The sequence below is a fragment of the Poromitra crassiceps genome (assembly GCF_964638095.1).
Source record: "Poromitra crassiceps genome assembly, chromosome: 8".
In the NCBI taxonomy this organism is placed as follows: Eukaryota; Metazoa; Chordata; class Actinopteri; order Beryciformes; family Melamphaidae; genus Poromitra; species Poromitra crassiceps.
Genome location: NC_139629.1, coordinates 53,197,333 through 53,269,421, shown reverse-complemented (window position 1 = coordinate 53,269,421; position 72,089 = coordinate 53,197,333). Strand labels below are relative to the sequence as shown.

The following is a 72,089-nucleotide window of genomic DNA, read 5'->3' as shown; positions in this document are numbered from 1 at the left end:
TGCCTCTGGGCCACCCCTCACATGGACAGTGTTCCTTTTTGTCTCCCAGCTTGTTACAGCGGTAACACCGGATCTCACTGACATCCGCAGGACGCCGTCCAAAATGTAGGAATGGGCCACCCGGCCTGGCCTGCGGAGGTCCCCTGGGAGACCAAAATGGTTGGAAAGGACCACCCGGCCTGAACGGCGGGGGTCCCCTGGGAGGCCCACCGCCCCCTCGCGGGGGTTGGGGATGCCACGCTCCAGTATCAGGCGGCCTTCCTGCCTGCAGCCTGACATCCTGCGGCTCATCAAAGGGACGCTTCCTCCCTATGAACCCACCTCATGATGCGCCATGAGCCACCTCATAGCCGTCCGCCAGCTCTGCTGCACGCCGCGAACTCACCAGCTCTCGCTCATTGAGATAGATTTCCAGCTCCCGAAGGACACTAAGCTTAAACTGCTCCAAGAGCAATAGATCCCTCAGCACCGCAAAATCACTAGCCTTATACGCAGTTATCCAGCGGTCAAACTGGATTTTCTGCCTACGCCATAAATCCAGATAGGACTCATCTCTGTGACGTTTTAAATCACGGAACTGGCGACGATACGCCTCCGGCACAGTGTTCTTCAATTCTTCATAATTCAGGCCCGTGCGCATGTCAAGAGCAGCTACTGCTCTTTGAGCTTTACCCTCTAGGACACTGCACTAACAATTCAATTCAATTAAATTCAAGACAGTGTACATTAATCAACATTTGACAATCAGTCATGTAAATATACCCGAGTTAGCCAGAAGGCTAATTTTCGTCGGCAGTCCCTTTGCCTGGTGTTGATTGGCATCCTAGAGAGAAAAACTTGCAATAGTTAAAAACAACAGCACTAGACAGGAAACATAAAATAAAATAGAAAATAACAACAACAACAAAAAAACACCATTGTTAGGAAAAAAGGAGGATGCACACATACAGTACAGGTAAAACAGGATAAAAACAATAAAAGCAACATAGGTAAAAGCGGACAGGATAAAAAAGGTATGGCAATAGGTAAGTGAGGAGCTATGAATGTGGTTGAACAGCAGAGATCAATGTTTGGTTATTGGTTAGCCATTTCTTAGCCAACAGATGCCACTTCTCCGACGGCCATTTTTATTCTACTGCCACCAACTCAAACATCTCAAAGAATACATCTACCGCATTCTCATGAAATTTTGGCATCCCGCTCCGGGCCCGACCAATCTCGAACCTCTGTGAATCTTGTTGTTCAACGCCTTTTTTCGTTCCAGTTCGGCTAGCTCATTTTGTAGCTCACGGTCCTTCTCTTCTTTTTCCCTAACTTCCATGCGGTCTTTATCCTCTCTTTCTCTAGCTTCACTGCGGTCTTTATCCAGCCTTTCCAACTGCAGCTGTCTATCCTTCTCTTCCCGTTCTTGCTGCAAATGCCTATCTTTCTCTCCCTCTGCCCATTCTCTCTCTTCTTTTTTCTCTCGCTCTGCCCATTCTCTCTCTTCCTTTTTCAATTCCTTCTGCTCCTCCCAAATCTCCTTTAGGTCCAACTCTGCCGTTATTGCAATCTGTAATATCCTTCTTTGTCATCTCTACTGATAACCTTACCTCCTCCGCACCAGCAACTTCTTTCAGCTGCTCCACTGTCAACCTGCTGAGCAAGTCCTTGATCAGCTGACGTACGTCCGCCATGTTACGATAATATTATGAGAAATAGCGTTACGCTACCTATGCCAGCCTGTTATTCCAAGACGTGTGTAAGCGTCCATCTCTCAATGACGTCACACCCCGTGCACCCGCCACTATTCCAAAACCGGCAGCTTACCACCACCGCCCTCAACAGCGCATAACACACAGCAGCACCCACTAACACTCAAATATCATACCTACCGCACAACACACGTCTACACAACCACTGAGACAACAGCAACACACATTTATTTTACTACTCTAACCTTTCCCTAGCCTATTTTCATGCAACAAGAGTTTTTGATTGATTGATTGATAACTTTATTGATTCAATAAGAGCAGAATTGTGCAAGACAATACAACAAAACTAGTCTGCCCCCAAGCTCTGCGCTCCTCTAGCTAGTCACCTAGGGCCTGACAGTGCAAAACTTTTTAGCAGGCCAAATATAACCCTTAAAGTCGAGCTGAACCCATATTTTCTCACAAGCCCTTTACTCATCGTGACGTATCTACCCAGATCAAACGGTGGGCGGGACTGTAGGCGGGACTGTAGGCGGGACCTCTGGTGCGACCAGAAATGTGATTGGACAACAGGGTAGAGAGAGAAATGGATGCGCTTGCTGAAAATATCATGAACGAGACCCTCCATTCAGTGGTGGAGGACTATTCACCTCCTCCATCTCCTCCGATACTGTTGGACTATGAAGGCGAGCTGCCAGAAGCGGAGGAAGACGAGAGAGAAGACGAGGGAGAAGACGAGGCAGAGTACTTTGCTCTGGGAGTGAGGCCCTACATGTTTGAGCCTCTGCCCCCGGAAGTCCCCGCAGAAAACCTAGATGCCGATGACGACGCTGAACCCCAACCCCACCCACGAGAACATCTCGACATGTCTCAATGGTAACGTTACTCTTGAACCAATTACCTAGTTATTATTTCATTGACTAGCTAACGTTACAGCCCAATAATAAAAAGCCCATAACATTCCAATACTCGTAAAACAGTGATTAGCTTGGCTAATGCTACAAAGTTGAGTAGTTAGTGTTAAATGGTCAATGCAGGTTTGGCAATAACTAACCATGCACATATCGTTATGCAATGCATGTGTGCATACGATACAATATTGTGTCATTGTGGCTTTGAATTTTTTTTGTTTGAAATTAATACTTTTCTGAATACTGAATTGTCCTTGTGGTCAGGATGACAGAAACGAATAGTTTCTGCCCTGGTTATCTTGGCCACCTTGTTCTGTAGTTACTTTCAGTACTGTATTCATAAGCTTCACATTATTGCATTATGCTTGTCACCAGGTGTTCCTGTGGCTGCTGTCAGAACATGGCTTCAGCCATTGAAAAGGTGTGCTGCCGGGAGGTTAGAAAGGTCAGTCTGTCAACAGCCTATGATGTTGTTACCCTTCACTGTTTAGGCCTAGGCCTGTGTGCACAAACACATGGTGGAACTGCCTCATTACAACCTACCATTGCTCTCCTAGATCCTTACATTTTTCAAGTCTGAATGTATACAGGACAGTAAGCCAAGAGATAATACTATGCATGCTCAGGCAAAACAATGTATCAGAACAATGCTACATAATAGGTTGTGTGCAGACTATTGATTTCGCGCTTACACAGGTTATGGACAAATGTGCACAGGATAACCCGCAGCCTGTGTGCATGACCCAGCACCCAGGCGTCGAAGCAGTGTGCCTCAATCCATGGGTCCTGCAAGTCGAGTACGCCGCCGTGGTCCAGTACTATGGTGAATTTCAAGAGCAGGACCAATTCACAGAGGAGGAGTAAGATAAAAAAGAATTACCATTGTTGTCAACTTCCACTTTGTAAATGCTTTCAAAAAAAAATCTTTGTTGTAATAATCTAACTGCTGCAATGTCAATTATTTACTATATGTATGAAAAGTTACATTTGTTTTTAGAATTCTTATACCAGTGATTCTCTGTTTAGGCGTTACCGGCACACTGCATACCGGATCTTCGTGCGATGGTGTTGGTCTTACTTGGGGAGCAGAGTTAGAGTGGTGATACCATCATGTGTCGTAGAGAGAATCAGGGCTGCGTTCCCATCAGACCAATGCACTGGATTCAAGCTTCCTCCACTGCAAGCTGAATGAATGTTTTTTTTTTATGTAACTTTTTTACAAATCAATTAATAAAAAAACTTGTATTATTTTACTGTAAAGACATTCTTTTCAATCTCATTCACAAGTGTAACAGATTTCAGCATGTTTTGGGTTGATACCATCAAGGTTCTTTCACATTTCAGGGTTCCCACACATTTTCATGGATAGAATTCAAAAACCTTTCCATCACTATTCAAGGATCTGTCATAGATTGTCCATGTACTGTTAGGTGTTACTCTAAATCAATACCAGAAATTATTACTATACTGGAAAAATGTGACCTCTTTTATAGACCGTTTCTATTCCACAAGATAAACATAAATTGCCACCAGCTTCCTGTTGCAGTGTTTGCTAGTACAATAACAGAGGACATAATCTAGGTTCCTAACTGTTCCCTTGTCTCTGAAAACTGTCTATATTGGATTTTAGACTTTACAGCAGTGGTTCCCAACCTTTTTTTGGCCCGTGACACCACTTTGATGTCACAAAACTCTGACCCGGCCTAGACATTCAAAAAAGATTTTGATAAAATTATTTTGTTTTCGATCAGGTTATAGTTCATAATACTATGTTGCAAGTAAAATTCATTTGATACCACAGTTAGCCATTTGATGTATATTATTGTGAATGGTAGCTGGTGGCAGAATAGCCAGGATGAGCCACAGATTAGTATACAAAGTGAGATTTTATTTTCCACGGTCCAGATGTAGCACTAGAGGTGCGGTTGGAGGCTGCAAGTTTTTCTCAACAAATTAAACAATGAAAATGTGAAAAACAATGAAAAAGTCATGTTTTAGCAAGATGAAATTTGGTCTGATCTACAATAGGCTATCCTGACATCATGAAGAACTATCAAATTTCTACCCCAATTTTAACCAATCATATCACGTCGCGAGAGCTGTGAAACAATCTTCAAGACCACATGAAACGGGTCTCAGACAGCGTCGGTGACGTATCAGTGGCTCTCAAACGTCAAGGACCCCTAAACTGGCACAAATAGACCAATTATACGCCTACGTCACAATGACAACAAACAGCGTCAGATGCGCAAGACGGAGGCAGAAAGACAGACTCCGCGCAGCCCTGTCAAGTAGTTTTCCAGTGGTCCGAAAACTATTCGAGCAAGACATGTCTTCGTGTTGTACAGTGGGATGCCAGAATCGGAAAGCTATTGTAGCAGAGTATTCGGGTCCGCCTATTCACACTTGGTTAATAAAATAATAAACGATAGAGCCAGGCTGTAACGTTATAACCAGCTTCACCTTTATTCTCCCCACATATCCTGTTCTACGGCAACCGGAGGGAACATACACAGCCTCGCACACACGCAATAGAACACAACACAACACTGAACAGTCTGTTACACTATCAACAAAGCAAGGACTAAAGTTTTACCGAATCCCGTCAACTCATACTGCTTTTAATGCTAACCGTAGGTGTCTTTGGTTGCAAGCCCAAAGAGGAAATCGTTAAAAATGCCCGACTTTGCAGTGCTCGCTCATTTCATATCAGGTATGCTGTAGTAGGCTGCTAGTGACAGCCACATCGCTCGGTTAGTTAACAACCAAGTAACGTTAAATGTCATTATTGAGTTGAACTGATTGGAACGAGGACATCATTAAAAATGCCCGAAATGTAGTGCTCTTCATAATCAGGTAAGCTGCCTGAAACTGTAGGCTGCTCAGCCACATCACTCGGTTAGAACGACCAAGTAACGTTACATAATGTCATTATTGAGTTGTGTGCATTATCAACATAACAATATTTCAATCATGAGAGGCCAGTTGGTAGGATTTAACGAACTTTATTTAGCAATCGGCATGCATGGCAAATACTTTGGCGCATGACTCCATTAGCCGGTGGCGCTGCTCTTGAGGCAAGAGGAGGGCATCTGCATAGGCTAGGAGACCCCCCCCCCCCCCGTGGGGGATCAGGAGTCACGACTCGTTGGTGGCGGACTGGGGAGGTGGGTGGGGCAAAACAACGCTTCGGAGGACGGCTTCAGAGGAGATGGACTGCCGTGAAGCTAGCTGCTGTTATGATCGGCCAGAGAGAGAGAGGTGACGTAGAACCCTTGCTATATATATGAGAATTAACTGACGTCATATCTGACGTCATTACAGACGTCATACTAAGACCTTGACTGACCACGTCATACTAGAGCTTGACTGACGTCAGGGGGTGATCGGATTAGATTATGCACGAATGGCCTTCTGCTTGAAATATGGTCTAGAGACCTCACTTCAATCATGAGAGGCCAGTTGGTAGGATTTAACAAACTTTATTTAGCAATCGGCATGCATGGCAAATACTTTGGCGAATGACTCCATTAGCCGGTGGCGCTGCTCTTGAGGCAAGAGGAGGGCATCTGCATAGGCTAGGAGATCCCCCAAAAGGAAGATCTGATTACCGGAGGTTAATTGAGATCTGCGGGCACCGGTAGTTGATTGTACTTTTCTGGCCTTCGACCTTTTAGCGACTTACAGCTATTTGCGGCTGGCGCTCCCAACTCGGTCGGGCCTTCGATCTTGGTACATTAGTAGTTGATTGAACTTTTCTGGCCTTCAACCTTTTTAGCGACTTACAGCTACTTGCGGCTGTCGCTTCCCAACTCGGTCGGGCCTTCGATCTTGATCCCCCAAAAGGAAGATCCGATTACCGGAGGTTAATTGAGATCTGCGGGCGCCGGTAGTTTGACTGTACTTTTCTGGCCTTCGACCTTTAGCGACTTACAGCTATTTGCGGCTGGTGCTTCCCAACTCAATCGGGCCTACGATCTTGGTACATTAACGTTTAACTTGACGCTTCCCAGCTTGGCCTACTTGGCACCTCACGATTTAACTTGGCCTCCTTGGCCCCCGACTTGGTGCGCGCCGCTCAACCTGGCCTTCTGACTGACCCTGACTCTCTCTCTTGGCTCTCTCTCTTTCCTCTCTTCCCCCCCGGGGAAATGAACCGGGAGATTTACTGCGCCTTACTGGGCGCCGTGCTTTTCGGGGAGCCACCACCAACGAGACATTTTTTTTTTGGCACGGAAGTCCGGGACACTGTTCGTTGCCATGCTTGCCGATGAAGGGAGGAGGGTTCTTTGGGCCGCCGGTATGGCCGCCCGCTCCGGGCGGATGTAGCTGGAGAATGCTGATGAAGACCGGCGGCCCAATTGCTGGAGGGAGGCGGAGGGCACTCCTTGCACGGCGGCTGAGGTGGCCGCCCCGATCCCGGAGGAGTGGCTGGAGTAGTTCTTCATCGGGAGGTTGCCATTCTGGAGCATCCGCTTGAGGTACAGGATGAACCAGGATCTTGATGTGTGGTGACGAGGTGCGATGAGGAACAGGGGAGCCGGGGCCAGTCTGAGGCCTGAGCCTGATGAAGCGAGCCATGGGGAGTAGATTGTTTCCAAGAGTTAGGATGACTTAGGGGTTGGTGACTTAGTGACTTAGGGGTAGGTGACTTAGTGACTTAGGGGATGACTTAGGGGTTGGTGACTTAGTGACTTAGGGGATGACTTAAGGGTTGGTGACTTAGTGGCTTAGGGGATGACTTAGGGGTTGGTGACTTAGTGGCTTAGGGGATGATTTAGGGGTTGGTGACTTAGTGGCTTAGGGGATGACTTAGGGGTTGGTGACTTAGTGGCTTAGGGGATGACTTAGGGGTTGGTGACTTGGTGGCTTAGGGGATGACTTAGGGGTTGGTGACTTAGTGGCTTAGGGGTTCCCAACTTGGCCTCGGTGACTTAGTGACTTCCCGACTTGGCGCTGGGCTTGGATGACTTAGGGTTGGTGACTTAGTGGCTTAGGGGATGACTTAGGGTTTGGTGACTTAGTGGCTTAGGGGATGACTTAGGGGTTGGTGACTTGGTGGCTTAGGGGATGACTTAGGGGTTGGTGACTTAGTGGCTTAGGGGTTCCCAGCTTGGCCTCGGTGACTTAGTGACTTCCTGACTTGGCGCTGGACTTGGATGACTTAGGGTTAGTGACTTAGTGGCTTAGGGGATGACTTAGGGGTTGGTGACTTAGTGGCTTAGGGGATGACTTAGGGGTTGGTGACTTGGTGGCTTAGGGGATGACTTAGGGGTTGGTGACTTAGTGGCTTAGGGGTTCCCAGCTTGGCCTCGGTGACTTAGTGACTTCCCGACTTGGCGCTGGACTTGGATGACTTAGGGTTAGTGACTTAGTGGCTTAGGGGATGACTTAGGGGTTGGTGACTTAGTGGCTTAGGGGATGACTTAGGGGTTGGTGACTTGGTGGCTTAGGGGATGACTTAGGGGTTGGTGACTTAGTGGCTTAGGGGTTCCCAGCTTGGCCTCGGTGACTTAGTGACTTCCCGACTTGGCGCTGGACTTGGATGACTTAGTGGTTTGTCTGGTGAACCGAATTGTGCGATGAGGAGTCCAGAATCCGAATCCGGAGCAGTCATCACATGATGAGATTGATGAGCTGAAAATAAATATGACACATGGACAGGATAGCTAGGTGGAGAGGCAGACATGATTCACCCGATGCGAGATTCTTATAATAATAGCTTCAACACTTTTTTTTTTTTTTTCTTTCAAGGACAAATTATTTCAAGATTACATGCCAATAATTCATGGGAATGCAAGCATTATTAGTAGCTATTTGCATGAAAAAGATACGGTGACGGCCGGTGATGATGTCATCAGATAGCATCATCTTTTCCCCCAACAAACACCTGTTTGCTACGGACTGCTCATAGCCCTGCTGGCGCAGCTGAGGCCAGACCATGGGGAAGTCTGGGCAGATTCACGGTGATTGACGGGACCCGGCCTGCAGCACTGATGCGGGAGTGCCATATCATCTCGGACGCTCTGGGCAGACCAAGAGATCCATGGGGCAAGCTGTTCATTCTGGCGCAACCCTAGAGCTGAAATGAAATGCTTAATGCATGAGATATAAAGAAACTGGTTAACAAACGAATAAAATAGTTTCACCCCCTTGCAAATGCACCATATACTGCTAGTTGAAACTCGCAGTGATATGTTATGGTTGGTTATATGGTTATATAACGGTGGGTTTCGCAGCCTCTTGTTACATGACTAGCATGTCACTGTATTAACTGTTTTAGCTTTGGTATTATTTATGGTCAACAGGAACGCCAAAGGCGTTTTACCTTGAAATTCGTTAACAGGAAGTGGTGAGTTAGGACTGGGTAGCTTGACGCGGAAAAACGTGAAATGAGACAGCCAGCGTGAATGTAAACGAAGCTGTTACTGTCAGAGTGGTTATAAACAACACGGCCTCAATGCAAACGATTCAGCTTTGCTGTTAAGAAAAATTATGGTGATCTGTCAACATCCCCTGGGCCGTCTGGCTTCAACAACATGCTGACGGAATTATGGATGAAATATACAATGTGCGGTGATAACGTCACCGTCATCAGGCAGCGACGTGACATCTTTTACTCACGCAACCTCCCGTTTATTTACGGTTAAAGTAAAGACTTAACTGCCCGGTGATAGCAGAGGGATCCGCGCCTGCCGTGCAACTGACCACAAGCGACGTGGACTGGAACGGCCTGTGATGCCTGCTTGGAGAAGAAGCCTGGGTGCGGACGCAGCTGGACGCCTGAACACCCGGGACAGGATCGGCTGCTGAGCTGTGGCGCGGCCCGTCGCAGTGGCGCGCCCCGTGCCTTCTCGTCGTGGCGTACGTCGGCGGCCTGTGGCACGGCCGCTTCGCCGGTGTCGTCAGGCGTCTCGGAGGGCAAATACGCTCCGTGGCTGATCCGGAACGGGGTATCGTTGTTTAAGCTGTCGTCCCTGTCCATGGGCTGCTCTGGCTCGGGATCCGACATGCCAGCAGTGGGGAGGGGAGCGTTGAGAGATCCGCGGGGATTATCCACGGGTAAAGAGGACTTGGGGGTGCTGATTCGGTCTGCAGATGTGGTGCAAAACGGCCGCAAAACAACGCTTCGGAGGACGGCTTCAGGGGAGATGGACTGCCGTGAAGCTAGCTGCTGTTATGATCAGCCAGAGAGAGAGAGGTGACGTAGAACCCTTGCTATATATATGAGAATTAACTGACGTCATATCTGACGTCATTACAGACGTCATACTAAGACCTTGACTGACCACGTCATACTAGAGCTTGACTGACGTCAGGGGGTGATCGGATTAGATTATGCACGAATGGCCTTCTGCTTGAAATATGGTCTAGAGACCTCACATCTTTGCAAGTTACAGAATAATGATCTACACTATCCCCAGTTATAAAGGACTGCACGATATATGTATTGCTGGCCACTCTAGGCTTGGCGAATTGACAGCGCCAGTGCGTATGGTATGGGTCTGTAAGACGTATCCCATTAACCAACGTTAATTTCGATGCATAACATTGCTTATCACTAGGCGATAAGCTGTGGTAGTAAGCCGAGAACTGCATTTTAAAACTAAAATCTAACTGTGTGTCGCAGATGAGCACAGAGCAGTCCTGACAGCGGCGTCTTTCACACAGCTCTGTCTGTGTCAATGAGCGGCTCTGGGCTTTTTGCCTACACGATGCGCGCGCAGCTCCATGTTGACAAGCTGTATAAGGGGTCTATATAGACCCCCTTTTAGATGTTTTATTACAGAAAGTGTATGAAACGCATGACCAAAATAGTCATACATTCTGTCATTGTGTTACTTATGGATGGAATTATAGTGAAAATAAACAATTACCCTTTTTGCTGGGGACCCCTTGGAACCCCTCTTAGAGAACCACTGGAATACAATATTAAATATTCACGGATGTTATCAGGAACACAAAAAACAGGAATAAACCTACAGATCACATTTCAAGAACAATCTATATGTACAAACACAATATAATGTAAATACAGTGCTGTGGAATGCATAGTCACTGGCTGGCTCAGTATATTAATCTTCTTCCTCCTGTGCAAAACGGCACCAGTGGCGGACCACAGCTTCCTGCAGGTTAGGCCTCTCGAAAGCAGCACATAAGTTCTCAGGGACGTTCACTTGGTCCCTCAGATCCTGGTATGGGCCAGGAGTGAAGACCACCTCCTCCAGAAGCAGCCTCTGCAGAGTGTCCACATAGTCTACAGGGGGGAGATACAGTAATGTCAATATGGATGTAATGTCTCATGTTCCTTGGGTGAAAATGTATGGTGCTTGGCAAACTTTGTTCAAATGTTTCTAGATTGAGCAGACTGAACAATATTGCTCCAGGAAGCTGACAAGTTTTATATACAGGTTCTATTGTGTAACCTACTGTATGTGGGAGCAGTCTTCACGTAGTAGAGAGAGTATTCTCCCTTCTTGTATTTTGGCCATCTGACCCTGACAACAGCTTCCCTGTCAAAATTGCACAGCTCACCACGGTCTGCATTCTCGTTGTAGTGGAGACCGCGGCAAGCAGCAGTCTACACAAAAAAGGAGTCGGGTGGGAGTCAAGTGTCAGTCTGACACAAAAAAGTGTGATAAAAGCCACACACACAAAAAGCCACAGGCATGTCAAAAGTCCGGGCCTCGGGCCAATTGCGGCCCGCGGACAGATTTTAAGTGGCCCTCGGCTTGTCTCTCAAAATATACTATATGTGGCCCTCCACACAGTTGGTTAATCAAGCAAGTTCAATTTGCATTTTTTCCCTTCACCTAACGATTACAGCACTATCATACAGTTTGTAGAAGCATCAGGAAGGAACAGCACATGCAGAACTAATGTTTTCAGATGGTAAACAAAATACAATTGTATGTGATTTTTTATTTCATTTTTTTATAATCCATTTGATGCGAGAAGCAACTGGCCCTCCAGCATTTTCACATTATCTAATCTGGCCCCCATTCAAAAAAGTTTGGACACCCCTAATTTACCAGAATAGACTACGGTATTCCATTCAACCAAAGTAAAAAACAGTTTAGAAACATTTACCTGCACAACATCCCCATAAATGGGAATGCCACATTCTTGGGGGCACATTTCAAGAGCAGGCTATGAAAGCCTTCAATTGAGGAGGTCTGGTGGTGAGGACTCAGGCGTGAGATGTCATTGAGCAGGCGTCCCTGCTCAATGACATGAAGAGGAAGAAACACCTCTTCCCGGTGTTTCTTCCTCTTCCCCCCTTCCCCCACTACTCTAAAGCATAGTACACATTCTACTCCAAAGCATGGCACCCACTCTATCCCCTCCAATATTTCGCCACTATTTAAAGCATGGCACCCATGCTCTTAGTATTTTGCCACTATTCAAAGCATGGCACCCACTCTTCCCTAAAGCAAGGCACCCATAAGCTCTATATGTGAACATGTGCTTATTTGGCAAAAGGACTCACTACTAAAGGCTTGCAGCCAATTAAATTAGGCATAGTTTGGTTGCTAAGAAATTGACATATGTCCGTTTGCAAGATGTGCGTCTATATTTCTCATTCTCTCCCCACCTCCTCCCTCCCCCTGCTCTCTTCTCCCCCACACCCCCCCCCCTTCCCCTCTCCTGCTCTCTCCTCTTGCTCCTTCCCCACCTCCTATACCCTCCAACATCTCCCATTCCCTCCCCACCACTCTCTCACATTCCCCCTGCTCTTCTCCCTTCTCCTGCTCTCTCATCTGCTCTCTCTTCATTTCTATATTTTCTATATTATCAATTGTTCAAATGTTATCTTTATTCTGTATATTCTTGTTACTGTTGTGTCAGCTAGAATTAGCTAGACATACTTTCTGTGAAGCCCTCTGAGACATGCTTGTGAATTAGGGCTATATAAATAAACTTGACTTGACTTGACTTGTCCCTGCAGCATCAGGTCGCAGAACTTCTCACATGCTTTGGTGCCTGTGTAATAGATCAAGCCAACAAGCAAAGAAAGGACAATGACTTGCCTGTCAGATTACTGTAACACCAGGATAGGATTTTTTTGCCGTTATGAAATACGTTTCAGGGGCATTTTGGATTTGCAGGGAAGTTTTATCAAATGTGGGAAATAAGTTAGTTCTTCTATTTTGCATGACAGACCAAGATCAATGACTCTTATCCAAGCATAGCCTATTTTATATATCTAAAATTTCTAAAAATCTTAATTTCCCTATAATCTCAACCACACTGTTGATTGTCTGGTATGTTATGTAATGTAGGCCTACTTGGCAAAAACCTTTCAAATAACATGCCCTATGGCAAAAGACATACCAGTAACATAAATCAAAATACTGTAACATGTATTACAATCATGATGTGTGATCTGTTGTCATATTGTTATACTTACTTGGCTTTAACCATGCACGTTCCCCAAGCGGTGGGTGGGCACACTCACTAAACAGCTCACTCTGATGATGGTGTAAATTCTGCACATGGTTTGTAATCGACCGCCACTTTGCCACAGCTTTGTCTCCTGTCTTGGAAGAGGAACCACACCAGTAGAGGTAGTTTATAGCACTCCTCCTCCAGCACAGAACCTCTCAACAGTTCCGCTCCTTCCCAACAGCATCTATCTTCTTGGAGAGACCTTATTCAATAAGCAGAGAGAAAATTAATTTGATCTTATGTGTAATTCCACTATCTAGACTTCACATGACTTTGAAATGAGAGCATACCCTCAAAATGTTGATCTAAGACAGGGGTGGGCAATTATTTTTCATGGGGGGCCACATGAGAAACCCAGATTGTTGCCGGGGGCCGAACAAATATTGTCATGCCGTAACCCATGGATGGGTAACTTTGATGATAGAGAGGGCCACAAAAAATGTATTCGCTACCAGGTTTTGCTGAGATTTGGTGCATTTGAAGCCACGTTTAGAGGAATAACTCATTTTAAATTAACAGTTGTGATATCATTATTCAGTCTTAACCACCAATATTTCATCCTTTTCTCACTCACTCCTATGTCACCACCTGCTCTCAGGGCTTGAAATTAAGTTTTTTGACCACCTGCCAATATGGCTGCTAGATTTTAAAGTTACCAGCCAATTAGAATTTCCACTAGCCAAAATGTTTTTCTTGAAATAAATCAGAATATGAGTGGGTTAATTTAAGCATAAGTATCAGTAAGTGGCCCGGGATAATCAAAGCCTGTGTTGAGGGTCACACGAACAAAAATGCAGTCTTGAAGCTAAATAAATCCAAAATCAATGAGTTAATTATTTAAATTTCTAATTCAATGTAGCCTTTTAGTCATAAAGATTATTGAAAGATATTCCATATTCCAGACTGAAATGCTATAACAGAAGTGGAGTATTGGCCAGAATGACATGAACATTTGGACATTTATTTAGCGGGTATCTTGCATGTTGCGTTCAGGTGCACTGTGTAAAAAAAAAAAAAAAAAAAAAAAAAAAAAAAAAAAAAAAAATTTGCAATTCCATGGCGGGCCACACAGGTGGCGCCCGCGGGCCGCATCCGGCCCGCGGGCCGTAATTTGCCCATGTATGATCTAAGACCATGTTTTGATTGTGTACTCGAACTAGTCTGAGCGTAGTTTGGCAAAGATAAAATGACATTTGTGATCAAGGTAGTTTCTTATCTTGCTTACAATGCTTAGTATGAAAAATATACAAAACAGTAAGTATTGTTTTAGTCTCGGTTTCCAGACGTTTGGTGAGCGGCGCCACCTAACCACCAAACGTCTGGGAATTTACTTTCCAAATCTGGTTCAGAGCCCGGCGAGAACGGCCGGCAGCAGACACGCCTACATTTATTATTAGAATTTAATTTGGTAGCGGCAATGCAATGTTTCATAGTTCCAATATAGAGCAAGACACTGATGTGCTGCAAGAGAGTTTATACCTGTTGTTTATTTTACAATAATTTTTCCTACCCGGAAGTGGTCCGCTTGCCACTGTGAGTCATCAGCAGGCTCTGTAACGTTAGCCTCAGGAGTCGGGCTTATCGCTGGGGGAAAGACCTCTAACCGCCGGGGCCGGATGAAACACGTCCTATTAACAGGTTATGTTTGTTTCTAAGTGATTAATATGTTTCTCCGCAAACGCGACAGCACCGGTTCTGCATGAGCGTCACTGCTCCCAGAAAGCAGGCCCGCCCACAACGCTCATGATTGGTTCTCCGATGCAAGGCTTCCAACAGCACCACCTAATGTTATGAAAAGATTTAAATAGTAATATTCTCAGTCTTACAGTAGTGAAACGGATTAAGACTGAGAGCTGAGTCTAGTATTGTTTAAACCTTCGGTTTTTTAATAAACTGTTGCTACTACATGGCTAGATAGCCAGTGCTGAAAAGGAAATTACCTTTAGCCACATGCCAAGTGTCAAAATAATGCCATATCTCAGGTCGCTGCTCCCTCAGGTGTTTCTGTACTGAAGGATGGCGATCGGTAACAATAGCGCCAACCTTCAAACCTGCTGAGTCCAGGAACTCCAAGCTCCTCAGGAATCCCTCTTTCTCCATCCGAGGACTGTTGCCTACCTCATTACTCTGCAACAACAAAAAATATGTTGACTCTGAGACTGTCTTCCAGATGTAAAGTTGAGGGTTCAATTTTAAAGTTGGGTCACGTGATTGAATGAAACAGATAACTGCTTCATACGTCATAAGACAAGTGATTTTTCCAGGACCAAAGCATTGTTGATTCAAAACACATTGCTTTTGTTATATTTCTAGTTTACCTGGACAAGCTGTATGTCCACCACCCAGTTGGCATCCAAGAGCATCATTGTGTATGACCCAAACTTGGCACTGTGTCCTAAGGAGAAAATGGAGACACTGTTTACATGCACACAATATTGCGGTTTTTGCCCATATTCGGAAAATGACAATATTCAGACTAAATGAACAATCCACTAATATTCCCATTTACATGCAGCCGTAGCTCGCCCTCCCCGACACGTGAGGGAGAGGGGGAGAGAGAGAGAGATGCAGGTAGGTGGAGTTTTTCTGTTGAGAATAAACAGAGCAGCGCTATTCTCACCAGGATCACTTGCTCCATTTCAGGAGTTGCTGCTGGAAAGTTTGGCGTTGCGATTATATGCACATCCAAGTCTTTCATAAAAAGTAGGCTAGTAGGCTAGCCTATGTTATTACCTCGCAGGCTCGCAAGCATTGTGGACTTCCGTGGGCAACCAAACGATGTTTCTCATCTTCTCCTCATCAGAAATGTGGGCTTTTCTGTTCGCATGCCAGAGATGACGGATTATAATAATTATATTGCCTCTTCTAGCGCTTTCTAGCACACATCAGTTCATCCCGGGGACCGCCTTCCATTCCAAAACACCACCGTTCCGACACCCCCCCACTCAGAAACCCCCCATTCCGAAACCCCCCCACTCCGAAATTGATTTTCAAGTCCATTTTTCTCCGAGTTTCCTGCATTCCTGCAGCTTGAAATAAACGTTTCAACTCATTGTTTTTTTTATTATATGTCACTGTCTTCATATAATTTCGCTATAGCAGTAAACACGAGCCTGCTGCATTCAGATAGAGACAGGAATGTGAACGTTGGATACATCCTAAAATCAGCTGTGGATCACAGACATGTTTGCACTCTGTGTTGTTCAGAATCACGCGAGCCGCTGCTCAGGGACTGGGCACAGCTGTCCCGTTTGCTTTCTCCCCCACTCCGCAAAGAAATAGACTACACCTTGACAACGCACACTCTAGTTAAGCGCGTATCGGGCCCGGAGCAGTGTTTTTATGCCTCCGCCGGCGGAGCCAGGCCGAAGGCATTATGGATCCGGGTTGTCCGTCCGTACGTACGTACGTACGTACGTACGGCCGGCCGTCCGTACGGATGTCCGTCCGTACGGATGTTTGTTAACGCCATATCTGAGGAACGCCTTGACAGAATTTCATCAGATTCGCCTTAAACATTCACTTAGGCTCAAGGATGATCTGATTAGATTTTGGTGGTCAAAGGTCAAAGGTCAAGGTCACTGTGACCTCTCAAACGCCATTTTCAAGCTTGTTAACGCGATATCTGAGGAACGTATGGACGGAATTTCATCAGATTCGCCTTAAACATTCACTTAGGCTCAAGGATGATCTGATTAGATTTTGGTGGTCAAAGGTCAAAGGTCAAGGTCACTGTGACCTCTCGAACGCCATTTTCAAGCTTGTTAACGCGATATCTGAGGAACGCCTGGACGGAATTTCATCAGATTCACCTTAAACATTCACTTAGGCTCAAGGATGATCTGATTAGATTTTGGTGGTCAAAGGTCAAAGGTCAAGGTCACTGTGACCTCTCGAACGCCATTTTCAAGCTTGTTAACGCGATATCTGAGGAACGCCTGGACGGAATTTCATCAGATTCACCTTAAACATTCACTTAGGCTCAAGGATGATCTGATTAGATTTTGGTGGTCAAAGGTCAAAGGTCAAGGTCACTGTGACCTCTCGAACACCATTTTCAAGCTTGTTAACGCGATATCTGAGGAACGCCTTGACGGAATTTCATCAGATTCGCCTTAAACATTCACTTAGGCTCAAGGATGATCTGATTAGATTTTGGTGGTCAAAGGTCAAGGTCACTGTGACCTCTCGAACGCCATTTTCAAGTTTGTTAACGCGATATCTGAGGAACGCCTGGACGGAATTTCATCAGATTCGCCTTAAACATTCACTTAGGCTCAAGGATGATCTGATTAGATTTTGGTGGTCAAAGGTCAAAGGTCAAGGTCACCGTGACCTCTCAAACGCCATTTTCAAGCTTGTTAACGCGATATCTGAGGAACGCCTGGACGGAATTTCATCACATTCACCTTAAACATTCAATTAGGCTCAAGGATGATCTGATTAGATTTTGGTGGTCAAAGGTCAAGGTCACTGTGTCCTCTCAAACGCCATTTTCAAGCTTGTTAACGCGATATCTGAGGAACGCCTGGACGGAATTTCATCAGATTCGCCTTAAACATTCACTTAGGCTCAAGGATGAACTGATTCCATTTTGGTTATCAAAGGTCAAACTAACAAATGCCATTTTCAAGCTCGGTAACGCCATATCTCAGTAACACCTTGACTAAATTTCTTCACATTTGGCTCAAATATCCAATTCTGCAAAGAAACGCCTTGATGCAATTTCTTCCAATTTGGCTCCAACATCCACTTGGACTCAAGAATGAACTAATGGCGGAGGCATAAGTCCGCGTTGGCACACAGACTTTCCACTCTGCTGGTCTAAATACCAGGTGTGGTCTTGTGCATTCCTGGCTCGCAGTTTTCTGCAGGTGCACAGAGATATCTCTCTACAATCACTAAACATTGTTCATTTATGTTGTCTTGCCATACAGTTTGTAAAATGTGTCAAATGCGTAATCCAAGAGCGCAAGGATCTGGTCCACAGCAGCATATTCAACTGATTATTTACTGTATATCTCCTGAAACGCTGACAGGATCTAATCAAAAATGATGTTTTCTACACATCTAAAGGTGAGCTGTTACACACGCCACATTCATATCGTGAAAAGTGTTTGAGAAAAATGAATTGTAACTTTGAGTCAAATGCTCACAGGATTGAGAAATCAAGTGAGCACTAATGGGGGATAAAATGGGATAAAAAAATCGGGGGGGGGAAAAAAAAAAAAAATGCTCACAGTTGAATAAGGTTCATTGAGTCATATTAGCAAGATGAGGACGTTCTTATTTGTGAAAGCCAGTCGGGTTGAACTGATTTTGTTTTCATGAAAATCTGAGGAAATTTAGCTTCCCCATTCCCGATGGTCTAGCGCCGCCTAATGGAGGTCGATCTTCGGAGTGGGGGGGTTTCGAAAAGGCAGGGTGTAACCAGGCAACATCCATCGCAAACTGCGGTAAAAACCCTGATTGAGACACATTCCAAATGCGCTGTATACATGATCAAAGAATCCCCCTAAACCCTGAATAATACAGGAATAACCCCATATGTCTTAATCGGAAAATGCTAAATTTGGAAAAAGGCCAAATTCGGAAAATGCAACTGGAATATGCTGTTTACATGACCCTTATCAAATTCAGAATATTGTCATTTTCCGAATAATAGTGGAATATTGTGTGCATGTAAACATAGTCACTGAAAAGGCACGGTTTCATAACTATCAATTCAAAAGCAATGCATTGTAGAAATAAAAACACCTGAATAAAAAAAATGCACTCATCCATATGATATTGCTAATATTTTACTGAATTGATTTGTATCATAGCAAAATTTGTGATATCGCCAACTACTGTTTTGCTTAGATATTTTACAATTGTTAATTGACCGTATTGATAAATACGGTAAGCACAAACCTGGTGAATCAGCTCTCATGTCACCACCTAAGGAGATGGGCTTTCCAGACTGCTTTGCCCTCTCAATGACCTGCTGCTGCTCATTCCTCCACTGCCAGAGGATGGCCTGCTGGAGGAAAGCTTTCTGGTGCTTGAAGTAAGTCCGGGGAGTCATGCACTGCAGACGCAGTGATGACAGTACCTGAAAAACAACACAACACATATTCTTTAGCACTTGCCTACACATGATCTGCGGTAAAACATGTTTTTCTATGGGGGAGAGCGGCGCTAGTTAGTAGTAGTAGTAGTGAGCTAGAGTAGCAGTTAGTGTCATCAGTTTTGGAGATCTCTAGTCTTCTAAATATGTTGGCGGTTTCCCACTTTGCCAAATGTGGTAAGGTGGCAGGGTGTTTAATTGTTGGTTTGTTGAAATGTTATTGTAATAATTTTGAGTTGATCAATTGTTTTGGAAATATCTTATGACCTTTATTAACTCATTGAGTGCCAATGACGTCTAAAGACGGCAAATGCGTTTTTTTGACGGTGGGACATGGATCAAAGCCTCATGCATCTCCTGTAAAAATATTGGAGCTATTGAAGGTGTATAACCTATTTTACGGACCCATTAGGTGGCGACAGTGCTCTCCAGATTAGAGAAAGTTGAGGAAAAACAGCAGAAAAAGCCGTGATGAAAGAGAAACCGATGCATGAGCCAGAGCGGCACAGATTGCTCTGGCTGGAGCTAACATTAGCTGCGAACAGCAGCCAATCCGCTCCCACAACTGAGCCCCTCTGTCTCTGCTGCGATAGTTTCTCCACACGATTAGCCACCAGAAAAGAAAACCAAAGCCAAACCATTCTCATGAGAATGGTTTGGCTTTTAGGTGTCGCGCTGGGAGCCGGCGCACAAGGCGGAGCGCTCCGAAAATAGACTGGGTGCAGCGCACTTTGAAACGCGCAGCAGAAAGCCTAGAATCGGACGCAGCTTCATCCCAGCTCACAACCGAAACCCCAGAAACGCAGACGAACTCAGCGAGCCCGATCCAGACTCCCCCGATGAGCAGCCGCCATCCGAACGTGGATCCGCAGGCAGCGGAGCCTGCCATGGCAGGCAGCAGAGACTCGCCTGACACACGCAGCAGAGCGAGCAGAGCCACCAGAGACACTCCCACGGAGGAGGAGTTTGGAGTTGAGGGGGGTGGGGGTGCTGTTTTATTGAAGGGAATTACTGTTCAGATGTTTCAGGTCAGAAAATATTAGCTTCAGAGTCAGTGATATGCTTGAAATGCTTCATTTCACAAAAGGCTCATTATCTCAGCTTCTAGATGGAAACGTCTGTTTTTGTTGAAATCAACCTATATTCTCTGGCTGATAACTAAAGAACGGAAAATGATATCAATAAACTTTTTTTTGCTGATGATAGAAGAGAGTCTCATCGTTCTTTGGGCGTGTTCGGTGTTTACATAGTAATATCACACAATATTCTGTGGGCCTCGAGAAATCACTGAAAACGCTCTGAAACTCTGGCACTGGGAGCATCCGTTTTCCAAAAGTGGCTGGCACTCAATGAGTTAATTGATTAATTTAATATTGTGGAATATTATGAACCAGTTAACTAATGCTATGAGATAATTGTTAACAAACCAATTACTAAATGATGTCACAGTAGGAGCCAGCTACTATGTAAAAGTGGATGCTGCAGCTCCTTGGGAGAGTTGCAAAGAGCTCTGGTATCAGTATGATATTGGCAAATATCCAAATTCAGGCATCAGAATAAGATCGGAATTGAAAAAAAGTGGATGGGTGCACGTCTAATATTATACATACATTACATACTATACATAGATATATATAAATAAATAAAAAATACCTTGTGGATCTGAATGTAGGAAGCACCATTGAAGGCAACTGCAGCTGACAGCTGAAGATTGCCTGCTGGGATCTTCCCAATGTAGGGTTGGCTGTTCCACTGCTTTTTGAGGCCACACTCAGAACAGACCTGTGTGTGACAATTCATCAATATTGTGTATACAGCCCATTCAAATAATATCTGCACCTGTGTTGATAATTTTCTCTGTGGTAAGGTTGCAATTACCTGTTTGACAGACAAAAGAGTCCCAACAACAAACGTTTCAATGTGGCAGGCATTGGGGCATGCTGGGCAGGTCTGGAAGAGCTGCATCAGATTGTCCTCGTAGACCATGTACTTTTTGGTGTTGTACTGTGCACTGTTCAGGAAAAGACAAGCAAAATGCTCAGACAGAGGTACAGCCGTAACCTCAGGATTCACAAGTACTTTGCCCCCAGCCAAATCATTTCCCAAAATAAAAGACACGCCTTCTATGGGAAACTCCGAGCAAACTCCCACTTTGACGCGCCCTTTAACTAGGTCTGAGTCCATGTAAATGAAATGCAGGGGGACACCCACAAACTCCATACCAAACCCCCGGACTAAAGCATCGGACCTAACCGAGGTTTCCTCCGATAATGGCAACACACTACTCAAAATCACTGACTGAGAAGCTGCAGTGTCTCTCAAGATGGAAACCGGCACTTTGTGACATCCATCCGTCAGAGAAACACAGCCCTTCATAACGAAAGGAGCAAATGCTGGGTCAGGAACCACTGGGCGGGGTTTTACCTGTCACCAAGGTGACTTTTTCGGGTGGGATTTCTGTTTTCATCAGAACAATTGCTTTTGGCTTACCCATGTTCTTACTATCCAGGGCAAAACAAGTATTCATAGCGTGACCACGCTTCTTACAGTAAGCACAAACAAGTCTGTCCTTAGCCCCCACCCCCTCTCTACCACCAGGCTTTCCTTCCCCATATACACTCTGCCTAGGTGGAAAAAAAGAAGGTTCGGCTACGGGAACGTTACGCTCAGAGAAGGAATGAAACCCCTCAAACGTCTCCCTGTGAGTGAGTACATACTCATCCGCGAGGACAGCTGCCTCAGACAGTTTGGACACTTTTTGCTCATTAATATAAGTCGCAATTCTGCCTGGCACGCAGTTCCTAAACTCCTCCACCAGTAACAGATCACGAAGTTTGTCAAAGTCAGTCACATTTTTAGAATGGCACCAACGATCAAACAGAGCTTCTTTCTCGTGACCAAACTCAATGTATGTTTGATTTTCCATTTTCCTGAAGTGGCGAAATTTCTGCCGATATGCCTCAGGGACCAATTCATACGCCCGAAGCACCGCGACTTTGACATTATTATAATCAAGACTTGATTCAGGAGACAAGGATGCGTACGCCTCCTGCGCTTTACCAGTAAGTACGCACTGAAGAAGCAGAGGCCAGATATGTTTGGGCCATTTTAATGTCACCGCAACACGCTCAAACAGGACAAAATATTTATCCACATCCTTCTCACTAAAAGGAGGAACCATGCGGATACATTTATTCACATCAAAGTCATCAGACCGACGACTTTCAGACCGAGGTTCGGATGTAGTGGAGGAGGAAGCCTGCTTTATTTCAAGCTCCCGTAAGCGCATCTCATGCCTTTTCGTTTCCTCAAGGATCTCCTGCCTTTTAGTTTCCTCCTCCATTCTCCGAAGCTCCAACTTCATCTCCATCTCCTTCTCCTGCAATGCTAAACGGCGCATCTCAAGATCTAATTCCTTAATTCGGATCGTGTCCCCCGTAAGGTGCACTGGAGACTTCCCCTCTGGCGACGCACCAGCCAAAACGCCTTTCTCAGTTAGCGCGGCCAATAGCTCTGATTTGATCGTTTGTTTATTCGCCTGTCTGGGAACAGTGATCTCAAAATGTTCGGCGATTATCATCAAATCATCTCGCCTACATTTATGAAAAACCCCAAGCGATGGTTGTGCCACAAACTCCTGTAAATTAAAGTCACCCATGTTCTGGACTAGACTATCAAAACGTTCTCAGTCAGCTACAAAATATCAGGTCTCAAGCCTGATAACACACAACACAGCACAGCGCGCAAAAAAATCACTGCTCACACCGCAGCCTAATTAGTGGTGTCCAACACACGCGCAAAAGTTACCAAACAGGCAACAGGCACTAAGCCAAATTATTGCGCACACTACAAAGTCGCAAAGCAACACTTCACACTGTCAACTAGCTAACAATTAACATGTGAAGGAAAACGAATTGCTTTTAGACACAGCTAGTGATCAAAAATAACTATGTATAAGAGGTTACTTGAATGACAGCAAAACAGCACAAAGTGTCCAGCAACACACTGATGGAAAGGTTTTGTCTGTACCTCGTTCAACCTAATTAAAAACAGCCCACTCCAATCAGAAGGTGTGACATATGTTAATACCTTTCCAGTGTCCAATTATTCCAGATATATGAAAAAACCAATACAACAAGCAATTCTGATATTTAGAACATTATTTTATATAGAGAATTTTGCATATTCAGTACAAAGCAGATCAAGTATTATATTACCCCATTCAGAGATCTCCGAGGTGGATTCGCAGTGGTCCCTCCCTCACAGCTGATATGAAGCAGGTCAAGAAATAGACCCCTGCAAACCGACCCCTCCCTTCTCTTTTGCCTGTGCTTTTAAACTACATTCCCTTGGGGGCGTCTGTCTTCCGGTATGGTTCCTCCTCCATCTAGTGTCATCCTTCACTGCTGTGCTGATATTGGTGGTCATCCGATCTCTCCGGTCACTGCTACTTGACAGGCATGTTTTTCTCCCCCTCTCTGTCCACATCATGTGACCTGGCTCTCCCACTGGAGGTGACAGCTCTAACCCTCTCCTTGAAATAGTTATCTATAAACTTCCTATCTACCAAAGCAACTGTCAATATATTTACTTTAAATTCCTATTTTCAACTCCTATAATTTGGTCAGCTAATTTAGCTATTTACCTATTAAAGTCCTAGTTTAGAACATTATGTAAGGTTATTGTTAGACTAGATAAACTTAAACTATATTCTGGATAGGATCGAATTCAGCTATATTTGGGCTAATCCCAGTCTAAACTGGAAAAACAATCATACAGTTCAGACTTACCATCTCTTAGTCTAAAACCACTCTTATGAGTGTAAAAAGAGAAGAGATAGTTTCAAAAGTTAAATTCAACAAATCAGAGAAAAACTCACCCTGTTTAACCCGGATGAGAAAACTCTTATCAATTACCACTTATCAACTAATTTGACTATACATTTATTTTCCATTCTATAGTTGCAATAATAACAATAGGCTATCATTTATCTAAATATTATACAGCTCTCTTATTGTATGGCAAGTAATGCAAATTTGAAGTTATTCAAAACACATAAATACAACATCAGACAACGATTCCATTACTGTTCTAAACACACTCTATTCTCATCAGATAACCCATTTACATCCCAGCCGGGCCGTCTGAGATTCCAACCATGGTTCCTCTTGCAATGTGCTGTGTCTTTGTGCATATCTTCTCTTCTCTGGGGAAAAATCAGTGCATCTAATGTATGCTTTTAAACTTTATTTCATATCAGATATCCAATCATCTCTTTATTACCATTTCACATTCTATTGAACCTCTATTTTCCCTGAGACCCAAAAAAGCCTATTTGAACCCGTGGCCCTCTTCTCTGCTCTGCTCTTGTCCTTTGAGCCTGTCCTCTCTTCTGGGGGAAAAATCAACACATAGTAAAAGCATCAAAATACACAGTGCTGTCCTTATATGGCCGATCTCTGTGACCTCTGCCCCGACCCTATCCTAAATGACCGTCCTTGTGCAGCTTTATCCACTCGGCCACCTCGTCCACTAACCAGTCGGCCAAGAAGATCCTGTGTAATGTTTTCCCAGACCGGCCATAAACAGCACTAAACCTTCTAATGGTTAATCCCTACGGCCACCATATCTCCTGGCAGGAAGGGAGGAAGTTTACCTAAACACAGACATACAGCAGCTCACTCAGGGACCTAGAACAGAACATTTAACACATAATTAAAGATATATTTGAATTATTGCATATTTTCCATATCAGCCTGCATGGCCGCCTTCTGTTGAGTCCAAACTGGGCCTATGGAGAAAATGTTTAATCAAAATACCAAAGATTGGGGAGAGAAATCCTAACAATCCCCCTATTCACACCTCCAATAGAGGTGTGAAACCACCTACTTATTGATCTCGTCCCATGGCAGCAGTCGGCCAATTGCATTTTTTCCTGAAACATAGCATATTATATTAGCACTGTGATTTGAGTTATTTTAAACATATTCTTCAACTTGGCTCTTCATCTTGGCTCCTTATTGAATCTAACATAACCCCCAGTTGAAACCCCCCTAACGACAACATTCAGTTCATTCAGTAACATAACTGTTCCCATATCTTTCCTGGAACCCACTTAGACAACATTAAACCTCAGCACAAACACAACTTAACCCCATTAGTGCATGTATTCATTTCCAAATTCGTCATAATAATGGTTGCCCCCTTGTCCCAATTTGCACCCAAATAAGTGCATAAGACTATTTGCTTAGATCGCACTATGCAAAAATGAAACCCACATACTCAAGATTGGACCTGTGCTGCAAACATTTGATTTCACAATGTGCCTGTATTTTAGACAAAATAATTTCTTCTATTTTTATTAGTACAACAAGTACGCCCGTATGGCAGATAATGTTTGAGATACTCTGTGAGTATATATCCAATTGTTTACTTTATAATTTGTTTGCAATGCACCTCATAAACAAGATGGCTCCTTGAGTCTGCCTTTCAAGTTTACAGATTTCGTGTACATGTCTTGAGTGGGTTGGATGAATTCCCAAAAAAACAACTGCTTTAAGAGCTAGCTTATTGGGGTGGGTCAGTCCCCAGACTGAGGCAAAACAACAATACTCTAAATGCAAACTCAAGTATAATCTCGTCCTCAGAGGAGGCCATTGACTTATTTATAGATACTTTTGAAAACCTCTCCAGCGTACTTAAGTGTAAATTTCGCTATGTGTAGCTTTTCTCAAACGGAAAAATGTTGATGTATCTTACCTGGGTCTGAGCTAGTTCTTCTATAGAGACGACAGAGAGAATTTTCAAGTTAATCAACAAACCCTTCATTTATGCAAAGTTGTCAACTAAACAAACTCATCATATAACTATTGTTCTTTTATGTGTCACTGCAAACTTCCTATTCAGTACGTATTACTATATAATGTGCAGTGTTCAGTGTTCCCCACTTCTGTACTTTCCCAGTCCAATCTATTTTATTTTTCATAATTTATTATATCTGAGTCAGTGTGTTTTTTGCTGAGATTTAACCTTCCATCTGGGTCCATTCTATATTCTACGCATTCATTCACCATGCATTCCACAATGTATGGGGACCCCCCTTTGGTCTAAATTAATCAAACAACTATCAATATGGTCAGATCAATTGACACCTCAAACGAGTAATCATTAATGAATCCTCCCCGCCAATTGATCCACACTGAAACTCCAGTAGGCTACCCCTACCACAAATGATGTCATCAAGAATGTTCCAAAACTGAACAGACATCATTTCACATATCACAACCACACCGACAAAACACAGCACCATTTCGCCAATCTAAATATTATAATCAATGCTTTCATTCTCCATAGAATCAATGAACGTTCACGCCCCATACTATCAGCATTATCAACAATGACATCCGTTTCTATCAAATTTCACACCCGGCATCCAACCATCACTCATGCAGTATCATAAAATCCTATCTATCTCAAATTATCACACTCAAATCAACTCAAACATGGAACTTATAGCCTACATAATCCGCCACTTACAGCACCGCTGCCCTGATGTAATGCCTTGCTCAAGGAGCCTACCCCACTCGTGCAGCCCCACCCTTAGGAAAGGGCTGACCTCTTTAACCTTCTCAAGGGACAACATTCTTGGACATGGTGTGTTTTTAGACACGCCCAGTCTTTGCGCATGCTCACTTCACTTATCATATAGACCTTGAACAGAACGGAGCTCCCGACTGGGGCTGCACGGAGCAGCCCCCCTCCACCTCTCAACAGATCCAGGAAACAAGGTCCTGGACAAAGCAGCACTGCGAGCTGCAGCAAAACAGACAGTTTGGTGTTACAAGTTCCTCTGAAAGGGTTTGTTCCCCCTTGCATCAAATTGTACATTACCAACTTCATTTTAACAGACAAAAGTAACGCGCGACACCCTTCTGGCCATTCCGGTAGCTGCTGGCTCGCCACCGCCCGGTACAAGCCGCGTCTGGTGCTCTGCTCGCTGTCAGACCCTCCTTGGCCCGTACTGTACCAGCCCTGAAAGAAAACCACCTCTACCTGATGTACAGCTGCTTAGCCCCCCCGAGCCGGACCTGCCAGCGGCGTTTTCTCGGAGTTTCGCTGCGTCAGCAATCGTCTCCCTCCGCTGGAAACTGCCGGAAACTCCGCTTCCTCATACAGCAGCCCACACACACAAACACACACACACACACACACACACACACACACACCTTCTCTGCCCAACGACATGGGAAGTTTGCACTACGAGCGACCCACAGATAAAAGACAACCAAACAGACAGACAGACAGACTGACGGACAGACAAAAACTAAATAAAGGTTGTCGATGTCTGTTTTGATTTAACAGTCAATCGTTTACTACATACAGACATTGTTCCATTAGGCTACTATGGAACCGCACACTTCACAGGTTCAAACCCGAGCGCTTTACCAACTGAGCTATATTTCTTTGAATGCGTAAAGAGCCGGTCATGCTTATAATCTACCCCGTCTCACGCACACATGTCTACTAGTTGGGAGGACATATTATCTATGTGACGCCTATTATATCTATTTGCATAATCCATAGGCCATAGGCCATTAATCCCATTCCATATCTTTATATTTCTAAATAAATCTAACGTTAAAAGCATACGCTATTATTTTGAACTGTCGCGCGACCTTACGCCAATTTGACGGCAAAATAACTCATAGGCTATCTACAATTCTCCGCTCTGCAGCCCAACTCCGCCAGACAGACTCACAGGCTTCTCCTGTATGGACGCCAGAGCCCACTCAGACAGCAAAAGTGCCAGCACCATCACAGCCGCGGCCATTTAACTGCACCCGAACCCTTGGTTAGAAGCTGCGCGCATCAACTATGGTGTATTTTTCCACAAATGGTTTTTCATAAGCGTCAAATTACTATTGATTCTATTTATATACTATACTCTTACATATTACCGTTTCACTGTGCCAGGCGTCCCTGCACACTGAAACTTCTTTGTTTCAAATAGCACTCACTTGACAAATCAAGGAGTGTGACTAATTATACAACCTATTTATCCCTTTCTATTATATAGAAAATGTTCCCCTAAGTCTAAGGATCATTTACATTCATTTTCTCTTCTTCTCAAACTTATAGCAAAGTTATGGATCATAAAGCAGTGTAACACATTAATACAAAGGAATACTAACCCAAAATGACTTCATCTTCCATGAAATTCACCTTGTTTAAATTTATAGCATACACCTTTGTGTCTAATTTACATAGCAACATAAATTGGAAGAATCTAAAATTCAACTCAAAATATGGATATTAATATTACTATTATTAGACATTTCTGTGTTATTTCTTCCCCATTAAAATGATCTTATATGATCTTTTCTATAGCTCATTTTTCACAATTCATAATATAGCAAAACCTTCAGAGCTATATTACAAAAAAAACACAAAAACCTGAGCATTAATGCTCTCTGTACAAAGCGGATTTCCCCAGAACACGCCGGTTCTGTATAAATAACATATTTTCTGCTATGATCTTGGAAAAGTACTGTTATCCCTCACACGCACTCGGTCAGCTGTATGGTCTTGAGAAAATTACTGTTATCCCCTCACATACGCTCGCTACGCTATATGGTCTTGAGAAAATTACTGTTATCCCCTCACATATGCTAGCGGCCTTGGGCAGATGTTTTTGACGTACAATCTCGCCCACAGGTCTTTCCAAAATATCAAAACACGTGTCTGACCAGCTTTGTACGGTTCCTAAATTTGATTGATAAATTACAGCATTTGTGGAATCCAGTTAGTGTAACAATAATTTAGAATAGCCAATGCAGATATTTTTATGAAAAAGGTAATCCGTAAACCCTTTATTGATATTTTCCCGGGATGTTAAGCCACTGTTTTCCTGAAATGCTTGATCAGAATGCTTGCTTTTCTCTCTGGATCATCATCACGTCGGGGTCACCATTTGATGGAAAGGTTTTGTCTGTACCTCGTTCAACCTATTTAAAAACAGCCCACTCCAATCAGAAGGTGTGACATATGTTAATACCTTTCCAGTGTCCAATTATTCCAGATATATGAAAAAACCAATACAACAAGCAATTCTGATATTTAGAACATTATTTTATATAGAGAATTTTGCATATTCAGTACAAAGCAGATCAAGTATTATATTACCCCATTCAGAGATCTCCGAGGTGGATTCGCAGTGGTCCCTCCCTCACAGCTGATATGAAGCAGGTCAAGAAATAGACCCCTGCAAACCGACCCCTCCCTTCTCTTTTGCCTGTGCTTTTAAACTACATTCCCTTGGGGGCGTCTGTCTTCCGGTATGGTTCCTCCTCCATCTAGTGTCATCCTTCACTGCTGTGCTGATATTGGTGGTCATCCGATCTCTCCGGTCACTGCTACTTGACAGGCATGTTTTTCTCCCCCTCTCTGTCCACATCATGTGACCTGGCTCTCCCACTGGAGGTGACAGCTCTAACCCTCTCCTTGAAATAGTTATCTATAAACTTCCTATCTACCAAAGCAACTGTCAATATATTTACTTTAAATTCCTATTTTCAACTCCTATAATTTGGTCAGCTAATTTAGCTATTTACCTATTAAAGTCCTAGTTTAGAACATTATGTAAGGTTATTGTTAGACTAGATAAACTTAAACTATATTCTGGATAGGATCGAATTCAGCTATATTTGGGCTAATCCCAGTCTAAACTGGAAAAACAATCATACAGTTCAGACTTACCGGCCCCTATCGTTGCATCGGCGCAGTTTCTAGGCCGAGCGGCAGGCGCAGATCAAAGCAGTGGGCGTGGAAAGGCGCACTTGATATCGTCGTGCTGGCGCTAGATGCAGCCCAAAGCATTACAACCACGCCTTTTAGGCGTAAAATTATGCACCGTCATGCTCATTGGATAAGTGCAATAAACGAATCGCACGCTTGCCTTTTTAGCTCCAATTCCAGTGATCCCGCAAAACCAGACGAAAGCCAAACGCTCTGCCCCCCCCCCCCCCTCCCTTCATCCAGCCTGTCTGTCTGCATTATAGGCTATTATTCCATATTATTATGCTTCTCAAACCAATCTAACTGCAGTTTCAATACTGCAAGCATGTAAATACGCTACACTATAGCAAGATCAAAGTGAAAATAATGTTCTATGCATCAGCTAGAAAAATATAGCCTATTAGATTGGTGAAAGTTTGTCCAGAAAGATATCATTTTCTCTCGCCTGCTGCAGGAAGGATGATGCACATAAATATACCCTACATTATGTCAAGTCATTGCATAAATGTGTTTTTATTGTAAAACTAAATGTGAAATAGGGCCAAGGGACATCACAGTATAGCAGATGCCATTAGAAGCGCGTTCCGAAGCGCGTTCCGCTGTTACTTCTCTAAATCACGTTAACTCGACAAGGGGTATATATATGCCCAGGAGGACATATATGTTTCACATAGGGTGGTGTTTTCATTTCGAGGTTTTATTTGGTCCAATATTGAAATGTTGACAATGGCAGGCTGTGTTACCATTACACATTAATTTAGAACTACCTTTTATATCTATTTTGGCTCATTTGGTGGCTATTTAGTAGCGAAATGAAGAAACACAATGCATGCTGGGAACTCAGAGAGAGAGAGAGAGAAGGGTGACAGAGAAGAAGCAGTGAAGGCAAAGAATAGGCCTGCTTTTGAAAAGCGCAAAGCGCTAAATGTAGGCCAGCTCCCAAGATATGACTAGGCTGGTATTTAGCGCCGACACGCCCACTTTGGGACTGCGCCACGCCCATTCGGCCTAAAGCGCATTTGGCAGCCTAAAGCCTATTGCTATCTTGCCGAAACAGGCGCAAGGCACGTTTTTTTGCGGTTAAGGCCCGTAATAGCGCCGATGGCCTGTGGGAGAATAGAGCCCACCATCTCTTAGTCTAAAACCACTCTTATGAGTGTAAAAAGAGAAGAGAAAGTTTCAAAAGTTAAATTCAACAAATCAGAGAAAAACTCACCCTGTTTAACCCGGATGAGAAAACTCTTATCAATTACCACTTATCAACTAATTTGACTATACATTTATTTTCCATTCTATAGTTGCAATAATAACAATAGGCTATCATTTATCTAAATATTATACAGCTCTCTTATTGTATGGCAAGTAATGCAAATTTGAAGTTATTCAAAACACAGAAATACAACATCAGACAACCATTCCATTACTGTTCTAAACACACTCTATTCTCATCAGATAACCCATTTACATCCCAGCCGGGCCGTCTGAGATTCCAACCATGGTTCCTCTTGCAATGTGCTGTGTCTTTGTGCATATCTTCTCTTCTCTGGGGAAAAATCAGCGCATCTAATGTATGCTTTTAAACTTTATTTCATATCAGATATCCAATCATCTCTTTATTACCATTTCACATTCTATTGAACCTCTATTTTCCCTGAGACCCAAAAAAGCCTATTTGAACCCGTGGCCCTCTTCTCTGCTCTGCTCTTGTCCTTTGAGCCTGTCCTCTCTTCTGGGGGAAAAATCAACACATAGTAAAAGCATCAAAATACACAGTGCTGTCCTTATATGGCCGATCTCTGTGACCTCTGCCCCGACCCTATCCTAAATGACCGTCCTTGTGCAGCTTTATCCACTCGGCCACCTCGTCCACTAACCAGTCGGCCAAGAAGATCCTGTGTAATGTTTTCCCAGACCGGCCATAAACAGCACTAAACCTTCTAATGGTTAATCCCTACGGCCACCATATCTCCTGGCAGGAAGGGAGGAAGTTTACCTAAACACAGACATACAGCAGCTCACTCAGGGACCTAGAACAGAACATTTAACACATAATTAAAGATATATTTGAATTATTGCATATTTTCCATATCAGCCTGCATGGCCGCCTTCTGTTGAGTCCAAACTGGGCCTATGGAGAAAATGTTTAATCAAAATACCAAAGATTGGGGAGAGAAATCCTAACAACACACATGTCAATTGGACACATGGAGAAAAAAAGTTGCTCTGACACAGTTTGCCATCACCAGTACCTTAACATAGCTACAACAATGAGGCCCAATCAATCAGACCACCAGCACCAGCGCGGAAAACAGCGTTCCCTGGAAAAGATGAAAATGGGATTACGCACCGCACAGATCACGAAACTTTTTGAGACGAGCCCCCATAATATGTTACGGTCTTCAACACATGAAATATGGCTCAACAGAAGACCAGAACATATTTAGGACACCAGGCAGGTTGTACAATAATTCAAATGTTTATTTTAACCAAAAATGAAGAAAATGACGAAAGTAGCAAATGATATAAAGAAATGAGGCTGAAGATCCGGCCAAACTAAGGAAAAGGCCTGGGCCAACCCCTTTGGGCCGTAGAAGCCAGCTAGATGTCCTGAAGAGACAAAAAGAACAAAGGATTAAACAGGATCATACGAAAACATAACTACCGGGGACTTCAGCCTAAACAAAATAACAGAACAAAGTACAACCAAACAAAGTACAACTAAAATAGAAAGTACAAAATAATAATTACCACTGGAGAGGAGAACCCTCTCCAGGCGCTGCTCTGTGTGTGTGTGTGCAAGCCCTCCCCTGTTCTCCACTCCAACCTCCATTTAAATAACCCTTGGGTTGATTGACTCCATGTGTTGCCGCTGTTGTGCTCGTTATTTGGGTGAATTTAGTTAGGTAAAATAAAATATTAATAATCCGAAAACTATTAATATTTCATAAAATTATTAAAATATTAATTATGTAATCCTGGATAAGGATTAACCTAGGGGCACCACCTGCAGTGTTGCAGGACCTAATCTGAATCACCTATAGTCTAATCTGAAGTGGGAGAATTCCTAATCCTTAGGCAAAAGGTCACCACAATCATCACAAAGTCACTCTGAAACAGTTGAATTCTAATAAAAGTTGACAATATTTATTATATATAAAATAAAGAAGAGGTATTGGCAATACAGTCAATGCATTTCAGTTATAACTAAGTTATATTCTAAAACACTTCGCTGCAATGGTGAGGTAAGCGTGAGGGGATTATATTCATCTGCATGGAAAGTGTAAGGCACTGGATGGACACTAGAGGGAGGCAGAGTGTGTGTGTGTGTGTGTGTGTGTGTGTGTGTGTGTGTGGGTGAGTGGTCAGCTGACTTCGGTTCAAAATGGCCGACCCGGAAGGACCGGCCGGACACAAAATGGAGGACAAAGGGGTGTGTGTTCGACCCAAGATGGAGGGCAGCCTATGTGTGTGTGTGTGGTTGGGAAACTATACCGATCTCGACCTAAAATGGCCGACCTGGAGTGGTAGGCCGACACAAGATGGAGGGCAGCCTATGTGTGTGTTTTTATAGGGAGAGGGTTTGTGTACGCGCTTCCGCACGTGCCCGAGGGGAAGAACTAATGCAGTCTAGATGAAAAAGGACCGCGAGGTACTCGCTTCACCACGGCTAGGGTTTAACCGACGTTTAACTGGTGAAAGGAGTTCCCCTCGGCTCATAGACTATCCTAGACCCGCTTCAGCGGCTCGGTGAAGAGTTAAATAGCTAGCGTGTAAACACTCAGATTCAGTAATGCATGTATGGGCACCATTACAGTCAGACACAACAGTCACAGATTCATTTACAGTATCATATCAGTCAATCATGTATATCTATGGATATATATCATCTAACTCTAAACAATTCTAAGCCCGGACTTGAGTGATCAATTCAGTCTTACTTGGCTTGTTCGCTCAGCTCTGCACACGCGGATGCAGTGGTTTGTTATGGTCGGTCTCGCAAGGTTCCTCCGGCGGAGAGGGGGGGATGCTCGTGTAGCGGGCGTCCGCTGTCCCGGGAAGGAGGAGCCGGCAGTCGAACCCAGCTGGCCACGCTGGGTTTCTGGATCTGCTGTCGTCTCAGTGGAGGAAAGGGGGAATCTCACAGCTCGCTTCTTCGGGTTGAGGGCACTCGCCTGGTCTAGGCGATGCGGGTCGTTTTCAGGATATCACAGCCAGCTTAGCTCTGATGCAGGGGTCGTCAGGCCTGGTTGCGGCCTTTGCTGCTCGGGTTCGAGGAGGGGGGAAGGGCGGTTTGTCTCGAGCTAACCGCACGTCCTGTTGCGACGATTTGTCACTTAGAACTTCTCAGGAGGAGGACCTGTCTGTAGCTAGGCTACGTAGGAACTGAAGATTTGGGGCTCCAAACCTGTATATACTGTGAGGTGCAGGGCGTGTCTTTGTGTTGGTGAGGCACTCTGATTGGCTCACCTTATCTCACTTACAGACAGGAGTCCTTTTGTCAATCTTCGAAACAAAGGAATGGCTCCCTTCCCTGCTGTTTTATCATAGGTGTGGTATTCAAATTGGCCAAATGGCCAGGTAGGTGGGGGTTGTGTGCTCCCACTGTCTCCACATGGACCAGCTAGTATTCAAACAACATGTTTTTCATTCAATGTCAGTGTTCGTTCAACATGTTGTTCATTCAATATCAATATTCATTCAATATCAGTGTTCATTCAATATCAATATTCATTCAATATCAATGTTCCTTCAATATCAATGTTCCTTCAATATGTCTGGCCCAACATCCCCCCGATGGTTGAAAGGGTGTGTTCTGGCACAGTCTTTAAAGCATCTCCAGGGCCATGCGGCCTGCGGGTGGCGACCCATTGGTTGCCTAGTCCGTGAGGCTGAAAGGAGCAAGTTCGTTAGGTCCTACGCTATGTGGTCCTATGTGGGCTCAAGTCCGGGCAGATCACCTGTGTCCGGGCAGGACTTTTCTCAAGCTATTCTATCATTCTATATCACACAAACAATACATTCAGATTGTCATACTAGTCTACATCACACAAAGCAATACATTTAGATTGTCATCCTTCAAGTTTCTTAGGCAGGGCCTGGGCCCGGTTCTCTGTCTTGGTCACTTAGCTCTTCGTTTTTACACGATGTGCATAAGGGGAAGGGAGAGAAGGAGTGTGAGGTAGTGTGATGACCTGGTTACATGTTTGGTGAATGGGGGTCCAGTTGCCTTGGGGCTGAACTAGACTAGTTTGGTCCCTTCAGCCAGGGGCTGCTGTTGAAGGGTGTCTTCAATCGTGAGGTTGTGACATTGAAATGCGTCCATTATCTCAACGTCCACGTCATGTCTGTCAGGGTTGAGATAATGGAGGACAGTGTCATCGATGTGTACTGTGGCCCCTCGGGGGACTGTGTAGAACACTGTTTGATTCATAGGCTCAGTTTAGTGACCGTGTTTTAGCCTATATGTTCTGTGGTTCAGTGATTGGTAGGTTGACAAGGAATCCTATTTCTAGATGCTGTGGATCTATGAAAATTGGGATTGCACTGCCAAGACTATATGCCAAGTGTACCTGAGAGGGTTAGGCCACGGTGGTCGTGGCGGATTTTAAGATTTGTTCAACCAGAGATAGGGAGACTAGGTAGGGGGGTATGTTACCCCCACTCAGACTGGTGACTGAGGAGGATATCTCCCTGTAGGGTCTTGTGTCAAGTTTCTGGTCACGTGCACATAGGTCTTGTCCTCTCGTACTATGCTGGTTAGAGTCTGTAAGGCATGGAGGTTGAGTCTGAGTTACTGGCAGTAGGGCTCTATGTAGGCTAGGTTAGTGGTTAGTGCATACTGGCGGAGTGAGTGGACATGCACCTATCCTGGCTACCCTACTAAGTCTCGTTCAATACCTCTGTGGTGGGGCTTGCCCCCCCCCCCTTTGGAGGTGTGTACGAGCTGTTAACTGACACTCCCAGTGGCTGCCGCGTCAGCGCTGGGTCAGGTGCATGCGTCGGGTTCTGCACCAGAGTGTTGGTTGAACGATTGTCCAACTTAAAGAAAGGAGTGCCGCGCATCGTCATGTTTTGTTCTCTGTGCCGGGGCAACGGCTGGGAGCATGCCTGCCTGCCAGGCAGTTTCTGTCCTGGGCTGATGGCGAGGCGTATGGGAACATTCGCGGTTCGAGCGGGAACTGACGTGCGGGTTTCGTTTGCGGAGAATGCGGGGAGCAGCCGCTCCTGTTTGCACAGGCGGCGGTACAGCTCGGGGCTAGCGGTGGAAACGTTGCGTGCCGGCAGCGATGTGCCAGCTTCCTTGATGACAGCGACTTGTCTGTCTGTGCTAGGCTGGCGGCCAGGTGACGCCCATGGCTTTGGCGTTTGAACCTGAGCCCAAATGCGATTGCTGGAGCAGTCGATGATTGGGACTAGCCGGTCCAGGAGATCCTGGCCAATGAGAAGCGGTTCGGTATCGAGAGGGCTGATGTGAATGGGGTGGCGTATAGTCATCCCCTGGAAGGTGATGTCCAGCAGAGCACGCTCAGCAATGGGGGTTTGGTCTTGTGTGTAGCTGGTGATGCTAACATCACAAGGCTCGATCCGAAGTGGCCTATTGGTGGCGTGCATGGCTCTGCAGACCTTCTCGAAGGTGTTGGCACTCATCAAGCTGATGGAGGCTCCTGTGTCCACCAAGGCGAGGGTGCGAGTGCACCCCCCTACCACCACTGGGGTGTAGATATGATGGGCGTCGCCCTTGCGGACAAGGTTGCCCATGAAAGTTAGAATAGGACGGTTTGGTGAAGCCTGAGAAGGAGACTTAGGAAGGAATCTGGTTCTTCGGGGTCCCCTCCGCCTGTTGACAAAGTGAACTCTGGCAGGTGACGGAGGTTCCCCCCCGAGTCATGCGACCGGGGTTTTGTCTGGCTCCGGCGGGGAGGGAGCTGGTTTGTCTTTATCGAAGAACAATTTTACCGTGTCAGCTAAAGCGTTCAGCAGTCGGGTCGACTGGTCTTCCGCGGTTGTTCGCCTATCCCTACCGTCGGTGTCGTCCCCTGACTGGTTCTTATACTGGTTGGGTTTGTATGATTTTTTACCTGACTGGTCCTGGTTCTGCCAGGAGCGTTCCTGACTGGGGTGGTAAGAGTTCCCTGATTGGTTCTGTACCCAGTCCTGGTTGTGCCAGGAACGTCCCTGACTGGGGTGGTAGGAGTTCCCTGATTGGTTCTGTTCCCACTCTTGGTTCTGCCAGGGCCGTCCCTGATTGGGATGGTGAGCTTTCCCTGATTGGTTCTGTACCCAGTCCTGGTTGTGCCAGGAGCGTCCCTGGTTGTTTTTCCCCCCCCTTTCCTGCTTCCTACCCCTACCTCGATGGCTGGGCTGCCTGTCTTTTAAGTGTGAGGGTGCAGGGTGTCGAGGAGCGGTTGGCTTCCGGACCTGGGGCACCTCGTCGCCCTCTAGGGCGAGACGGTCAGGTACTGGCTTCTCTACGCTGTAAACTTATCTACGCTGGGCTTCCTCCTCCTCAGGATAGTCTTCCACTGAGTAGACTTGGGGGGTCTCTAGGTGTTTCCTGGTTGGCTTGGGTCGTGCTTCCCATGCCAACTGTGCGTACTGTCGCGTATAGCTCAGTGTGGACTGGAGGAGCCTGCAATGAGTCTCTACACCGGAGCGTATGCTCTCGTGCAGGTTTGACATGTACGTGAGGAGGAAGTCCCTATCTCCCTCCCCCCCCCCGATGAGGGGGCCTCTACCCTGGAAGTAGGCTGCTGACAAGCGCCTGAAGTACTCTCGGGGATCTTCGTCTACTTTCTGTTTGATGGCCTCGGCGGCCCTTCGCGCGATGATCGGGTCAGAGTATGGGCGGTACTCCTGTCGGAGGGCCCGGCAGACGAGTCGGTAGCTCTTTTGAGTCCGACTGGGAAGTGCGTCTATGAAATCGCGGACGGTGCTCGTGGTGGTCTTCCAGACCAGCCAGAGTCTCTCACGCGTGGTGGGTCGCTCCAGGTTGGTGAGGTAACGACTGACGTCTCGTAGGTACCGATCGATGTTGGCGGCACGGTGCGCCGGGTCAAAACGTTCTATGTCCCTGGCGAAGGACTCGATTCGCCGGTCACGGACATCTCTTTCCCGCGCGGTGAACGCTGGCTCGGAGTCGGATGACGATGAGTCGTTGGGGTCGTCCGCCCATAGGCCACGCCCCATGTGACTCGAGAAGAGGAGGGGCGTCTCTTGGTAGTAGCCTTCGCTCCTCTTACTCTCCTGGCCATGCCGACGTCGCTCCTCCCGTGGGTGGGAGTCGGCGTGGCGTTCGTCGCCCCAGCGGTCGTCTGTCCGCCGCCCTGTGGGCGGGGGGCAGTCGCTGGTGCAGCAGGTGCAGCAGGCGCTGGTGCAGCAGGCGTCTGGGCAACGTGGGATGAGGATACCTGTGGAGGTGGGATTACCTGTAGCTCCTGGTTATGGACCTGTCGGGGGAGGAACGAACACGCAAGCTGGTTGGCTCCATACCTACCTGTTTTCCTTTTCTCCTCCTCACTCTCTAGGTCCGCCTCTCTCTGGGCGTTTTTCCTTTCCCAATTATCGATTTCCTTCTCTCGGTCTTCGACTGTTGCCCCTAAATACGCATTTTGCACTTCCAACTCAGTTGCTCGGTTTTGCAGCTGTGCGTTGGTTTTCCTGTGAAAGGTTTCTCTGTGGAGAACAAGATAAAGCATCTCTGACAGGGTGGTAGCGTCTACCTTACCTGTACTTTTCAAGGTCTCTGCCTTTTCTTTCAACAATTCCTCACATTGGTTTTCTGTGAGCGTCCGCAGATATTCACTCTGTCCCGGGCTAGGGGGAACCGCTTTCATGAGCGCGTCATGTAACAGCTGGCCGGACGGGGCCGAGGGCTCTGCAGTAGCACTCGGGCTGTTGTGCTCTGACATCTTACCTGCTAGTCAGTGCACTTTACTTAAGCTTAGGTGGAGCTCGTACCTGTAGCTTGAATGTCAAATAACTTGACTTGAGAGGCAAACGTAAATAGGCTTGTAGTCAAACTGCGTTTGCGAAAGTCCTATTGTTGAATTTTAAATATAAGCAGGTTTTAATTCAACTGTTGTTGCCTAATGTTAGGAGTTAGTAGCTATGCAAGCTTGAAATAAGGGGTTCTTAAATCAAAACGATTGAACTGTGTTAGATCGTCTGTGTCAGTCTGAATCTGTGTCAGTCTGAGCGGTGGTAGCTCTGTCTGGCTCCGCTCGTTCTGGCTGGAAGCTGTTTTAAGGTTACTAGCATTCAGTGCTTGGCATGCGCTCAGTGGTTACACAATGCAATTTAGGTAATTCAGTGTTTCAGTCAAAATTGTGATACTTGTGGTAAACTCTGCCTGAAAGATACCTCACACGGGGCACCATATGTTGTGCTCGTTATTTGGGTGAATTTAGTTAGGTAAAATAAAATATTAATAATCCGAAAATTATTAATATTTCATAAAATTATTAAAATATTAATTATGTAATCCTGGATAAGGATTAACCTAGGGGCACCACCTGCAGTGTTGCAGGACCTAATCTGAATCACCTATAGTCTAATCTGAAGTGGGAGAGTTCCTAATCCTTAGGCAAAAGGTCACCACAATCATCACAAAGTCACTCTGAAACAGTTAAATTCTAATAAAAGTTGACAATATTTATTATATATAAAATAAAGAAGAGGTATTGGCAATACATTCAATGCATTTCAGTTATAACTAAGTTATTTTCTAAAACACTTCGCTGCAATGGTGAGGTAAGCGTGAGGGGATTATATTCATCTGCATGGAAAGTGTAAGGCACTGGATGGACACTAGAGGGAGGCAGAGTGTGTGTGTGTGTGTGTGTGTGTGGGTGAGTGGTCAGCTGACTTCGGTTCAAAATGGCCGACCCGGAAGGACCGGCCGGACACAAAATGGAGGACAAAGGGGTGTGTGTTCGACCCAAGATGGAGGGCAGCCTATGTGTGTGTGTGTGGTTGGGAAACTATACCGATCTCGACCTAAAATGGCCGACCTGGAGTGGTAGGCCGACACAAGATGGAGGGCAGCCTATGTGTGTGTTTTTATAGGGAGAGGGTTCGTGTACGCGCTTCCGCACGTGCCCGAGGGGAAGAACTAATGCAGTCTAGATGAAAAAGGACCGCGAGGTACTCGCTTCACCACGGCTAGGGTTTAACCGACGTTTAACTGGTGAAAGGAGTTCCCCTCGGCTCATAGACTATCCTAGACCCGCTTCAGCGGCTCGGTGAAGAGTTAAATAGCTAGCGTGTAAACACTCAGATTCAGTAATGCATGTATGGGCACCATTACAGTCAGACACAACAGTCACAGATTAATTTACAGTATCATATCAGTCAATCATGTATATCTATGGATATATATCATCTAACTCTAAACAATTCTAAGCCCGGACTTGAGTGATCAATTCAGTCTTACTTGGCTTGTTCGCTCAGCTCTGCACACGCGGATGCAGTGGTTTGTTATGGTCGGTCTCGCAAGGTTCCTCCGGCGGAGAGGGGGGGATGCTCGTGTAGCGGGCGTCCGCTGTCCCGGGAAGGAGGAGCGGAGGGTTGAGAGCCGGCAGTCGAACCCAGCTGGCCACGCTGGGTTTCTGGATCTGCTGTCGTCTCAGTGGAGGAAAGGGGGAATCTCACAGCTCGCTTCTTCGGGTTGAGGGCACTCGCCTGGTCTAGGCGATGCGGGTCGTTTTCAGGATATCACAGCCAGCTTAGCTCTGATGCAGGGGTCGTCAGGCCTGGTTGCGGCCTTTGCTGCTCGGGTTCGAGGAGGGGGGAAGGGCGGTTTGTCTCGAGCTAACCGCACGTCCTGTTGCGACGATTTGTCACTTAGAACTTCTCAGGAGGAGGACCTGTCTGTAGCTAGGCTACGTAGGAACTGAAGATTTGGGGCTCCAAACCTGTATATACTGTGAGGTGCAGGGCGTGTCTTTGTGTTGGTGAGCCACTCTGATTGGCTCACCTTATCTCACTTACAGACAGGAGTCCTTTTGTCAATCTTCGAAACAAAGGAATGGCTCCCTTCCCTGCTGTTTTATCATAGGTGTGGTATTCAAATTGGCCAAATGGCCAGGTAGGTGGGGGTTGTGTGCTCCCACTGTCTCCACATGGACCAGCTAGTATTCAAACAACATGTTTTTCATTCAATGTCAGTGTTCGTTCAACATGTTGTTCATTCAATATCAATATTCATTCAATCTCAGTGTTCATTCAATATCAATTTTCATTCAATATCAATGTTCCTTCAATATCAATGTTCCTTCAATATGTCTGGCCCAACACCGCTCAGGCAATTAATATAGAGCAGGAACTCCAGAGGGAGGGGAGAGAGAGCAAGAAGAGGAGGAGTCTGGCTGGTCACATAACAGGGGGTAGCTAATCCAAAACATGTATGGGATATAGCCAATAGCCAATCCATAGTTTGAACTCACTATTAGAAGATTACTTCTATAACAAGAGTACATTATCCAGTTTGGTGGCAAGATAGGCACAGCAGTTCTGCACAGTGTTGTTGAGCTATTTTTTGTAAGTGGGGGACTACTATGATTACAGTGGAGACACACACACACACACACACACACACACACACACACACACAGTACTGTAGCCTACCTGTCATGGTCCTCTTGTGACAGTGTCACATCTTGTGACAGTATCTGATCAGGAGCATAGGAGGAATCCGTTGGTTCCACTGTGATTGTGGAGCAGGATTTGCTTGGGCTGGGCTCCAACGGGCTGCTGTGCTCGATGTGCGGCCTTTTGGCAGGGGTTGGAGTTGACAGAAGGAGTGGCGAGCAGCCCACGGCCACTGAGCACCCAACAGGTCTCACTTGAATCGCTAAAACCACACACAAGTGACACAAATAAAAGATGCACACTTCGACTTCGTAAGAGAATTATAACACTTTGTTTTGCAACCGTAGCTTACTAAACAACTCGCTAACACACACAAGAAATGTCACCTTTACTCCGTCTTTTTGGCTTCGGCGGTCTTGGGATTGAACAAGACACTTGAGCAGAAGCGTTCTTCATACGTGGAGCATCATGCTGGCAGCCCACATCTTTTGTCAGTGGCTAGTGGACAATGTAAAGATGCTAACGTTTATTACAACAAAACCACATAAGGGACTGTTCGTTATTTATGAGAGGTGGGGTATGGTGCAGAAAGGGGGAGGGATATCAAATATTTTTTGGAGTACTGGGGAGGGACTTGTGTTTTTTATTTTGGCTTTAGGGAGGGCTATACAACATTAATTTTTTGTATTTTGTATATATTTTAAATGCGTTTTTTCATTCCAAAATTTGTGTTTACTCCCCTATTTATATCTATGGTTTACCTGTATGGTGACTGGACTTGGTATCTCCCATTCCTTCCTTTCACGTAAACCGCTGCTCCTATGCACTGTGTACAGGCCCTCACTCGGTCCTGCTGTTTGCTTGGTGCATTGACTGGAAACGTTTATCATCGCTTTATATTGTTTCAGAGCTGGAATTGTTGACACATATGCAGTTGGCTAGGCTCAGGGCCGGTTCGAACATATAGGCGACATAGGCGACCGCCTAGGGCGGCACTTGAAGGGGCGGCAAATTGTGCGCCTTCACTTGCAGCTCTCCAAATATTCTCCAGCGCTCTGCCTCTCATGCTCTTCCCCGCTAGATCCATTCTCTCGCCGCTGTCCGCGGCACGAACCGCCCGCCCTACTATGCCTCTGATTGGCCTACCCTGATATTCTTACCCTAACCCAACCAATCATCACTCATCATGCCTAAACAAGCACTACTACTAGCCAATCAGAGGCAGAGGAGGGCGGGTCATCATGTCTTCTCCATCCCGCTTGAATGAGGAAAAGGGACATAGCCTACAAGTAGACTAATTTACATCATTAACTTTGGGTTAAGGTAGCCTAGGCCATGTGCTCATATGTGTGTACCAGTATGAGTGTAATCAGTAAATTAGCGTGATATTTCTAATGTTGTTTCTGGGTTCCAAAACAATCTGTTTCCCTGTGCGGTGCGCAGTGCGCACTTTGCCTGCCCATTCATTGGAGAGACCAAAATTCCAAGATACAATATCTGAAGTTTCTCAAAGTTGAAACTACTGCAGTAGTAGCCTACAATGAAACAAGACAAACTTAATGGACTGGCAACAATCTCCATATAAAATGAACTGGCAGAGAGAATCCTAATAGAGGATGATTGGATTTATTTAAAGACCTTTGCTAACGCAGCCCCCGCTGGTGTCCACTTCTGAAAGGTAAACAAGCTTTATTTGCCAACAGCTCGTAACAACAACTCGCCTTTGTTAAGTTGTGAATCTGCTGATGATATAGGCTATAGGCTAAATACATTGTCAGTCTTATATTACTGTGGTTGCGCCGCCGTGCGCACATTCCGTGTTTTATGCACATGAGAAAGTGGTAGATAAGAGAGATTTGCATAGTTTGAGGGTCTGAAAAATGAGATTATTTGGAAAATATCTGTGCTGTATCATGACTGCTGTGGTTATTGGAGTTATTATGCAGACCTGTGCAGACCTGTGGCACGTTATTTTTGTAGGTAGGCTATATGGATGTGCAAAATGCCTGCATATTGCGTCATGCATACTTTGATGCTGGTATGGTGTTGCCAATTGTGGGCGGCATAATTTGTTCTCGCCTAGAGCGGCAGAATGGCACGCGCCGGCCCTGGCTAGGCTACTGTAGGCTTTATAGCTAGGAGATGAGGCAGTTATTGGGCTGGGTAGCCTACTAAACGTTATATGCCCCCCGCCCCCTCTCTCCCCCGATGTCATAGGGCGCTATCAAACGTAGCCAAATCATCGGAAAAGGTCATATTTTCTTCAATACTACCTTTGGTGTGAATATGATAAAGTGTGGTTATTTATGGTGGAGGGAGGGTCATGCATTTATCTCCAGTCACTCAGGGAGGGACATGGAAAAATATTTATAGATCTGGGGAGGGTGAAGGAAAAAAACGAAAACAAAGTCGCCCCTGCACCATACCCCCCCCCCCTCTCATAAATAACCAACTCATAAATAAATCATAAATCATAAATAATCATAAATAATAATAATCATAAATAATAATCATAAATCATAAATAAATCTCATAAATAACCAACATACTAAAGTCTAGTAAACCAGCATTATTTGTAATTAGCCTAAACGTAGCCGACGTTACTTACTTTCGAAGGTGAAGCTGAGGCGCCCACGGTCTACACCGATGGGACAGCATTAGCTGTCAGGGAGAGAGAGGCGAAGCCCATGGTGTGCTCCATGAGGTTACTGAAGCAGTCCACTGTGAAATGCCTTGCGCATAATCTGGAGCTTCCACAGATACCACTTTCTTCAAGGTGAATAAATTCTAGCCAGCGGGTTCGCAACCACGGTATTCTCGGGAAAGCAAACAAATTTGGAGGTAGCACACAACCGAACACACAACGTCAAACCATTGCTAACCGATAGCTAGCATTAGCAACTTAGCGTTAGCTTGTTGATAACGTTGTTTGGCTAGCTCTGTACCACTCAGTCAGCACTGCGCAGTTGGCGGTCGGAGACAGACTGACCAGAGGATGGCAGCAGAACGGCACAATGACAGTGGAGATTGATTGACAGAAATGTCAACCAATCACAACTGGGTTGAAATATGATAGTACAGGGTGACGTCAGCAAACTGTAACTGAGCGTTATCAATGAAGTCCAAGTGGCTGACTTTTGATGTGAAAATCCAAAGGCATTTGATGTTTTTGAAGTTTTTGGCATACATGGTTAAAGATGTGCACTGCATACCCACAGATGTGCCCTAAAAGAAAAGAAAAAAACATTTATGAGTTCAGCTCGACTTTAAGCCTCCCTCTAATTAACCAGACACCTCCAAACTAAACTCACTATTGTCACACCAAGTCATTAACACCTGGCCCAACAATAGCCCTATACTAATCTATCCACAACATACAAATCACAAAACAGCAGATTTTTTTAATTTTTATTCCAAATATCAAAATGTTTTAAATCCAAATGATTACTAATCGCTCATGTGTTCATTTGTGGAAACCCCCGAGCAACAACCATGTAACTCTGGCCCAGGCCGCAGCACTGCAAGCCTGCCCTTGTTCTCGGTATAATTTCCGCAAAGCACACACACACAGCGCCGAACACGCTACGTTCCCTCGGAGATATGGGAAGGGAAAAGTAAATAAACACTATAACGTTCCCTTCTTGTGAATGGACCAATGCTACTCAATAGCAGTGAGGCCGCGGCCACCTCGTCAGCCTAGCTGCTCTTTAGCAAACACACTTAGCTGCTATTAGCCGCTAACGTTTAGCAAACATTTACAAAAACGATTCATATCCCGGTCGAGTGTAACGGGTTTGGTTCTCAAAATAGAATTAGGCTTGTGTCTAGACGAACCAGACCCGCGACATACCACAATAGAACCAAATAAGCACAAGGTTATCAGACAGAGAGTCAGCAAACAGGGAGTTGGCTTACCTAGCACAGCCCGCGGACAACAGGCTGGCCGAGGCAGACGGCTCTTGCTTTACTGGATAGCTCAAGCCGGGGTGTGGAGACTAGCTACCAACCAGCCTCCGCTCATTAATTAAGACCCTATTAGAAATAAGTATCACACACACACTCACACCCATATGTGAAAACAAAAGAAAGACAAGGCACTAGAGAAAACAGGAGCGATAGAGAGAACATGGCATCCTTGATCAAACTAGCAGTATATGGCAGTGATAGTGACAATAATAACAACATTAAATTAATTAATCAGAGCACATAATCATACAAGATGTTATTATGGAATCATAAGTACACCTACTCCCATAATGAGAAGACAGGACATTTTTGAACATTTGAAAATATGATGTGGAACAAATACATTTATTGCAGGTAGATTATTCCAATCAGAGGGAGCTTTAAACATAAATAAAGGCTTTCTTAGCTATCGACTTAGAGACTGCAGGAACAGAAAAAAAAAGTTGCCGGTCTCAATTGATAGTTAGATGAAAAAGGAACCAGAAACTGTTTTAGATCGTGGGGATAAGACATCTACATTTAGAAATAAACTGCAGCCAATGACGCTGTCTTCTAATCATGGGAAGTATGTGGGCCTCGGGTAATGTTTATCTTTACCACAACCATTAAGCATCTTCCATTTTTAGATTTCATACTCATCAGTTCCCTACTACATTTCTTCCTATAGGCCCTCTGGGCTTTACTTAATGCTTTTGTATACCCTTTACTTTTTAACCTTACATTTTCAGCACTAGCAACATTCTTGTGTTTTAAGCATTTTCTTAGCTTTTAGATATTCTTGCCTTTTTTGTCTGCATTCCTTGTTAAAACATACAGACTTTTTACAGGATTTCAAGTTTTTTTTCTGCTTTACCTTTTTTTGGAGGGAATGTAGTCTTTGCAATATCAATCATAATACTGCAAACCTCTTTTGTTATTTCATCCACTGACATTTTATCTAAGTGACCCAACATATTATCTATCCACTTTGTCAAGCAAGCTGAATGTAAAAAAAAAAAGAAAATCTACTTTTTCTTTATCCCATTTACCAATGTCTGTCTGATTTTCACTATTTTAAACTGTAGGCTTTAGTTGAACTGTCTGCTCAGTAATAATTCCTTCCATAATTTCCCTCCAGGAGCACTTACACTATACAGTGCTTATCAGAAAACAAAGAATCAAACTCATGTACACAGACATGTCTTATCTTGCTCAAAACAAATGGTGACCCGATATATCATGTAATCAATTACACTACTATCAGCTGCTTTCCCAATGTTTGAGTCATCACCACATCTACCATTCAGTATGCTGAAAGATTTCTACACATTCTAGCAGTGCGTTACCATAGTTACCGAAATCTATGTGCACATAATTTGATTTTTATCTTTAATGGGATGTTAAACATTTCCAGTTCAGCCCCACAGCACAGTTTCTCCCCTAAAGTTTCGTCACTGTCTACTGGAGTAACATTATCTCTTTCTTGGGTGTGGTCATTCATATCACTACAGATTCAAAAATAATGGTTTTCAATACCAATATCCAAAATAATGTGTGTTAATTCATTGAACATACCTACATTAGAATATCTAGTGTTGTAGGGATATGTAAACAGCCAGTGTATATACGAGCCAATGCAGTGCAACACCCGTGTCAATCTTCACATTCACAGCTCAAGTCACACCACACAGCAGCAGGGGCGGTGCCTGACTATAAAATCCCCAGTTTGCCCCAACTTCTGAACATTCTTCTACTCGGTCCTATCAGGTGAGGATTAACTGGTCTCTACAGTTCTTTTTCAGTTCTGTTTGCCTGCAGGTACAGGCCAAGTTAGGTCTTAGGTCAAGGCTGGATTTGTTTGCAGACTTTTTTACAGTAGTCATTTTGTGACGACGTCTTGAAATTATACTTTTCATATAATTATATTAAAAAACAACATTGTAAGACATATGCCTATACGCTACTGCAATAATAATCCTCTCTATAGCATGACTCAGGCCTTTATCCACAGATGTACCTGTCTAATTTTATTGTTTTATTCTCTTACTTTACCTTACTTATTTTTTAAACTTTTTTATTGTTTGTCTTTTTATATGCTCTTTTATGTTGTCATGATTTGTCATATATATGTCTCTATGTTTTAAGCTCTTGCACCCCAATTCCAATGTAGTCTTGACTGCAAATGGTAAATTCACTGACTCTGACTCTGACTCTGGCATGATTTGTCCTGAATTTACAACTTCATAGAAGGTCTATGAACACTGAGTAAGGACCAGTTTATTTCCACAGGTCATTTACTCTGATAATTACTTTGGCTCTTAGATGGACAGGCGTGCCTGACTGCAAAAAATAATCCATCTTAAAGAATCATTATTTACTCTCATATTCACCCTTATTTATTAGGGTTTCAAGCCCCACTGTTTCTTTCTTCTTCTTCTTCTTCTTCTTTTCCTTCCGTAAAACTGTCTATATCTCAGAAACGCTAAGTAACCAAATTTTTGCACCTATTCTGGAAAACTCACCCACTACTCAGAAACAAAAAAATGTACTAATCTACCAAAGTTTGGCGATATTACCAACACCTCATTTCCTGTTTTTTAACCATCCATACCACTGGGCCAATCCCTGAAATTTGGCCCAGTGACAGATATGACAGATATCCTAGCCCCTTCGGGGGCAATAGGCTTGAACCCCTGGTGTTGCTGCTTGCGACTATATTTATTATTATTTTTGCAAAACAAGAGAAAGATTCTGCCATTGATAACTCCACTTGTCTCCAATGAGGAAGTTTCTAGAAATGAATGAGGAATTATCTTGCAACAAGTCAAGGCAGCTCACTGCACTATCTATGAAAAATGACACTCCTGCAGATTCTGCAAAATGTTCTTGAAACTAGTTGATTAAGTGGAATTACCTAATAGCTAGATGGAGATTTCTTGCAGTGTTTGTATTCTTGGCTCGTGTTAAGCTCTTCCGTCGATGATCATATTCAGTAATGTCTATTTGAACTCTATTTCTCTGTCTCTCAGCAGCCAACATCCACAGTCAGCAGCCATGCCTTCAAAACTGGAGACTGCCATGGAGTCGATGATCACGGTGTTCCACCGCTATGCCTCTATGGACGGACAACCCGGTTCGCTCAACCGCAGACAACTCAGATTGCTGCTGGACAACGAGCTGTCTGGCTTCCTTAAGGTGAGCAGGGACAGTTGCTTTTTGACTTTTACATTTTACGCAGTTTAACAGTGATTCTAAACCCTTTTCATATCAAAGACCCCTAATTTAGTCCACATTAGGTCCACGGACCCCTGATTTGATGAGACTATCAGACACAAATCTGAAAATATGTTTATTGTCAGATATGATTTTGTCCAGAATGACATGGCTATCTGTATTTTAAAGGGATAACTGATCAAAACAGTCATCCTTACACTCTCTAATTGTGTTCACTTCTTGTAAATGAATGAATGAATGAATGAATGAATCGTTTATTGCGCCCCAGGGAATTTGCTCTGCACAAAGAGAGCCCAAAAAAGAAACATAATCAAATAATGAAACAAAAGATAATTACCGAGTGCTCACTGGTCAGCTCCAGGAATGTGAGGTGCTCTTGAAGTATACAATTATATCCAAAGGTAAAGCATCAGCTTGCTTCAGGCACTGATCTCACACTGAGACAAGGTGTAAAGGTTTAAAAGCCTTTATTTTAATAAAGTTAAAATGATCACTGCCGACCGGTTTCAGCCTCGCAGGCCCTTCTTCAGGGCGTGTAGGAAAGAAAGAAAGAAGGCCCTGCGAGGCTGAAACCGGTCGGCAGTGATCATTTTAACTTTATTATGCCCTAGAAAATAAAGGCTTTTTAACCTTTACACCTTGTCTCAGTGTGAGATCATAATAAAATAATGATTTGCTGGGGACCCCTGGAATCGCCTCAAGGACCCCTGGTGGTCCCCAGACCCCAGGGATGCTCAATAGTGGGCGTCCGGGTAGTGTAGCGGTAGATTCCCTGGCTACCAACAGGAGGGTTCGCGCCCCCGTGTTACCTCCAGCTTGGTCGGGCGTCCATACAGGCACGATTGGCTGTGTCTGCGGGTGGGAAGCCAGATTGGGGTATGTGTTCTGGCCGCTGTACTAGCGTGAATGGAACTGGTGGGAATAGCATGATCCTCCCACGTGCTATGACTACGTCCTACCGGTGAAGCTCCCCGCTGTCAGGTGAAAGGAAGCGGCTGGCAACTGTACATGTCTCAGAGGAAGCATGGTGCTAGTCTACGGCTCTCCCCAGATGAGAGGGTGCAGCAGCAACCGGGGCAGCAGGGGAATTGGCCAGTACCATTGAGGAGAAAATAGGGGCAAATCAGAAAAAAATAAAAATAAAAGGAGATGCTCAATAGTATAGTTTGTAGGGGAAAAAATAAGAAAAAAACAGATGCTCACCAACATTGAAAGTTATTGTCTACTTTCAGCTAATAGGACATTTGTAACATTTTAACAGCATGTCACTTATACAGTATGATTAAATATTTTATTGTGAATCTCTCCCCCCCCCCCCAATAATATACAGTCTCAGAAGGATCCTGCTGCGGTAGACAACATCATGGTGGCGCTGGATGCCAATGGTGACGGCCAGGTGGACTTTGAGGAGTTTGTTACTCTGGTTGTTAAGCTTTCCATTGCTTGTGAGGAGTGCTATAAAATGCACATGATGAACAAGAAGACGACAACGGGAAAGAGGTATTAAGACAGAGGAAGAGAGGAGGGGGAAGAGAAAAGCATTTCAACTGTTTAATGATTGTACTGTCCATTATATACTTGCATTATGGACTTGCTCTTGACGAAGGCGGTCGCATTTCTTCCTCTCACTCCCCCAAAAAACCCCGGCCCCACCCCCCCAACCCCCACCCCCCGCCTTCAGCAACATCCCCCCGCTTTCGCACCCCCCCCACCCTTTCGCACCCCCCCCACCCCCTTTCCCTCCCATAACCAAAGTGGCGCCGTATGGCAGCCTTCTGCGTTGTGGTGTGGGTTATCTTGCTGGTAATCCTGTACATGTTACAACAAATGTATATGTATTGTATAATTTCTAAGCGTGCCTTTATTACTTTTCAACTAGTAATAATGTGAATAATCTGAGTGTATTTTATTTTAATGCATTGTCCAATGAATCTGATGGCGCCATACTATGGCGACTCGGTTCTGCTCTCCTCACTCTGAGAGCGAACCCAGAAGAATTTCGCTTGTGATACTTGTACCATGAAGTGACAATAAAGGTTATCTCAACTCTCTCTCAATATACACTGATGATTCCCAAACTGCCAAGAGTTTGCTTTGTGGTTTTTGTTTGGGTGTGTGTAACTTTGTTCCCAGTGTTCTTCTGCTTGACCACTAGATGGGGTAAGAGTATAACAGCATTCATAAGGTTACCATCAGCATAATGAAAATCTATATGAATCAGTTAGATATAGACAGAATACAGTTGCCATGGATACTTTCTTGCTTATTTGTTGCTAGATCATCATGTGAGTGAATGTAATAAAAGGAAGGAGGAGGACAAGAAACTTTAGCATTTTTTTCCCACACTGTCGGAGAGGAGGTACCGAAAAATCTCAGATTGTCTTTGCATTATAAATTAAACCATATCAAACCAGATCAAATAAATGTTTGTTTCAACATAACCACTATAGACTGTGTTAATTAACAGCATACTCCCACATACATATCATATACTGTATCATCATAGAGGTTATTACATACTGTGTAATTTACAGTGGCTGCAGTTTAGTAATTTAGCAGCAGTAATGTGTTTTATATTTAATTAATTCACACTGTTGAGCCTTTCTTTCTAAAGCTCAGTGATATTGCAGTGTTTCAGATCAAATGATTGCCTTCTGTCAATGAGTATTATTTGCTTCATTGACACTGACAAATGGTAAAGCCTAAAGGTTAAGGTTATCATTAGAGTCATGATCTTGAAAATGCTCTCGCGTCTGGTCTTGGTCTCCTCCCAGCTCGGCAACAGGCTTGGTTGGTGGAGCGCTTGTCTCACTGAAGGTCGTCAGCAAGGGGGGACAGCGGGTCGTCCTGAAAAAAGAAGTCAAAACAGTCAAGAGAGTGCAGAGCCAGGTCCAAAAACATAATATGCACAACATAACAGCTTATTTCACAGTGTTATTAAAGTGCAAACCAGGGTTCCAGCCTAACTTTTCCACTGGTCCATACTGTAGCTGGGTATGCAGTGAACTCTTTATGCATATACAGAGCTCCAGACTAACATTGGTTGCACCGGTGCACCATTTTGTAGGCTATAGCCTACATTTTGGGAATTTCTTAAATTGAAACTTTATTAGATTTGCATGTAGCCTAAATAAATATCACTATCTATCACCAACTGAGTTAAGTAAGTAAGTAAAACTTTAGCACCCTTCTCAGCACGGATGCACAGAGTGCTTCACAGTGGTTTAAAGTCAAAATATAAAATCCAACAAAATATAAAATACAGCAAAAAGGACATAAAGATAATACACATCATACAACATGAACTAGGGCTGCACGATATGAGGAAAATATGCGATGTGCGATAACACTGTTCAATATTGCGATGATGATATGATCGGCGATAAATAAATAAAAATAGCTATAAATAAACAAATATTAAAGGGTAGGCTATATATTAGCTACAGTAGCATGTCTTTCTGCTTTAATATATACACAGCTAACATAGATCCCAAACATTGAATAGCCTATGTCCATTAAATAAAGAAATGTAACAATTATTTCTATTCAAACATGCTTTTATTGAACATATTGCACTTGAATAGGGGCGCACAAGGCTCAAACTCAGAGAATCTCTACATTCAAACAATTTTAAACCCTGTGGCCTGAAGTAAAAAAAATATATATTTTTTTCCTATAGTTGAATGTTGGAGCTTGACTGCAGAATAATATGATTAGGGTTGAGAGGGTGCGATGTCAACCAAATAGCCATTGCGGTGGTATTTATGAATTAATTAATTGGTTTATGAAGTAGCTGCGATACTGTTACTGGATAGGCTACTTACTACTACAGCACAGTCAAGTGGCTGAAGCACTATAGGCTATCACTACCAGTAATATTGAAAGGCGCAAAACAAATAAGGTTAACATACAGATCCTGACCAACAATGTGTGTGTTGCTGACAGAAAATAGGCAGAATTACTGGCGGATAACGTTAGTTATCGCGTGGCTTTTGAATGTAACATTACGTTATTGGAGAGAGAGAAACACAGCAGCATGGATTTAATGGAAGCGACTTCATGGAAATAGGTGAGTTGAATTCACAGTTGACCTGTTCATTACTCACATTGGGTTGAAAACAGGAAAGAATGTGAAAGTGTCATCTTTTTCAACATTTTCACAACACAAATGACTTCTGCTCCTCATCTAGTCCGCCTCCCCTCTGAACTGCACCTGGGCATAGGGTGCGCTTGTTCAACAACGCCTGCACCTCCCCCGATCATCATGTTGAGTTGAATTGGCCTTTTTTATGATTAAATCTGCAAATTTGTAATTCAAACAGGTGATTAATCACGATGGTCCGATGGAGAAGGCTCAGAGGCCCGCCTCCCCTCCGCTATACTGCTTCTTTAACATACTGTGCGCTTGTTTAACAACGCCCGCGCGTCACGTTGAGCAGTTTGCCTTTTTTATTATTCAATCTGCAATGCAAAGCATTATGGTAAAGAAACCACGTCACTGGGTGGCAACGACAAAGGAACCCTATGGAGCCCAAGTGGCGTGAGGCTTGTGCATCTGACATTATGTAAAGTCATTGCATAAATGTGTTTTTATTGAAAAAATGCCCAGATATCGATTGATTGATTGATTGATTGATTGATTGATTGATATTTTTATATAAGTGTCATGCACCTGGGTGCCCAGCCCATATGGGCTTACAAGACACTATATCATAATTACAATCGCCAAGATGGCCACACAACAAATCATAATATACCTTTGTACAGAATCAGGAAAAGAAAGGAAAATAAAGGAAAGGGCATTTCATTGAGACATTCACTTTCCAGAAATAATTATACTGGGTACTGTCTTAGTCGCCAGGCATTTTCTATAAATCTGGCTAAAACAAAAATTCCCTTATCAAAAAGCCAACTCAACATATGACCTTCTGACAGCCAAAACAAATCGGGATTCTTCAACTGGATTTTCTCAAATAAAGGATTTCTCAAATCATTGTATATGGGACAATGAAACACAAAATTAAATTCATCCTCCACAACACCAAGATCACAAAAAACACACAAACGCAACTCTTCAGGAACACATGTATATCTACCTACCTCAATTGACAGTGGTAGGGTACCGGTTCTTAACTGAGCACTGCCCAGATATCAGTGAAAATGGTCAGAAACAGTGTTGGGAAGTAACGAGTTACTAGTTACTCGTTACTGTAATAATATTACTTTTTCCAAGTAATGAGTAGTGTAACGAATTACTATAGAATATAAGTAATAATATTACAGTTACTTCAAGATAAACGAGCTCGTTAGTCGTTGTTGTTGAGTCCATTCTGTGATGCAAAACGACACGCAGTGGGCATTCACTGATCACAAGCAGCATGGCTTTTAACGCTCCCAAAACAAGGTGACGTCACCGCAGAGCACATTCAGAGCACCCTCTCGGCCTTGCTGAGCCGAGGAGGAAAATCCGTGGCTGGATATATTCCCATGACTTTGTTTTTGTCGGGAAGAAAGGTGACGTGACACGAACATCAAAGTCAAATGTAAACGGTGTCCAGACTAGGACAGGTAGGCTACTAACACTCTTTCCACTGTGAAAAACACGAGCTCAAACTTCCTAACGTTAACGTTACGAGACGAGAGGACAGCACAACAGAAACCGGAAAACTGTTCAAATACAGAGATAACGTAAAAACTCACAAGCTGGTGGACATCAAGCATTGCTGTTATTATTGTCAGGTTAATGTTAATGTTGCAGAGCTAACGTTATTTGTGACACAACTTGTTAAGCAAAGATGTAGCCTATACGTATTGAGTTTGCATTGGCCGTGCATTATACTGCATTCTATAAAACAGAAGCTGTTTAAAAGATTGCATCTTGTCAGTCATCACTTTGAGCCAGGTGTGCTCTTCATCAAGCATCTCTGTAGGAAGCTGTGCTCTGGCAAAGCGATTAGTTTAAATGGAACGGCACATAATAGACCTAGTTCACATATTCGCACGCAAAGTCTGCATTTTGATGAGAAAAACGCCATGGGCCTTTTTCACAACGGCCATTTGTGTCTAGAAGACAGAGTATACACAGGTGCAACCAACTAACTAATTAGGGCTCCAGCACTGGAACACCTAAATGGACTGGAAGTTGGAAGCCCTAATTAACATCTTGGTGCACCTGTGTTACCTTGTGCCTTTTAGACACAAAATCGCTGCAGCGAAAAAGGCCTATTGCCATTTGTGTGGAATGTAACGGAAAAGTAATATAACGAGTATCTAACGAATTACTTTTGGCATGGAGTAATAAGTAAAGTAATAATATTACTTTTGAAAATAGTAACGAGTAATATATAACTTTTTTAGTAATCAGTGCCCAACACTGGTCAGAAACCCCTGGTGGGGAATGAGTTAACTCATTGAGTGCCAGCCACTTTTGGAGAACGGACGCTCCCAGTGCCAGAGTTTCAGAGCGTTTTCAGTGATTTCTCGAGGCCCACAGAATATTGTGTGATATTACTATGTAAACACCGAACATGCACAAAGAACGATGAGACTCTCTTCTATCATCTGCAAAAAAAAGTTTATTGATACCATTTTCCGTTCTTTAGTTATGAGCCGGAGAAGATAGGCTGTTTTGAGCAAAAAGACAGGTTTCAAATTATAAGCTGAGATATTCAGCCTTTTGTGAAATGAAGCATTTCAAGCACATTCACTGACTCTAGCTAATATTTTCTGATGTAGTGACGTGGTGTAGTTGTGTGGTGCCTGCGTGCCCGACCCCCCTCTCCCCCCCTCAGCTGCAAACTCCTCCCCACACTAACACACAGCCTACACGCACCCAGTCTATTTTCGGAGCGCTTCGTTTTTGTGCGCCGGGCGGCTCCCAGCGCGACACGGAAATGCCAAACCGGACTGCAGGGAAAGGTTTGGCCCTTCGGCGTCGGGTGCTGCCTTTCTGGCGGGTAATCGTGTGGAGAAACTATATGCAGACAGACAGACAGAGGCAGAGGAGCTTAGTTGTGGGCACGGATTGACTGCGGTTCGCAGACAACGTCAGCTGCAGACAGAGCAATCTATATGGCTCTGGCTGCAGCATGCATCGGTTTCTCTTTGATCACGGCTTTTTCCTCCTGTTTTCCGGACCTTTCTGTAATCTGGAGAGCACTGTCGCCACCTAATGAGTCCGTAAAATAGGTTATACACCTTCAATAGCTCCCATATTTGTACAGGAGATGCCTGAGGCTTTGATCCACGTCCCCCCGTCAAAAAACGCAATTGACGAACATACTCGTCCTTGGCACTCTACGTTACTAAACGAAATGACGAACATACTCGTCCATGGCACTCAATGAGTTAAAGGGACAGGGTTAGACCTCAAATCAAAAAAAATTATTTTCTCTCTCTTATCCATCTAGATCAGGGGTTCCCAAACTTTTCATCTCACAACCCATCCATTGGTGTCCCACCACCACCTGGGAGGGTCCTGCGACCACCCGGGGGGGGTCCCGATCCACACTTTGTGAACCACGGATCAAGATCAGGGGTGGCCAACCTGAGGCTCTCGAGCTGCATGCAGATCTTTGGTCGTTCTTATGCGCTCTCTGCCCTTTGCTGCCTCGCAGGCTAACTGCACAGTGAGACGGAAGGAGATGAGTCTGACATCTTTCTTTCATCTCTTTATAGCCAAGTTCACGCACACACGTACACATGCACACACACACACAAAATGCCCAAAAAACCCGGTAGTCTTGTTGGAGTGGATATCACGGGTGCAACGTTGTTATGGTCAAACTTCCCCCACTTCACTATATCACGCAATATTTGCGAGGGGTTTATATACACCCCATGAAGAACTATACAACTCAAACTAGGTGTACTTGGACTGTAAACGCTACTGCACTGCAGCTGGCCAGCACTGATGTTCAAGGCCCTGTCTCCCCTGGAGAGGCAGCAGCAAGCTCTGCTGCCTAGAAAGATGCAAAAGCTTACAGCACCTGGTATTCCCAGGCAGACTCCCATCCAAGTACTAACCAGGCCCGACCCTGCTTAGCTTCCGAGATCGGGTGTGTTCAGAGTGGTATGGCCGTATGCAATTAAGTCAGCAGCAGGACAGCCTTTTATGCATGTTCAGAGCAAGGTTATTATAGTGAACTATACAACTCAAACTAGGTGTACTTGGACTGTAAAAGCTACTGCAAGCACTGCAGCTGGCCAGCACTGTTGTTCAAGGCCCCGTCTCCCCTGGAGAGGCAGCAGCAAGCTCTGCTGCCTAGAAAGATGCAAAAGCTTACAGCACCTGGTATTCCCAGGCGGTCTCCCATCCAAGTACTAACCAGGCCCAACCCTGCTTAGCTTCTGAGATCGGACGAGATCGGGCGTGTTCAGAGTGGTATGGCCGTAAGCAATTAAGGCAGCAGCAGGACGGCCTTTTATGCACGTTCAGAGCAAGGTTATTATAGTGAACTATACAACTCAAACTAGGTGTACTTGGACTTGTAGTGAGAATATAAGACAGTTCGCCTCCAGCCCTGTAGGGAGCGCTACAGGAGCTGGTGTAAGGTTGAGTTCCCATGTTACATGACACGCCCACTGCTGTATAAAGACTGGTAGGAGCCCTCCCCTGGGGGGACTCAGCCAGCAACTCTCTTAGGTAAGACCTACCTAAATTTGTTCTCTGAAATAAATATACTATGTAACCTTTATAACTTTGTAATTATTTATTTGCTAGTTTAGTCTCACAACAAATGTGCCGAAACCCGGGATATGAATTATGGATTATAGATTATGTAATATGTAATATTTGAAAAAGTTAAAAGTTAGAATGTATCTCTCTAGGAGCATGGCTGACAAAAGCGGAACTGTAATCAGGCCGGTAGAGGCAGAGAGAGATGCTGTTTGGTTATAGGTTTTTTCACATGTGGCTGCTGTTGTTATGCCTGTAGGGGGGTGATGTGACCTGATGGCAGTTCTCTAGTTCAGATGATTTGGGAGTGAAATGGTTGGCTGCTTTTGTGTTGTGATTCAGAAGACACCACTACGTTAGTAAGCATTTAGAATGCAATGTCGACATAAAATCATTAGATGATAAATTAAAACCATTAGATGGTAATTAAATGCGTTTAGAAGATAAATTCCAGTTAGACTGGTACTACCATAAGATGGGTATATAAAACCTCAATGAGGCGTTTAGAACGTACCGTTAGACGAGACCATAAGATGGGTGGGTTTTTACCAAAAGCAAAATTGTTTACAAGGTGTGTAGATGAGGCATTAGATGCTAGTATAGGATTAAACAGCTAATAATTTGGAAGACGGAGATATTTTGAAAAATGCACGGCCTGATAAAATATACATATTCGATCCAAAATTTAATCAGATGGAGGCAAACAGACGATTGAATGTACATAATTCGAACAAAAGTTCTCAATCATTTTTGAGAAATGATCAGTCTTGGGTATGAGAGTCTGAAAGCCTGTGCACATTGATCTCCTGATGAAGAGTGGAAATTGATGCATTAGATGCTATAAAACCATTAGATGGAAATTAAAAGAGTTTAGAACTAAACAGATTTAGAATCTACAGTAACTAGGTTACCTAACTAGACAGATTTATAATCTGCACGGATTTAGAATCGGACGTAACTAGGTTACTTATAACTAATAATTTTAAAAAAAGCCGGCGGTGGAAGTTCTGATGAGTCACTTATCACAGATGGAGAAAAGAGTCATGCAGTCATTGTGTGGTCCTGTGTGTGGATAGCTTGCATTTTGGTTGTGTAGCTGTTTCTGTGTGAGTGAATTGTGAAGAAAAGCAAAATAGCTATTGAGTTAACATAAGGGGAAAATGTCTTAATTATTGAGTGTGTCATTCTATTTGGCGCCGTGTTTAGGTACATGTACATGTAATGAATGAATGAAGGCCTATGTGTGTTTGAGAAGTCAGATATAATGCATATCTGATAAATCTATAGTAAATAGTAACTTACATCATGATGGTTTTTTAAATGGGGAGACAGTCATTTTATCTAGGAGAAGTGTCAATGTGAGAGTGAATTAGCATTGGGGTAAAAGTAGGCCACTGCAAGACAGAGTAGCTTAGAACAGGAAACCAAAAGTAAAGTGATCTTTAAAAGTGGGACTTGATAGGAATGAATCGGTATTAACTCATTCCTGGCCATATACTTTTCTAACGTCTTATCAGGAGTTTGCCTCCCAGCCAAATACATGTTTGACGTGTTTTTGTTTTTATTAGTGCTTACAGTAGTTCAAAGACTTCCCCAGCCTGTGACATGGTATCAGGTCCCTGGCCTCAAAGATAAGCCGACAACACGTGATCAAACACAACTACCGCAGCTGTTGTTTTGAAATGGGGGAGGAAAGAACAGAAAAGGCGCGAGAAACGCTGCCTTGTTGCAGAGTAGGAGAGACGCCATTGTGTGCAGTTGTGCCAGTGTGCTGAGTTGAGTTGAAGTTGAAGTTGAAGAGATTAGCTAGTAGCCTATAGTCGTCAGTTTAGTTAGCGTTAGTTAGTTGTAGTATAGTCTGTAGTATAGTTTAGTTAGTTAGTTGTAGTAGTCGTCCATTAGTCTAGTCAGTCATGGTAAAGGCAAAATAAAAGACCAAACACTGCATCGCCCCTCGGCGCGCTGCCCGAGCTGGTCGCCTTGCTGCAGGGCAGCGAACGCTGGATGAGTTGTTCGCGGTAGTCAAACCCGTGACCAACATCGATCCGGTTCCAGCGCCTGGTCCCAAACCCAAGCCGGATCCCGTTCCTGTGTCCCAGCCCAAACGAGACGAGACGGAGTCAGAACTTTCTGACGAGGAGGAGAACGAGGACAACACAGCAACAGACAGGATTTCCCAGGAGGAGCCATTTTCCAGACCGCATTTGCGCCGTGCAAAGACCCGCCGGGATTACATTGAAAGTGACTATGACTCTCAGCCATCACAAAGCTCCCAGTCTTCTGAAGAGGAGATGGTGCCGTCGCCAATTGTCCATGTCGAGGGCGAGGAAGACTGGAATCCAATGCGACAGGACCCCGATGATCGCGGTAAGGAGTAATTTTGTTGTTGATGTAACCCAGGTGTTTAAGTGGGGTTTAATATTTTCGTTTTTAGGCTCTTTAAGTTGTGTGTGTGTGTCTGGGAGTGTGTGTCATTCTTACCTGTGTCATTCTTACCTGTGTCATACTTACCTGTGTCATACTTACCTGTGTTATATACTTACCTGTGTTATAATAATTACCTGTGAAGATGCAGTAATCTGTAAATGTTTAGGAAAGTGGAAATGTGCCTTTAATTGACTTCAGTGGGAGTGCCCGTGGGGTCCTTCCTTGTTTGGTTTCCTGGGACGGGGATTGGACAGTTCATTTCCTGGTCTAGGGGACGTGTTAGCGACCGCATGGTTTTGGCGTCGAGTGATTGGCTGGGAGGATCACATGAGCAGAGCGCGGAGCAGCATTGGACGGTGAACGGGCGAGAGCACGAGTGGTGTGGAGAACGAGCAAGGAGACGGATGCAAGAGAGACGGCAGCGGAGAGCGAGCCACACAGAGAGAGATCTGTTTGATTTTGATAACCAGTATAGACTTAGCCGACATTCCGGTGAAAGCTACGGGAATCCCAGGGCGGACAGCCTGTGAGAGCTGTATTGAGAACGCCTGGAGTCTGCTGGACAATTTGATGCTACAGGCGCATGGCATTAGCTTCTCGGCTAGTGAAGCTAGCTTGTTGCGTGTTGTAGGGCCACTGTACTAGCTCAGTCAGTGGTTAGCTTCGTGTTAACTGGTGCCTGCCAGATAAGTGAGTACCGCACGTTGACCGAAGTCTGTTTAGCCGACGTTTGCACGGTGTTCGGCTTGAACGCAGAGTAAAGGTGACGTCGGGGGATTTGTTCCTGTGCCTCTCCACGCCAAGGCTGCCATCAACGTTAGCCGACCAGGAGGGAGGACCGCTCTGCTCGAGCTACGGCCTGCCTGCCAGTCACTTGCACGTCATTGCCAGGTGTTCGTTCGTTCACATCAAGGACTACAGGTATCTTTCTTTATTTTAGCTCACTTCGGGAGCGAAGCGGCTATAAAGTTTGTAAGCCTCAACGTACCCGAGCAACGACTCAGATCTGCAACGAGGGTGGGATTTGTTTTGGGAAACTGTGGATGCTAACGATGTAGCTCCGATGTAGCATTGCTGACATTAGAGACACACAGGACTTTATTGGTTTATTTGTTTAATTGTTTATGCATGCTAGTCTGCTATCTTCTATCAGAGTGTTGAGTGTGTTCCACAGGTTGCATTGATGATGGAGAGTATCTGAAAACACCAACAGAGATACTGTGTTATTATTTGAATTTCTGAAAGAACTAAAAGAGTTTTGTTTATTATTTTGATTTCCTGAAATACTGCTCCAGTGTATTGACATTTCATTTAAGATACTAAATACTATATTTTTCTATAAACTTACCTTGTATGAGTGACATCATTTCCTGTTAAGAGGTACTTACCTTAAGGTCCTGGGTTATACACTAGAAGGGAGAAGGGAAAAACAAATGATTAGTACATAGGATTAGTATATTAGACAGATATATTATCATATTTGTACATTTATTTATATAGATAATTGATTAACATTTAGATAATATAGTGTACTAGGTGGGACTAAATTTTAAAGGGCACTTACCAGAGCTGATGGTGAAGGTTCACTGCAAGGGTGAATTGTGGGTCAATAACTAGACATTACTGACATTCAAAACTAAACCAAACCTCAAGGGTTATAATTATATACTTATAACGTAGCGATACAAGAGGGAATTCAGGTGGCACTACCCTGTAAAAACAAAGGGGGTTAAAGAAGTGCTACATTGATATATATGCATATTGTACAGACAGTACACACACACACACACACACACACACACACACCTGCTGAGGTCTGCATGTTGTTGTTTACCAGCTTCACGCACAAAGTCCCAGTGATGATGTCATCACACTCACACAAAGTCCCAGTAATGATGTCATCAGTGTGTGTGTGTGTGTGTGTGTGTGTGTGTGTGTGTTTGTGTGTGTGTGTGAGACTACACTGTCTCTCTGCATTCTATGATCCTATAGTTTACTGAGACACTAGTACACTACACTGTCTCTCTGTACTAAATGTGATTATATAGTTTACTGAGACACTACACTGTCTCTCTGTACTAAATGTGATTATATTGTTTACTGAGACACTAGTACACTACACTGTCTCTCTGTACTAAATGTGATTATATAGTTTACTGAGGATATGTTGCTTTTATTTCAGATGAGGAGCCGATTGTTGCACAACCCAGTGAGCCCACATCTCAGAATAAACAACCTAGATCAAAAGGTAAGATCTTGTTTCCCTCTTTTCTGTCTTTGTCCAAAATGGCTGATCTACAAGCTCACAATTATACATGTTGTGTGTGTGTTGTAAATTGTATTGTAATGTATGTATTTCTTTATTTACAGGCCGTGGTGCAGATGGAGAGCCGATGGAGGGACAGTCCAATGACCAACCCAAGAAGAAGGGCAAAAAGAAAGACTGCACCAAAGGTATGTTCATTTTCCCTCTTTGCCCAATATAGCTGATCTACAAGCTTGTGCGTGTGTGCAATGTGTGTGAGTGTGCTATAGTAATGTATTTGTATTTCTATATTTTTACAACACCTATCCTGTATCCAGAGCATCAATGGTACTGCATGGATGAAGTGCCGTGGGAGCCAGAGGACATCCCGTTCACTGCAGTTCCTGGACCGCTCAACAGTGCTGCTGCGCTGGAGTCGGACAAGCCAGTGGACTTCCTGGAACTCATCCTGACCGAAGAGCTGCTCCAGTATGTTGTTGACCAGACCAACCTCTATGCACAGCAGCAAATTGAGGCTGGCGCAACGAGTGTAAGGCTCGATGCATGGAAACCTGTTAAGTTAAGTTATCCTTTATTTATCCCCTTGGGGAAATTCATCCTCTGCATTTGACCCATCCTCTACTAGGAACCTTCCTAGAACTAGGAGCAGTGGGCAGCCACTGTGCAGCGCCCGGGGACCAACTCCAGTTATTTTGCCAGTGCCTTGGTCAGGAGCACTGACAGGAGTATTAACCCTAACATACATGTCTTTCTTGATGGTGGGAGGAAACCGGAGCACCCGGAGAAAACCCACACGGACACGGGGAGAACATGCAAACTCCACACAGAAAGGACCTGGGACGGACCGGGGTTCGAACCCGGGACCTTCTTGCTGTGAGGCAACAGTTAACCACTGAGCCACCGTGCCGTCCGTTGACATCCCTGAACTGAAGACCTTCCTAGGGCTCCTCTTCCTGACTGGGCTCATTGTAAAGCCTGACCTGTTGAGTTACTGGTCCACGAACGAGGTGCTGGAGACCCCCTATTTTGGAAAGACAATGTCCCGAAACAGGTTCCAGATCATAATGCGTTTCCTGCATTTTACTGACAACACAGCAGTGAGAAACAAGGATGACAGGTTGTACAAAGTCAGCCCAGTCTTAGATATGCTAGTGAACAAGTTCCAGGAACTCTACCAGCCATGCCAGAACATCTCAATAGATGAAGGAACTTTACTGTGGAGAGGCAGATTGAGTTTCAAAGTTTTTAACCCACAGAAACCTGTGCGTTACGGTATAAAAAAGTTATGTATTATGTGAGTCCCAGACAGGATTTTGTTATAATTTGATGCCTTATTGTGGAGACGGTAAATCTCTTGTAGATACAGTGTGTGGTCTCCTGTTGGGGCTGGAACAGCAGGGCTACAAACTGTACATGGATAATTTTTACAATTCTGTAAACATGTGTGATATCCAGTGTTGGGAACGTTACTTTAAAAAAGTAATTAGTTATAGTTACTCACTACTTGTTCCAAAAAGTAACTGAGTTAGTAACTGAATTACTCTATAATAAAAGTAACTAGTTACCAGGGAAAGTAACTATTTGCGTTATCTCCACCTTGAAAATGCCAAATGTTCATGGATTGCTGCAAACCTGAGGGTACCCTCACGGGCCCCTCGGGCCGACCAAAACGGGCCGAGGCCGGGCTTGTTTTTTATTTATTTTTAATTAATAGGTCCGGGGTCGGGCCATTTCAATAATTCAATTAAATAATGTTGTATTAGCGTACTCGCTTGATTTTACACAGCGGAGCAGTCAGACAAAGAGGAGGAGAGGTGCACAGACACTCCCATAGCCACACACAGACCCTGTCCGTCCATGTACAGCGAGCGGACAGCTCCCGAACACAGAGAGAGAGAGAGAGAGAGAGTCAGAGAGACAGACAGAGAGAGGCTGCGCAGGACGGCCGCGCGGCGACGCAGCACGCGGAACAGAGAGGGAGAGAGATGTGTCATTATATCGTAATATTGGCTTCGGGCCTCGCAACGGGCTGGATCGGGCACGGGTCTGCATGTCACGGGCCGGGGAGGGCTCGGGCCGAAATTTCAGCCCCGCGCAGCTCTCTACTCCGGACTCGCCATTTCTGCTGCTTCCTCGAATCTGTTTGGTGTGTCTGTGTGTGTGTCGCCCGTGTCCTGACTCCTGGCTCGTGTGTAACACTGGCTCCGATTGGCTACCATGAAACACATGACTCTGCCTTAGCCAATCATAATCGTTTATCTCGTTATAACCCACCCGGTCTCCTCACTTGACAACACTAGTGTAGGCTACGGGTAGTTTACTCAATCATTTCATAGTAACGCACCGCATTTAGCGTTCAGTAACGATAACGGCGTTGTAACGACGGAAACAGTAATTAGTTAGATTACCCCGTTACTGAAAAAATAACGGCGTTACCTAACGCCGTTCTTTTAAACGGCGTTATTCCAAACACTGGTGATATCCTGCTAGATCTGGGGACTCTCATGTATGTGGCACACTGAGAAAGCATAGAGGAGAACCACCAGCTATACACCATGCTGAAAAGGCCACCCTGCAACCAGGGGGCAGAATTGCCTTCCACACTGGCTTGGCCTGGCGGGACACAAATGTTGTGAGAATGGTATCCACATTTCACCAGAACGAGATGGGACAGGTCTTGACGTGGAAGAAAGGTGTGAGGGGGAAGGTGGTGAAGGAGAAGCCTGTCTCTGTGATAGAGTACAACCTTCTATGAACGGTGTTGATAGGCTGGATCAAATGATTTCGTACTACCCGTTTATCAGGAAGTCCTATAAATGGACAACTAAATTTGTTATGTACATGTTCCAAATCTGCCTCCACAATGCTTTCGTCCTGTACAGAGCTAAAAACCCACAGGGCACAGTAAAGACCATGTATGCGTTCCAGGAGTCTCTGATACAGGCGTGGACCACTGCCACAAAGTTCTATAGAGTTCCCTATGCTGACCGTCCGAGTAGGCTGTCTGCCAACCTGGCAAACCATTTCCCTGTCAGGCATGACCCCACCCCCAAAAATGACAACCCAGCAAAGAAATGCAAGGTGTGTCTGGTCAACAAAAAGAGAAAGGAGACACGTTTCCAGTGCAACTTCTGCCGCATCCCCTTGTGCAGGATCCCCTGCTTTGAGGTCTACCATGACACTCTGAACTATAAAGAGTAAATTCCCCTCAATGGTGGAATGAACTCCCCACTGAGGTCAGGACGGCCGAATCCCTGCCCATCTTTCGCCGAAGATTGAAAACTCCTTTTCTTTTCTTTTTTCAACTTTTTCTTTTAGTTTTCAGTGAGTCCACCTTTGGAAAAAAAACTCACCTTTTCAAGCTCCACTTGAGTCCCTCCTGAACTAACCCTTTTGATGTAGCATCTCCCCCCCCCTTCTCCACCCCAAACCCCCTCCCCCCATCTAGCATCTTCCCCCCCTTCTTCACCCCAAACCGCCCCCCCCCCCCCCCAAAAAAAAAAAAAAAAAAAAAAACATTGACACACATGGGCCCCGCGCACACACACACATTCACACTCACTCACACTGAGTAAACTGTATTGTTGAATGTAAAAAAAGCACTTCTTTATATATTTTTTTGTCATTTGTGTCATAACGAATAGTATTTACATGTCTGATGTCAATACAGTTCAAAATAAGAGAATTGAGAGTGAGTTCTGCCTGAGATTGTGTCCTTTACAAAAATGCCCTTTTCTCCAATTTCTCTTCTCAGAGAGACCTTTTTGGTGAAAACAGGGTGTATATAAATGGCTATAAGTAGAGTACAGAACATGCTAAAAGCTCACTTTTTTTCTGGTGAACCCAGAGACGTACATCTTCATTTTGAGGTATTGCAAATCACTTTGGTGCTAATAGATAATTTACTGTGGGTCTTGAAAGATGACCAACAATTACTTGAGTACAGACGTTCAGTTTATATTGTAACAACTTTTACGTAACAAAGAATCCCCTTTCTGAAATTAAACTAAATAAATAAATTAGAAAGCAAATGAACATATAGGTTTAATAGGTTTAAGGAAGGTCTTTTTATTACCTCATGCTGGTACGCTGTCCTTCCATTCAAACTTGGAACATCTATGGGAACAGATTAGTGATGGTCACGCAATATACAATGAGTATCAGCCACGGCCATCAGTGTATTTAATCTTATCAGCCGATGAGACAGTTGTAGTCAACAATGCAAAAATCATCCATTTCTGATATTTAACCGATACATTTGTGCATCATTAAGGGCAACACAAGCTTTATGTTTAATGGGAGCTGTTCTCATGATGTCAGCGGATCTGATGAGATGTTTCTGTTTCAGCCTCTTCAGCAGATCTCCCCTTCAGACATGTTGTCCCGCTGCTAACTGTGCTGCTGCTCGTCGTCACTGGCCTCTGTTTCTACTGCAAGGTACTGAACATCTTTACTCAGTAGACGATTGGTTAAATGAAACAGACTGTACATTTTTAGCTAGAAGAGAGGTGTGATCCAGTAACAGCTGCTGTCATGTCTTTCCAGGCCAGAAGGAGGCACACGCCAGGAAGAGACAACATTGAGCTGGTTTATTATAACCTTCGTGGTTCAGATGCTGAAGGAAGAGAGGAGAACATCGAGCCAGATTATTATAACCTTGATGATTCCATTGCTGAATGGAGTGAGGAGGACATTGAGATGGGTTATGATGACCTGGGTAGTCCCAGTGCTGAAGGAAGAGAGGAGAACATTGAGCTGGATTATGATGACCTGGATGGTCCCAGTCCTGAAGGAAGAGAGGAGAACATTGAGCTGGATTATGATGACCTGGATGGTCCCAGTCCTGAAGGAAGAGAGGAGAACATTGAGCTGGATTATGATGACCTGGATGGTCCCAGTCCTGAAGGAAGAGAGGAGAACATTGAGCTGGATTATGATGACCTGGATGGTCCCAGTCCTGAAGGAAGAGAGGAGAACATTGAGCTGGATTATGATGACCTGGATGGTCCCAGTCCTGAAGGAAGAGAGGAGGACATTGAGCTGGATTATGATGACCTGGATGGTCCCAGTCCTGAAGGAAGAGAGGAGAACATTGAGCTGCATTATGATGACCTGGATGGTCCCAGTGCTGAAGGAAGAGAGGAGGACATTGAGCTGGATTATGATGACCTGGATGGTCCCAGTGCTGAAGGAAGAGAGGAGAACATTGAGCTGGATTATGATGACCTGGATGGTCCCAGTGCTGAAGGAAGAGAGGAGAACATTGCGCTGGATTATGATGACCTGGGTGCTGAAGGCGGGTTGGGTGAAGAAGCAGCAGCCCAGGGAACAGAGTAGGATCAAGGAGCTGATCTCACTCCAGATGGATGTCAGCTCTCACACAGCCAGCTGTCCATCACCTTAATGAAGGTACTGACAGAGTTCCCTTTAAAGTCCCACTGAAATCACAGCAGGAAAAACAGAATCATTGTCTATCCATCAATATCATAATGCAGCCAAATCAGTTGTCAGAAGTGAAGGCTCACAGCAAATCAGATGACTCCTTGACATGAATATTCATGACAACACTCCCTGTCAAAGTTACTGAGAGTCTAATTGGTTTGATTGAATTGTCATTTCAGTTAGACTTTAATCATTTTTTATCCGGTTTATCAGTTTTCCTGTTAGTTCAGGTCCATTTCTTGTCACAGTGATATCTACAATATGAGGTTTGGAAGAGGTGGAGAAAGCCTTCAGGGACTGTGAATAAGAATGAGACACAAGAGTCACACATGTATTCATCAGGGTCCAATTCAGAAACTGAAGGAAACAAAACATTCTGCTTTTGTGCATCCATTGTTAACTGTGGGGTTTGGATGTACTGAACCTCTTTAATAGCCAGACATGTCTCAGATTTACCAGATCTATCTAGCAGCTGTAGGTAGCCCTAGAGACCAACAAGCAAGGACTAGCAATCTATTGGTGTACAAATGTATGACAGTTTATACAATCCAATCTGCATAGCATTTTCAGCAATCTCTTAAAAAAACAAAAAAATAACTTCATGATGTTCGGCCATCGTGCAGACTGCTCTGCTCAGAAACCCCCCCCCCCCCCCCCCCCGTGACCCTCTCCACATCAAGACAGAGAGTCAATAACTAAGAGAAAATTGAACTTGAAAAAACGATAAAAAAGAGTTTGCATGATTGACAAAATACTTGTGTATTTGGTCAACAGTATTTTTACTGAACAACTTTACAGGTTGACCTTCAGAGAAACTTTGATTTTTAGACAGCCTGAAGATCTCAGGCTGGAGAGCTTGTTTCTCTGTGTCAATCTCTGTACAATAAATAGATCATTATGTGCTTCAGATGTATTGATTTATGTGTGAGCTTAGATCAATATAGATCATTATTTGCTTCAGATGTATTGATTTAGATGTCTGATCTTAGATCAATATAGATCATTGTGTTTCAGATGTATTGATTTAGATGTGTGAGCTTAGATCAATATAGATCATTATGTGCTTCAGATGTATTGAGTTAGATGTGTGATCTTAGATCAATATATATCATTATGTGCTTCAGATGTATTGATTTAGATGTGTGATCTTAGATCAATATAATGTAGATCAGTAAGTGTTTCAGATGTATTGATTTAGATGTGTGAGCTTAGATCAATATAGATCATTATGTGCTTCAGATGTATTGATTTAGATGTGTGAGCTTAGATCAATATACTGTAGATCATTATGTTTGAAAAAACAAAAAACTCCAAGGCACTCTCCTTTAAAAAAGTTAAAATGCCTTTATTTACATAGCAATGTCATTTTAGACTTTACAAATCAACTTTGACGCGTTTCGGTATCTAGCCTTCTTCAGGAAGTGAATAGTCAAATAGTCATAGATCATTATGTGTTTCAGATGTATTGAGTTAGATGTGTGAGCTAATGTTGAGATGTGTGGAGCTTCAGTCAGCAGACTTGGGGAGGAAAAGCAAAGCTGTGAAAAGATTTTAAAAAGTCTCGTTTCTCATTCCCAACATGTCCTATGTTGAATATTTTTCAGGACCTCTTAGCACAACACATTCTCACTCCAAACTCATCTCACGGAACCGCTTTGTCAAGCACCTTTGGCAACCTACGTCGCCAAAGGTGACTTACGTTGGACTTAGCCTACATTCACACATGATGCCGAACGTAAGCAGAACTGAAGCTTGAAGCAGGCACAAGCTGAACGTACGCCGTGTTGTTCACACAAGACGCCTTCTCTTTTCCTCTGGCTTTGGCATGGCGTCAGTGTGGCGCGCGCGCGGATGGTGTGAACGGCTCCGCCTGTTAACTAGGACGCCGAAATGAAACTTGTGGGTACAGCGTAGGTACAGCTTTGGTTGAGCGTTGCTTCGGCGTGCTGTGTGAACGAGGGCTTACGTTTAGCCATTGGGTAGGTGGTCTTTAGGTTGAGGCATTGGGTGAGTGTGGTTAGGGGGTAAGCCCCAACCCAAAGTCTCTAATCCAAAACCAGGGTGGTACTACGTGCCCTGGATGGTACAGTACTGCCGTATTTCCCAGCTGGTTCTGGATGATGAGCCCGAGGGCGTGCGTGACCTTTGCCTGAACCCACAGGTGCAGAGTGTTTTTTAATGGTCCACCCGTGCTGCGTTCCATGAAACACAAGCAGGGCTCTGAGACGAGTTCAGAGTGAGAATTAGCTGCTTTGCTTCACTTCTTGATGCACAGGGGCCCTTTTTCATCATTTCTCGACGCCACAGGTTTGATCCTCTGTCGCGTACGTTCCTCCGCCGTCAATTTGAAATCATCATGCTGATTCCTTTGACAAACGTCACGTCAGTTCATTTTAAAATGTTGCTGCGTTGGTTAAGTTGAGGCAACTAAAACAACTTAGTTGTTTTAGGCAACTCATTTATAACAACTTGGTGAATGTTAGGCTTATGGTCTGGGTTAGGCTTACATAACAAACACGTGAAATGTGGCTTTGAACATGCTGGGACGCAACCCGGTGTCCGGCGTGAAAGACGAGTGTTTCACTCCTCCGCCTTCCCTGACCGTTACACGCCATGCCCGCCTTCTCGTGGTGTCAATTTCAGACACGAGTTCTGTTGGACTCTCCCCCCCCCCCCTTTTTTTATTGAACACATGACAGATACAAAGAAACAAGGCACTGCTTTGATACATCTCAATGTTCAGTTCCAGGTTGAGCCTCAGTCTAGTGACACAGAGGGACTTGACAACATAGGACACTTTGGCAATGACAACAGCTGTTCGTGAGTGCTGTGATGGGCCCAACCTCCACCAACTTTACCACACAGGAGAGAGAGGAGAGAAGGAGACGTCTGCTGGTTTTGGTCCCAGCCACACCTGGATAAGACTGTTAGCTAAATGCTGAACACATCTAACACTCATTTGTATATTGCTTAATTTTGTTCTTATTCATTTTATTACGTATTACTTACTTACTAGCTACTTACTTATTATGTTATATACTGTAAACACCTTATGGAACTTCAACTGTATATTTTCACGTTGGAGATTTTGCTGGAATGAAAAGTTTGCATGGTCTGATCTTGATGAGCTCAGACCTCAAACTTTTTAACTTTCTACTGCTGAAAAATGAGCTTTTAAAGAAAACAGTGTTAGGGGGTGATAGAGAATAAATTCTATACATCCGCTAAATGTGATTATTTATAACAGCTTATCTACCAAATGAATTGAAGCCATGAGTCTTGGAAGATTTAACATAAAAGTATATTTAATACCATACATTCTCTGCAATACATGTATATTGACAGAGGGCATGAATCTCAATGTACACATGTCTGATCGATGTACAGAGTCAAATATTCAGCCCATGGCCGACAGTGTAACATAGATTTATAGGCAGAGGTAGGCAGAGAGAAACAGAGAGGAGGAAGGGGGGGTGAATTGTGTGTGTGCGTCGTGCAGGCTCCTGTCTGTATCAATTGTTATGGAACATGATGCACTGCCCAAGGTTTCAGCAAAGAGAAGTCCTCTGCTCTGGGTGAAATGTCAGTGTGAGTCTATGTGTCAAATGGCATGGAACTTATAGCATAATTATGCGTATGCAAATAGGCCTATAGCTTATTGATTAATGTGTCAGATGTCATGTTAAAGGAGAACTTACCGCCAAAACACTTTTTTTCAGCTTTTAACCAATATATATGACTTTGGGGGTGATGTGTGAAGAATTCTGGTCAGAATTTCCACATTTGAAACCAAACTGTTGCCATTTTACCATTTGTATCATTTTTCAGCAGCATATCTGGCATAAGCGCCCTCTAAGGGTGGAAAACTGCTTTTTTTTCTTTTCTCAAATGAATGGGATATTTGGTACAACCTGACGTCACGGTGGGTTTAGCGCGTGCATCTGGTGCATCTCCAAAGCCTATACAACTAGGCAATATGAAAAAACCTCACTCTGAGTTTTCCGCCAACCGGAAGACGGGCAGGTCTTCTTTTGTCCTCCTGTCTCAGTAACGCATAGAGAGCCTGGTGGCCAGGCTGAGCCAACTAACCAAGCGTCTAGGGCGTTCCTAGAGCCTGTATGGGCGTTCCCATACATGCCGACTGTCTATAAATGGCTCTGGCCCCAGGCGGGCTGTGGAGAGTTTGGCGTTTTTGGCGAGAGAGAGAGAGAGAGAGAAAGAGAAAGTTATCTAGTTATATTCAGATTGTGCCGTTAGTTTATTGTTTGTGAGTAGTATTTAGTAAGTTAGTGGTTTTAGACAGTTGTTAGGTTAGATTTTCCGCATAGTAGTAGTAGTAGTTTAGAGTTAGTAGTCAAAATAGTTAGGTAGCGTTAGCTCTTTGTTAGCATAGAGTAGGCTAGCAGTTAGGGAGTTTTAGCTAGTTAGTTAGCTTAGCCGAGCAGAATGGTTCGGCGGTGCTATTTCCTCGGGTGTGCAAACACCAGTGGACTGCACACTTTCCCTGTGGACCCGGAGACTAGGCAACGGTGGCTGGTTGCACTAGGCCTAT

The 72,089-nt window shown here is 44.3% G+C and overlaps 1 protein-coding gene across 1 annotated transcript; it reads left to right on the top strand.

Annotated features, from left to right (window-relative positions):
- The first annotated feature begins 47,250 nt into the window (after nt 1-47,250).
- On the top strand, nt 47,251-50,739 carry LOC310781135 (protein S100-A1-like). Its single transcript, XM_083641681.1, has 3 exons — nt 47,251-47,258; nt 48,521-48,686; nt 50,056-50,739. The coding sequence occupies exons 2-3, from the start codon at nt 48,546-48,548 to the stop codon at nt 50,230-50,232; spliced, it is 318 nt and encodes a 105-aa protein (XP_083497807.1). The 5' UTR covers nt 47,251-47,258; nt 48,521-48,545; the 3' UTR covers nt 50,233-50,739.
- The last annotated feature ends 21,350 nt before the right edge of the window (nt 50,740-72,089 follow it).

Coding starts and splice junctions, on each gene's coding strand:
- LOC310781135 (XM_083641681.1), top strand. CDS start 48,546: ATGCCTTCAAAACTGGAGACTGCCATGGAGTCGATGATCACGGTGTTC. Junction 48,687..50,055: donor AGCTGTCTGGCTTCCTTAAG/GTGAGCAGGGAC, acceptor AATAATATACAG/TCTCAGAAGGATCCTGCTGC.